The sequence below is a fragment of the Bicyclus anynana genome, chromosome 9 (genome assembly GCF_947172395.1).
Source record: "Bicyclus anynana chromosome 9, ilBicAnyn1.1, whole genome shotgun sequence".
NCBI lineage: Eukaryota > Metazoa > Arthropoda > Insecta > Lepidoptera > Nymphalidae > Bicyclus > Bicyclus anynana.
In genome coordinates, this window is record NC_069091.1 from 3,409,470 (window position 1) to 3,481,558 (window position 72,089).

A 72,089-nucleotide genomic window follows, 5' to 3' on the forward strand; every position below is an offset into this window, starting at 1 on the left:
CCTCCCTGCCAAATTTCTGCTTTGTACATCAAGCGGTTTTCTAGATATCGTGATGAATGACCTTTCGCATTTATATAATAACATTTAATTGAAATTGTATCTAATGTGATTTTGCCTATACCTATCTATATTCAGCCTATATTCAGTACACTTTATACACGAAAAAACACATTGTAGGTTTATTATGAATATTGAAGACGGAGGGTGGTGGGACGCTTAGGCCGTGGCTAGGCTAAATTAAATATCAAGTGTTTCTAACGATAAAGGAAAAACATCGTGAGGAAACCTGCATACCAGAGAATTTTCTTAATTCTCTGCGTGTGTGAAGTCTGCCAATCCGCATTGGGCCAGCGTGACTATTGACCTAACCCCTCTCAGTTTGAAAGGAGACTCGAGTTCAGCAGTGAGCCGAATATGGGTTGATAATGATGATGATGATGATACTTTGACAGTAAAGTAACGTTTAGCGAGGCAAAGTCCTTTTGTAATTAGTCCGAGGTCAAAATGTACGAATTGTTTTATGTTAGATACAATAACTCAATTTTACGTTATCAACCTATTTACCCTCCTCTAGAGAAACCTGACCCTCTAAAAGAGGGGATAATGTGGGACTTAAACCCACCACGCTGCTACAGCTGCGTGCTGGCCGTTATATCCCTAGAATAGCGGGTCATCATCATCATATCAGCCGAAAGACGTCCAATGCAGGACATAGGCCTTTTGTAGGGACTTCCAAACATCATGATACTGAGCCACCTGTATCCAGCTAATCCCAGCGAAAGGCTTGATGTCGTCAGCGCGTAATAGCGACAAAAAGGGAAAGAGCTAGCAAAAAATAAAGCACAATCCCGTACTAATCATAAAAAATATACTTACCACAGGAACCTTTTTCTAATGGAAAAATGTTATAAATTGGGCTCCACTTCTAACTTGTGCCATAAAAGTGGATTTAGTGCGTTTTGCGCGATTGTTGCTATACGCCATTTCGGCTCATTCCCGCGCACTCATTCGTGGTTCGTTAACTTTGTTGTACGAGTGTTCCGTACTTAGTTCATGACTCTACGGAAACCCACTGGCAAAAATTGTTTCACTCTCCCACAATGCACACAAATTTAAACTTTAAAACAGTCGTCACAAAGTTCAATTTCCCATGAGATGCAATAATGTATAAACTATTTTTTTCAGCTCCATAATTTATGAGATTCAGAATGTTTTTAACTCTGTAAATTAAAGAATGCCTCTCTGTTTCCCTCCCGCTAGCGTTTCATTAATACGGCTTTTTGTTACATACGCAATTAAATAGGAAAATAACAGTTTAGATCTTGTACACGTAATTACAAAAGCTTCTTCATAATTATAATTTACTCGCTTCTGTAATTAACTTATACGTTATACATATCGAGATGTTTAGGTATAATTATTATTTTGATTTTTAATTAGAATGAGAATATTTATTATGAACAACTTTTACACGAAAAAAGCGATGTTATCGATCTTAAGAGATAGATATTTACATAGTTTCCACCTCAACCATTTTTTTTTCTAAGCATATTTGCCATATTGTTAAATATGACCAATATTTCCATTCCCTTCCAAGTCCAAGTCCAAGTCGGAAAAGACTGTATTAGGAGTGGGTACGACAATAGACCAACGGGGCGGGGATCGAACCACCACCCCGCGGTGATGAGTCCGACCACTCTTACCGTTGAGCTATTGAGGCTCTAAATTATTATAAATTATCTTTCTATTACGGTTATTAATTCCATTCAGTAATATTACAAGTGCAACTGTCACTGAAATGTCATTTTACTAGTATAATAACATGTCAGTGACAGTTGTACTTGTCATTTTACTAACAGGAATTAATCCTCCGATTATAAGACCTGCCTCTGTCAAAAATATATGATCATGATCATAGAATACACATGTTAATAGAAACAGCATCCACAGAATCAATGTTTCTTAGTATAAAAAAGCTTACTATATCTTAGCCTGACCCAGGACTCGAACGGACGTGAACTAAAGCCACGATGGCTATTGAATCAATGAGGTATAAAATTTACTCGAATCGAATAAAAACAACATTTCAAATACAACATTCAGTAGTTACATAATATATTTGCGTTTGACGCAGATTTATCCTACAGATTTAACTTTCGCCATACATTATCCGTTGATGCGCGGAACATTCCTGTCATGATTTAGTTGCCCCCCATTTATCAGGTGACTGTCACACACACCCCTCCAAATAGTGGAAGGCTATATTTTATAACTGTAATACCGTTTTGGGAACAGTGAGAGTGCTTATTTCACATCATAGTGAAATAGTATTTACAAATATAACAAACAAAAAAATTTATGCATTTATATTTTAACGACTTAGATATATTTTATTGCAATGCCAATTATTGTAATAAGTTCTCGTCAGTGCAGCCTTTTTTTTTAATTCTTTACAAAATAGTCCTTGACTACAATCTCATCTGATGGTAAGTGATGATGCAGTCTAAGATGGAAGCGGGCTAACTTGTTAGGAGGAGGATGAATATCCATACTCCTTTCGGTTTCTACTCGGCATCGTACCTGGACGCTACATCGCTTACGTTAGTGGTATGCTCTGTGGATTTACAAGGCGGAGGTCCTAGGTTCGATCCCCGGCTGGGCCGATTAAGATTTTCTTAATTGGTCCAGGTCTGGCTGGTGAGAGGCTCCCGCCGTGGCTAGTTACCGCCCTACCGGTAAAGACGTACCGCCAAGCGATTTAGCGTTCCGGTACGATGTCGTTTAGAAATCGAAAGGGGTGTGGATTTTCATCCTCCTCCTAACAAGTTAGCCCGCTTCGATCTTAGATTGCATCATCACATGAGATTGTAGTCAAGGGTTAACTTGTAAAAAATAAATAAAAACCGGAGGAGCAGTTATTTATTGTTAAATTTTAAAAATATTCACATTTTTGAAAATTAAAAGCAATTATAATATGTAGAAACAAATGAGAATATTGCCTGTAATAAACAATTTTGCTTTCTAAGATTCCATTACATTAGGTGAGCGATTTATAGAAGCCCCACTTTTCCCTGCTCCAAATTTTGAATTATTCTTAATCCGCCGTCAGTTGGGTTTCCAAATGCACTAGACGGCAACCCTAAGCCCCTCATTGGCACTAATCTCCTAAAAGCTTGCAGATAATTAACGGCTCGCCACATAGTCTGTTCTCTTTACTACACAATTTTTTTGGCATTCTCTCATATTAGCTCTCGACACATAAAGAAAGGTTGTAATATTAATTAATTAATAATAACTAATCAACCTACCGAGCCGTGATAGCCCAGTGGATGTGACTTCTCCCTCCGATTCTGGAGTAGTTTTGAATCCGATCCGGGACCTGCACCTCCAACTTTTCAGTTTTCAACGCGTCTCAAACGGTGAATGAAAAACATCGTGAGGAAACCTGCACACCTGAGAATTGACTTAATTATCTGCGTGTGTGAAGTCTGCCAATCCGCATTGGGCCAGCGTGGTGGATTAATGCCTAACTTCTCTTATTCTGAGAGGAGACTCGAGCTTAGCTTTTACTCGTATAAAGTGACGAAGGTCTAACGGACACCGGCTCCCGCTGTACCTACAATTCCTTTATGGAATTTTCCTTGAAAATATCAAGAAGAAGCTGTATTATATTTCTGATGCCGGGTCACTTCTTCATACGGAAAATGAAGATTATAGCGTTATATCCGGTCGCCGTTATACGGGCAATTCCGTTTATTAGCTAGCTGGCATCCTTTAAGAAAATGTAATAAACAATACATACTCGTATAGAGAAAATTGAAAAGTCTTGAGATTTCAAAATAACTATGCTTTTTTTCAAGTAATTATAGTTATTTACACGATACAAAACACAAACAATAATTATAATCACTTGACAACAACACACAGCTCTCCATATTTTATACATTTTTTTCTCCAGTTCTATAAAACCATAATATTTTCCGCCTGAACTTCAACATTAAAATATGGGGACTCGTGTAAAATAAAATAAGCATTTTTTATTAAATTAGAGGAATTCCTTTGAGCGTAATTTTCGACTCTTAATTCGACTAGGCTGTTAGACTAGTACAAATTGCGTTAACGTTGCGAGATCAGACGACTGATCCAGATTTCATTTAGATAATTGAATGAGCATATATTCTCCCTGAGAAAAGGTTCGGGAGAGCGAATAGAGATGTGGCTAGTAAAACAGCGATTCTTCATTTCATTTGATTTTTGTTTGTTATAATTATTTACTTCATTATTAGCCTGATTTATTGATCTGAGTCAGAATTCCTTATAGAAGAGGGAATATGGAGCTGATACCTATTCCGCTGCTCCAATATCAACGCCAAAATGCTTTGCTTGCTTGGGGCGATATTGCTTGATTTTGTAACGATTTTTATCACTTGTTAATGATAATGTTCGACAGCCAAGGGAACGTAACACTCACATTTAAAATTATTATACTTGAAGTTACTAAGACTTCTACGCTAATGATACATTTTTACTGTGCAGTAACTTTTTCAACTACTGTTAAAAATAAATAGATAAATATAGACTACTTCAGTGTCAAATCTGTCAAATACAAATCCAACTATTCCAAAGTTTCGAGGGTAAAGCAAAAATTTCTCTATGACGAAGTCTCATATTTTGCTAATTCTTATTTAATAAAATTTTATTGTTTAATCACTACTTTATCTGTCTATCTTTTTATTAATTCATCGCCTCTGCTTCTCTCGTGTTTTATAGCCGCGCTTTGCGGAACGCTGACTAGCATTCGATCCCTTCTGCCGAGGTGTGATTAATTCCGAACGTTTACCGTATCTAGTTCCGGGCTTAACCTTCGTTCCACATTTGTTCTCAGAGCCCCTTTTACCTTCGCGGTTTCTCTTTATTGTGATTGAGTGGGGAATTTGCGTTTTTATATTCATGTTTTTCTACGGTTCATACGGTTCGTATCCTAAGCTGGGATATAACAATTGAAATTTCTCTGTTATAACTGTTTATTGTGCATTGATAATAATTGATAGTAATCGTATAGAGACGAATTTTATCATCTTAAGTCTGACCCCGTATTGAAACAGAATGATAGGTATCAAACCACACTCCCTTGAGGAGACGGCCTGTATGTTTTTTTTTTTTAATTTTATACTTTTTTTTTTGTTATTCTTTGTACGAGGTCCATCGACCCCGTAACTCTTGAAGTCGGTACCTACCTCTAGCGAACGTGTTAAATATAATAATGTATTTCTAGACGAGAAAACAAAATATTCAAATTCAGGAGCAAAATAAAATACCACCAATTTATATAGTCCAGTGTTCGGCATCTCACGTAACAGGGCAAGCTTGTTATGGCAAAACTAATTGGCGAATAATTGCCGTTGCCAGACCGCTGCAGTGCCTACGTCTGAAGGCATCCTGTTATTGACTGCTGTTTAATTAGACCTATAGTGACGACAGTGTGCAACTAAACGTGATTATAAATACATTCAGTCTGGTCGCAAATGGATTGCTAGTATAGGTAAGCATGAAAAGGTTTTATAATAATAATAATAATAATAATAATGATTTTTATTAAAGATAAAAGCACCCAGTATACATATTATTGCATAGTGATATAAAATAATAATAATTAATAATACAAATAGGTATAAAACTTAAATACTAACTGGGAAGGTTAAAAGACTCTTCCCAGGCGTCATTTTAGTCCGGAGTATAAACTATTTCTTATTATTGTCTTGATGCACAGATAGCCAATATGTAAACAAAGGACTGGGCATCCCGTCACAAACTGTCCTGAGGATGCTGTTACGCGCTGTTCTGAGTCTCTCCCAGAAGGAGGCCACGCGTGTTCTCATAACAGCATAAAAGTCAGGCACTCCCGACTCGGCAAACATGCCAGAGGCACTGCAATATCTAGGCAGACCCATCAAGATTCGAAATGCAATGTTTTGTAAATTCTCCACTAGAGTAGGTCTTTTTTTTTGTCTGGCGACATTGTATATTAACAGTTTTCCAGTAAATCCCCCAAAATCCTACTACCTAATATATACGTACGTTTTCATAGCCACTTAACATCAGATGAGACCGCATCCGAAAATGGAAGGAATTTTCCCACTTATAGGAATTATCGCTGTATTTTTCATTAGTAAAACAAACATCCACTTTAATGCATACATATGAAATACTTTCATAATATTTTTGTTGTGTTGTTTAGATAAAATTTATAATTTTAGTTTAACAAATAAATGTCTTATCCGTCTTCGTCCTTGCGACAATCCTCAATTTAACTAGTAACTGCCTTTAGCTTGGATTTTTCGGCTTCGTGTGATGAGGTCCTAAATCATAGATAAAGATAAAACTTTTTTTTCTTCTGAACCCATTATTTGCAAATCAATGTCATTAAAAATGTCGCCTTACAATTCCAAGATCAAGAAATTCTTTTAAAACTATCATGAATTACAATTTTACAAATTATTATATATAATTAATTACTACTTTTTGAGTGTAAATAAAAACCACTCTCTCTGCTGAAATATCTCCAAGCATTTTCATTAAGAATATTATTCAAGTGTGTGTTCCTAAGGTAAAAACTCCCCGATTTTTTTATTGGAAAGGCAAATCATACGTGGCTCAAGATGCGTTAAACCAACTGAAATAAGGAAAATCAGCGAAAATATTTATGCCATCCATTAACCAACTTACGTACAGAGCGATATTGCAAAATTAATTGGCGAGTAATTGCCTGCGCGCGGCCGGTTCACGTCTGAAGGCGCCCTGCTATTGACTGCTGCTTAATTAGACCACTGGGAGAACACTGTGGGGGTAACTGTGCTGTGGGGCAAATAATGTCTCAAGAATACATACATCTTTGTAGAGTTTGTGGAGAAAGAATATTTTGTAACGTTCGTTTTTTATAACCCTATTCTTAATGTCAATAATTATTTGAAATATGAAGCTTAATACCGATCTTGGGCATAGTTAATTAGACCTGTTGCGAGAACACTGTGGGGGTAACTGTGCTGTGGGGCAAATAATGTCTCAAGAATACATACATCTTTGTAGAGTTTGTGGAGAAAGAATATTTTGTAACGTTCGTTTTTTATAACCCTATTCTTAATGTCAATTATTATTTGAAAGATGAAGCTTAATAATATTGTGTATCGTTTGTTTTTATAATTATATATCCCTACTAGCGGACGCCCGCCACTTCGTCCGCATGAAACTTGATGTAAACTTTCAAAATTCAAAAAAATTCAAATTCAAAATTCATTTATTTCAAGTAGGCTCAGTTTACAAGCACTTTTGACACGTCAGTTGACTATTTGTAAAGATTCTACCACCGGTTCGGAAGGCAGGTTCTGCTGAGAAGATACCGGCAAGAAACTCAACAGTTGCTCTTTTGAAAAAGTCATACAGTATTACAATTTACATTTGATAACAATTAAATTACAATTTCTTATAGTTTTATTTCCTGTGTGAAGGTGGAAGCTGATCCAATGGCCTCCAAGCACCTTTGTCGTTAAGGAACTCATCAATAGTGTAGTAACCTCGACTAAGTAAATGTTTTTTAACACATTGCTTAAAGTTGTGCATTGGCAAGTCCATCACAGTCTTGGGGATCTTGTTATAGAAGAGTACACCCAAACCCACAAAAGATTTTTTAACTCTTTGGAGACGATATGCAGAAATAACTAACTTATGCCCGTGTCTAGTAAGACGTGGGTTTAGATCTCCTTTTCGTTTCAACTACCCCTACCTACCCCTACCCTATCCTACCCTACCCTACCCCTACCCCTACCCTATCCTACTCTACCCCTACCATACCCCCACCGTTCTAAGAACTTTCTCCTGACAATAATAAACACAGAAAAAAATAATGAAATCGGTCCAGCGGTTCACGCGTGATGGCGTGACCAAGGGGTATATGGAGTCATTTTATATATATATATATAGATTTTTAATGTCAATAATTATTAATACTTTAATTATTAATAAAATAAGTATTAATAATTTTGATGACAGCTTTTATTTGGACATAATTTTTGAGTACCGACAAAACATACATTTTTAAAATGAGCGAATCAAGTCAAAACATAATATTAAACTTGTTTAATATAATTTGGCAGAAATACCTAAAGCTTTGAAATACGGCTCTTCACGTATGATAACACACATCAAGTTAATCGCAATCATTCATATTCGGATTTCATATAAACTTCGAAATTTATCAAGCGAAATTAGTAAACAGACTGTGGCAAGCGAATTTCAGCACCAAGATAATTTGCTTAGTCTAATCCAGACTAATTCGATCAAACTCAACCGAATTGTTGCGGCTAATTTTACCAGAATTGTTTAATTTTCAATATACCGTAGTTTCGAGTGTATTTGGAGTAGTCGAAGCGTCGAAATTTGTTTGAGGGTCGAAAAACTTGTGCTTTCCACAGTAGAAGTACCTGTGGTTGAATTATTTTGAGATTAGAATTCATGAGAGCTTCGCCGAAATTAATTTACTAGCTTGAATCTGTTGTGTTGTTTTATTAGTTTGGAAACTAATTATTTAATTTTAGTTTTTGATAGAACTGATATTGGATTAAAAGTCAATATTTTTGATAGTATGCGGTATAAAATTGCTAGAAATAAAATGAAGAAGGCAAAATGTCGTCGACGTCCACGTTTGTTTCAGCGCAGATGTAGATAACAATGCAACGTAAAGAGATGTTGAGCACTGAGTTATGGTAAGCCGCCACAGATCCGCATGGTACGTAAAATTTAAAATAAATACCGGGGCACATAGTTCGAAGAGCCGATGAACATTGTCGTGTTGGAATGGCGACCCTGCACTAACACTAGTGTTGGTAGACGCTCAGGGACTGACGACAGCGGGTCACAGGGATTCGCTTGATGCAGGCTTGGAAATAATGTTTGGAAGTCCCTACAAAAGGCTTATGTCCTGCATTGCACGTCCACTGGCAGATATGATTGATTGAGAATTAAAAGTCCGTTTGCGATGCGTCCGAGACTTACGATGAGGTTATGTGGACGCTTACGTTTATAGGCCATTTAATACCAATACTTGACTACTTCATGCACACTGTACTGGAATACTAAATCCCTTGGTTGATTGATGTTGTTCTAAATATTAAGTCGAGTATCTACTCGTGTACTCAATTTACTTAATGTGTACTATACGTATTTTCGAGTCGAGTATTTTGAAGGACGCTATTTAACATTCTTCATCTTTTAGTGGAAGTCCCAATAACACGTTCGCTGCGGCACTGGTTTTTCTGTACTTTCCCCTGGTGCGGTATGGGGTCGATCAACCCCCTACTAAACAATCCTTGATGTGGTTCGGGGTCGATCGACCCCGTAACGCAGCGACCATGTTAAAATACCTGCATAATATAATATTAATTACAATGTTGATTATTTTGAACGAGGAACGAAAAAATACCTAAATTTATTTTGCACCAAATTTTTCCTCAAAGCATAAGCCAGCTTGTCAGAGTTAGCCAAGTCATTGTGAAGAGACACGGGCGACAGGTGATACATTTTATATAAGCTTGCACTTAGACGCTGTGTACCGGCCCCGCACCACGGAGTGCCAAAGCTTTGCCGAAACTTTTAAGTGTACTGTGAATTTCATGTGTCTGCACAGTTTTGCCTCGTACTCTGTCCATATTGGCTGATATAACTTGAGATAACAAAGGATTTATATACGAGATAATGTCTATTTCTCCCTGAACACTTTATTTTAATATCTATGTATAAGCCATATCTCTCATCTATATAGCTATTTTTAATTTAATAATAAAATATAATATACAATAAAAAATTTATAAAAACATTCAACTTTCCCTCTGCGGGATAGTTGAGCGCCCAAGCAACCGGTCAGGTTTCAAGTAGGCTCAGTTTACAAGCACTTTTGACACGTCAGTTGACTATTTGTAAAGATTCTACCACCGGTTCGGAAGGCTGGTTCTGCTGAGAAGAAACCGACAAGAAACTCAACAGTTGCTCTTTTTTAAAAAAATCAAACAGTTAAATTATAATTTACAATTAATAACAATATTACAATTTCTTATAGTTTTACTTCCTGTGTGAAAGCTGATCCAAGCGCCTTTATCTTTAAGGAACTCACATCAATGGTGTTCGACTAAGCAAATGAATAATTATAATTTATTTTACACCCCTATTTCAACTGAAACTCGACTTAAGCGGGTAAAACCACAAGGTGTCTGCTAGCTTATCATAAAGCTTGCGTCGCATCACTTTTTCGTAGCAGATCCGTACTTTTAGCCGAGTCGAGACAATGCAGCCTGTTGCTTTGTTTTCATTACCCGCGTAACGTAATAAAGCGGTCTCCTCACTCACAAAGAGTTTGTCTTTTCATTATAAAAATCATATTAGCAGCAAAAAGCTCTAGCTCTTTGTTTACGTGCTCTGTTTAAACTCTGCGAAGTATAATTTGATTTTGTAAAAGAAGCGCACCGTTGTTTAAATGGACTTTGTCGTCGCCGAAATTCTTGGGTTTCGTTTTTATTTTTATATTTTTATTAGCGGGGCGTTCTTGGAATATTCTGGTTTTCATAAATACTACGAAATTATTTTTATGAAATAAAAATCCAAGTTGTAATACATCTCCATTCGAAATTTCAATCAGATTGGTATAATAGTTACAGCAGGACGTTTATTATTAAAGTTAAAAACGAAATAACATTGAAAATTGTTTTTTTGAAATAGGCTAGCCAATATTGTCATTATTATTAAAAATCAAGTTAGTTTTGACCTCCTACTCGTCCGGTAGCACAATTACAATCTATATGATTATAGTTAGCTTAGTATAGACACGAGGTGATAATTAACAAAAGACAGAAAACAAATCTTTTTTAATACAAATATTTTGTTCGTGAGCCCAAGGACTATATTATGAGGATAAACGATACGAGTAGGTACATAATAAAAATAATGTCCTTTTTTAACCGACTTCAAAAAAAAGGAGGAGGTTCTCAATTCGAGTCTATGTTTTGTTTTTTGTATGTATGTTACTCGATTACTCGAAGACCGCTTTGAATATATTTTTTTTTGTTTGCAAGGGTGGTTATTTTTTTTTATAAGGCCATTAACAATAGATTGATATAATTTATAACCAAAACTGCAACCTCGAACTGCTATTAAAAAATCGTGATAAAAATACTCAACAAAATAGTACAGTAATGACAAACAAATAGATAAACCATTTTGTTATTGGGTGATAAAAATGTTATTCAATAAAAGCTCTTACAAATGTACAATAACAGCAAATTTATAAAAGGTGTATTCCTGAAACATTTAGAGAAATAGTTTGACAACCACGTACGGGTGTGTTATGGGATTTCTGTTGAACTTTTGCAAAAAAATTAGAACGAAGAATGTTTCGGTGCAGTGTAGTCCGCTTCAATAAATGTAGATATATTTGACATTTTTTGACATTTGAACTTGGAATTAGATACCTGTATATTTGTTGACAATTCAAAGCTCAGCAACTTCGTTCGTAACAATCCTGATGATCCGCGCGGGCCGGGGGGGGGCGTTTAGCGATGAATTTAAAGCGAACTTTAGCGCACGATTTCACACTCACACAGTCTTTCCCCCCGTCGCCCGCATATCATGGTAGCGTCATCAACGAACTTGTCAGACTATAGTGTCGTACAGTGGGAGTTCTCATAAACATCAGAATATTATTTATGTTATTGATGCACTGTAGAAAGCAGGCCCTTAATCAGGAGATGATTTGAAACATATATTCAACACGCTGCTCTAATTAATAGCACTTTAGCTTACGTAATAAATGTATGTAAAATCGACGAAAAAGACCTTTTAGACCCTTAAGATGATGAATCATTTTTATAAGCTTTTTACTCTTAATACTTTTACATTTTACAAAGTTACTTAGAATGGCCTCCTTCATGGTATCTTACAACGTACAAGGTATCTTTGCTTATAGAGAGGGGTTATGGAGCTTAGACCTGGCACACTGCCCCAATCGGATTGGCAACGTATTTAACAAATAAAATCAAAAATAGAAACTAAAAGTAACCAAAAGTCTTAAAACTAAAAACCGTCAGTTAAAACCAGACCACTATTTCTGTACCGGACTGTAAAATACGAGCGAATTTGTCGAAGCGTGCGGAGTTTCGAAATAAATTTAAAGGCGAGTACTCGTATAACTTCAGACCACGTTTGTTTTGAAGGAAACGCTCTCCAGCGATAACTGATACGTGCCCCTCAATACTAATAACCGGCTGAAAATTCTCTACACGAATAGTTTTATAGAAACTAGGTACTTTGTCCATAATAAATATCAATACTTTCATACCATAATACTCGTATTAGTCTTGTTGGTCATTGGACCTACATCTATTGAAATAACTGTGGATCATAATGTAACCTTATCCTTATCAGCCGATAGACGTCCACTGCTGGGCATAGGCCTCTTGCATAGACATCCAAGCACCACGGTCTCGAGCCGCCAGCATCCAACCGCTCCCTGCAACCCGCTTGATATCCTCGGTCTACCCAGTGAGGGGTCGACCAACACTGTGCTTTCCGGTGCGGGGTTACCATTCCAGCACCTTGGGAACCCAACGTCCAACGTCAAACTATGTGGCTTACCCATTACCACTGTACTCGTAAATTCGCAACTCGCTGAGCTATGCCTGTGACTTTGGTTCTTCTGCGGATCTCCTCATTTGGTTCAATCACGCAAAAAATCTCCAAGCATAGCATAACTCGCTTCATCGCTCACTAAATGACTTTGAGCCTTCTAATGAAGCCCATAGTTAGCGACCAAGTCTCGAATCCGTAGGTTAGGCATTCAAATAGGCTGAAGATGCAATACAATATGTCATGATGTATGTATGTAAGTATATTCTAAGTAAGTTTGTTTGTTTCAATATGACACTGTCACACTTTAACTAGGTACTCAAAACTTGGTCTTGAAATTTCGCGTGTATTTATACGTTAGAAGTTCAGAAAAGAACACAAGTTTTCAAAGTGGAGTAAAACAATAATACGCAGACGAAGCTACGTTATGATGTACCTATATTAAAAGTCAGTTGGTTCGTTTGTTTATGACGCTTTAACTACTCACTTGGTTGGTCATAGTCATGAAATTTCGCTTTTTATGAATAACGTATAACGTTATTCATAAAAGTACAAAGTTTTCAAAGTGGACGAAGCTACCTACCTATCTATCTATTTTAAAAGTCAGTTTGTTTGTTTGTTTATGACGCCGCTACATTTTAACTACTCAACACTTGGTCATGAACTTTAGCGTTTAGGTATTTATACGTAAAAAGAACAAACGTTTTGAAGGTGAGGTAAAACATATAGGTACGCAGAAGAAACTGAGAAAATTACCTATTATACATATAAGAAGATAAGTTATGTAATAAACAAAAAGACGTCCAAACCATACCGGATTTTCAACCCACCAAATTGAACTTACTACTTCGACAGGTTCCACTGAGACAATAAAATATAAATAAAGGGAAACTTAACGCAAAAAGTTCCGCCGCCTCCAAGATAACTGAACCCCTTTCTTCCGGACCATAAAACTTTTATAAAAGGTGACATCCCCAATGCATAGTTTGTAGGCGTGGATGATAAACTTTAAAACTTTACGGCCGACCGGTCCGCTAAACGAGTAACGGCGTACTAAATCACTGAGTGAGACAATTTTTCCTAACATTTTATTAAATTCTTTGCAAATAATTCATAAGCTTCAAGACGAGCCAAGGTTAGAAAAACAGAACTTAACATGAGATTTGTGTTCTCTTTTAATTTTGGCAACTAGCGGACACGCGAGACTTTGTTCGCCTGGAAATCAATGTAAACTTTCAAGCCCTATTTCATCACTTTGGTTTGAATTTTAAAAAAGAATTCGACCAGTTTTATTATAAGTATAGATATAGATATAGGTGTATGACAAATATTCCCTTTCATCCTCCTACTATGTAGGTGACTTGAGAATTGACATAATATATTGTCGGAAACTCGTCGAAAACGGAATAAAAGGGCAAAACACAATCATTGAAAGAAAGCCTATCAGGTCTAACAATTCCCACCAAGAATGTTACCAATTCCTCGAGTGGCAGAGAATAATCTTGAGCGGACTTGAGTCCCGGACTTGTGGCCGATGGGTGTAGGATGAAGGACATCCTTTTAAAGTACTAGTAGTTAACACCTCCTCGCCCTGCTCTGGACACCCGTTTTAATATAGAAGCCATGATATTGCCGAACACATTTTCTCCCAACAATATACATATAATTATTTATGTGACAATATTATGTACACCCAAAAATATGCACACTAATACTACGCAAAAACCCGATGCCAGAAATAATTATCAATATAAACAGAGTCAGTGTTAGCCAGACATACTTTTATGAAGGCTGACATTTTGTTAGGCCCATGCTCCAAACAGGCCAATGCATTACTTTTTTTATTCTTTACAAGTTAGCCCTTGACTACAATCTCACCTGATGGTAAATTATGATGCAGTTTAAGATGGAAGCGGGCTAATTTGCTAGGAGGAGGATGAAAATTCGCACCCCTTTTAGGTTTCTACACGGCATCGTACCGGAATACCGGAATACCGTAAATCGCATGGCGGTACGTCTTTGCCGGTAGGGTGGTAACTAGCCACGGCCGAAGCCTCCCACCAGCCAGACCTGCCCAGCCGGGGATCGAACATAGGACCTCCGTCTTGTAAATCCACCGCGCATACCACTGCGCCACGGAGGTCGTCAAAAATTAGTGACGTACATAAGGTTTTTTAACTAGGGTATGCTCTATATGTACAAATTGTACAAAATGGGATATTCCTTCGCCAACGCAAAGTTCGTAATGAGTATTCAGGGTAGACAGGGTATTTTCAGATTTGCATCTACAGTGTGCATGCCACTGCCTACGATACATACGATTGTCAATTAAGAAGTTAGGACTAGTCGTAGTCGGGGATGACTAGTCCGCGAAGACCCTTAACGTTTTTCTAGCTTCTCCAGGGATAAAAAACGCTGTTGGGGATAATAAATAAACGAAACAAAACACGACCACTCCATTGCTTATTATTTACTGAAAGCGTCTTACACAACTTTTCCATCTCCTTAAAAGATCTTTCACGACTTACAGGTACTTTTGGTTTTTACTTTTTACTCACTTAAAAGTGTGAAAATCAATACTTATTTACCTGCCTACATAATTTATCTACAGTAATCTCTCGATTTTTGAACCAATATCAAATCAATCTTGATACTAGATATATATTAATTAATTGCATATTTTTAATGGCTAGACCTCCTTGAGGAAACGTGATTTGGTACTTACCCACCACGCTGCTTTATTTTGTGATTTTACTTGCAAACAGAGGGCCTAGTGGCAGTTTGATACTGTAACCGTCACGTAACGTAAACGCGAATATCTAAGGAATTGAAACAACGCCATCTAGTGGCACTACTGCACAACAGTTTCAATTTCATATAAAATTTGCGAAAATGTCAACGTGACAGTAACAGTATGAAAATATTGAAAACTCCCACTAGGCACACAGCAATGCGGCTATTCTGCACAATCCTACTAATATTATAAGCGCGAAAGTTTGTATGGATGTGTTTGTTTGGATGTTTGATACGCTTTAACGCCACTACTATTAAAGCAATATGGCTAAAATTTAAAATGGAAATAAATTTTACTCTGCATGGGCTACTTTTTATCCTGAACGGCTTCCCTAGATTTGCGAAATTCTTATGATTTTGATGATATGAATGTTTGTTACTCTTTCACGCCTCGGCTATTGAACCGAAAATCACCTGAAATTTTAATCTAGATTGATACATAGGCTACTTTTTATCCCGGAAAAATCCAAGGTTTACGAGGGATTTGTGAAAAACTAAATTCCACGCAGACGAAGTCGCAGCGTCCGCTAGTTTAATATTAATAATACTTCTCTAACTCCTTGTTCCTCAGACCCGTTTAAACTACTTCAGTATAAAAATATGCAGGTTTTCTATCCTACAATTTGACTATAATTTCATAAAGTGGTACAAGTTTGTGGTGTTGTAGGGGGTAGTCTCCGGATCTACAGAACCGATTTTGAAAATCCTTATACCAATAGAAAGCCACGTTATTGTGTGTCTCTGTGATCTCACGAGATTAGGAACTACGCAGGTAAACCTCGGAGCGTGTGCTAGTTATTAATAAATCCATAGAACCAAAAGTGGTAGATATAAAAATTTCACACCAGCTTCTGGACAGCTACAAAGTCCCGTATCGTAAATTTTGTAAAAACAAACACAACCTTTGTCCTACAAATAATATGATTTTTTAATGTAACAAACAACTCTTTGTGAGAGAGGAGAGAGCTTTATTAGGTTAGGACTATAATAAAATAATAAACTAAAAGCAACAGGCGAGTTTATAAAGGAGGCACTTTTTAAAGTTGCTTAAAAATAAAACCTCAAAGTCTGAGAGACTACACAGTGCATTTTCGACTTAAATAAGGTTTATGAGAGTTTTCAATCCAAAGCAGTTATTGATTTTTTAAGCAGGTACTTTTAAATGAAAAATCCGTTTTTTTTTCATAGAAAATCATCATAATTACCTAATAAAACTAATGCATCATTAGGTTCTTGATGAAGCCGAATTTGAATCCAGAATCCAGTGAAATGGCGCTATATTGGCTAACCATTAGGATAACGAGGCTTTCAGTCACTGGCGTTACGAAGGCTAACCACTAGGAAAACGAGTTGGTCACTGGACTTAGAAGGAAAGCTTTGCCATTGCTGGATATAATACGAAGGAGATGTTATAGTGCAAAAGTGTGTGCGCAAGCACAGGTGCACTCTCTTTTCCCTCACTCTCATAGTCCAAAGGGACGGCAGACCGACACGTCCGGTGAAAGATCCGGTGCAAGACCGACGGCTTTACGTGCTCTCTGAGGCATGGGGGTGCACTAACACCGCAAACTTCCCAACTTCACGCTACTATAAATATGACTCGGGATCCATACCCTAGCTGAATCAGCTAGCCACAGAACCAAAGAGGCAGTTGCAGAGCTGGATATAAAAGAATGTTTAATATTATTTTTAAAGGAAATATGAATAGGCGATCAATTTTATGACTAAAACAGCCAAGAGCCATACTTTATTCAACCGTATATTTAATCTGTCACCGCCAGAAGCTCGAAGGGTATCGTCAAACGGTGGCCGGGTCACAGTGTGGGCCATTTGTTCGAGAGTGTCGTTTGGCTTTGACATAATATACTAAACGCGTATTGTATTGAGTGATGATGTTTTGCGATCCACTTCCAAATGGAGGTGGCTTTTTTTACTACTGAAGAAATTCAGCTCGAGAAAGAACTGAGAACTGGTTAGAAACAATAGTTTACTACTACTACTACTCTATGCATCACTAGGTGTGAAATTACATAAAGAAAAAGAACAAACCGGTGGAGATGGTTTACAGAACGAGCTTAAATTATAATTAATATTACACATCATTGCATCATCACTTACCCTTACACGAGGTGAGATTGAAGTCAAAAGCTAACTTGTAAAAAATAAAAAAAACATCTGAATTTGAATACCACCTCCATAATTATCACAGCCCGTTTTAAACGACTTACTTCAAGGCCTCCAATATTATAAGAGGAGGAATATGAAGCTTAAGCCCACCACGCTGCTATAATGACGATTAGCGGGTTATAAAGGGTTAAGCTTATTTAACTACCACTATCAGAAATTAATGATAATGTAGGAAACCGACGATGGCGTCCTCCAAGGTTCGGGGAGATAGAGAATCAATATTTTATCTGACCTGAATTCGAACACAGTACCTTCGGAATTTGAAGCCACTTATGCTAACTACTGGACCAAAGAGGCAGTCAAATGTAATTAATAACCATTCATCTTTTCATCGTCTAAACCTCACAGCGGCTTCACCTCAAGTAAAAGCAATAACTCAATAAGAACAATCTTTTACCCGATTGTAAAAATGAAAGTTTTGTGATATCCAAGTCAAGTCACGAATCCTGCGAATGATTTATCTTAAAAGGGAGGCTGAGTGGCGAGATAAGACATAACAAATCAGTGTCGGGCGGGTTCGACACATTTATAAAATAGGTATTTGTCGCGATGACTTTGTCTCGCCTACTATCTATCAATGCCTACTGTGGGATGTTCACGTTTCTCGGTCACACTTTGAAGAGCTTGTTTAGGATATTGAAACCGATAAGCATGCTTTTCTAGAGGGAAATCGGAAGATGGTAAAATTTTTGTTTCTGTCTATCAATAATGCAACTCTTCAATTGTGATGCTGCAATGGTGTCCTTAACTTTGGTCGTGGAATCGCTTGAATAACTATATATAGGATATCTATAAAACTTAGTAGGTACAACAATCTGTGCCTACCAGGTTATGTCTACCACTAGAACTCGTAAAGTTATGTGTACAGAGAAACTAGATATGTATCAATCACTAGTACACGCCGCGTGGTTTAGCCCGCGTGGTTCCCGTTCCCGTAAAAATACGCGGATAAAATATAGCTTATAGCCTTCCTCGATAAATGGGCTATCTAACACTGAAAGAATTTTTCAAATCGGACCAGTAGTTCCTGATATTAGCGCGTTCAATAAAACGAACAAACAAACAAACACTTTAGCTTTATTAGTATAGATTACGTTTAATATTATAATTTTATAATGATAATCTATTTTGTCGGAATAGCCCTGGAAAATAAACAAGACATGCATAATCCCATCTATGCCATTTTGTGAAAACAGTTAGGGGCCTACTTATTTTGACCATCATAAAGAGAAATTACAGTCACTGTAGATACAATTGACTAAGTGCGGTGAAAGCATGTTGCAGTACCGTTAGATTAGTGTACGCGTTTAAAAATGATCATCATCATTACCTTTAACTTAGGATTTGGAGTTTAGACCCCACCACGCTGCTACAATGAGGATTGTTGGCATATTCACTATTCATACCTACTAACTTATAACCAAGAGATTTTACCATTAGCACAGAAAACATACTAGTAGTCCGTCTGTCAAAATTGACCGCATCTCATCATTCTTACCTTGTTATTACGTGTTCTTCTTACTTCTCCTAACTTTTACGACATAATGTGCAAAATGGTAAAGGTCGCCATTGACGGTCAATTATTCTCGCGTTTCTGAAAAGCAAACGGCAGTACTCACGCGGCATACTATACAAATCATGTACGCAGTGCACAACACACGATCAATTATAGTCGTGGGTGCTACAGAAATGTAAGAATAATTGACCGTTTGAGGGTAGCATAAGACTTTTAGTAGTCTATATACAGGGTGCTGGGGAGTATTTTCCATATTTCAAACCGAACTGCATAGCTAATATTTTTCTAACTAAAAAAAAAGTTTTTAATTTTTTCATACAAAGTAATTTAAATAATTCCGACTATTCATGTAACACATGCCTTTATCTATCGTTGCATTTTTAAATTTATAAGGATGCGTATAAAGGGACACATTTTAAGATCAACATATTTACAAAATAAATATTATTTAATTCTCAAATATTCATTTTAGAACACAATACATGTTTCTTGAACATTTTGAATTAATTTTTGTTAAAGTGCTCCGAAAAATACTCCCGAGCAACCTGTATAATTAAAATATATATTTAGTTTAGTACATATACCTCTTATAACCTCAATAATTATTATTAGTAGAAATTTTCACAAACTACTACAAAAATTTATAATCTGTTTGTATCAGCATTTTAAAATACAGATTATACAAGAAACCTAGTAAAAACTTAGTATTTTCTTAAAAAGTAATTTTCGTGTGGAATATAGACCCACCGCATGGTCTCCATTCTACACAACTACCCCTCCGAGACTCTCGCGACCAGTTGGCTTCCAACAACTCTAATATATTTATTTCATAATTTACCCTAACAACAGAAGCGCATACTTTAAGAGTTTCTAAAGTTTCACAAAAAATAATTTTAGATTGGAATATATCTGATTTGTGTTTTTAATAAAGATCTGCAATAACGAATCGTCGTCATCAACCCATATTCGGCTCACTGCTGAGCTCGAGTCTCCTCTCAGAATGAGAATCCGGTCAAACAAAGAGAAAAAACGTATATGCTATCAAAATAAACCCAAAACTCGCGACATTGGACGTTCTCTATTGTTGTTTTGATTAAACTTGGACAGGGCGCGGATTGTCCCCGTTCGGTGCGTCCGCCAAATTGAAATGGACGTGAAAATATTTTTACGCATACAAAAAACCTTCGCACAGCATATGTACGTCGCTAGTTGTAATATTCTCAAAGATAAATCGTTCATCGTTGAGCTCGACGTCGACAACTTGAAACACATTATTATTTATGCGACCAACTTCGCCCGGTGTTTATGTTACTGTAAAATCATTTTAGTAATATACGTATATTTACCTACTGGTAATGACTTCTCATATAGCTTTGAGATATCAACAATTTTTAACAACAAAATTTATAATGGAGCTATTGTTAAAGAAATATTGCTTGTTTAATTAATTATTAACATACAAATTCTTGTACTGTAACTACCGTAATTATTACCTAAGATAACTTTAAAGTTAAGTAGGTGCCCGCGATGGGCGCCTAATTAATTAAATATTTAGGAAATTAATGTATTACCAAAATCACAGGTAGTTTGACCGATGTATCAGCGTTGAATTAAATAATTTACGTGTAAAGAATAGAACCTGCTGGTATTGTTTTACGCGTCAATAGAGTTTGATCTTTGTTTATTTTTTAATACAATATGAAAACTGAAAAATCTCAGATTTCTGAGTTTTAAAAATACGTGGTAAATGAAAACAAATACAAAACATCAGTTATGGGTTTGTTTATGTATTTTTTTACGTTAGTTACTAAAAAACTGTACATATATACCTACCTTTTATTTATTAAAGAATACGACCTAGGTTATATGCATCTATTATTAAAATTTTTATTCGGGTTCGGGTATTACAAATTTTAGATCAAAATACGATAGAGTTTATCATTGATTGGGTCACAATGGTACAGAATACTTTCGTAACATGCAAATTATTTGAACACACTAATTATTATATCACAAAGCATCACACTGGCAGAGTTGATTAAAATCGGAACACAATTGAAAAATTCGGAATCGAAACGGTCCAGCGGCCGGATCGTGTCCCTGAACGTTGCGCTGAAATTACTAAACGCTTTCCTCATCTTAACTAATCGACTATAAAAGAGCCGACGACAACTAACAAGGCATAGACACAACAATCAACATGAAGTTGATTGTAGCTGTAGGTTTACTCTGCCTTGTGGCGGTGTACGGACGAGAACTCGCTGAAGATGAGAAGGATCTCGTAGCTGCTGCGAGCGACAAAGGTCATTCCCACAAATCTGGTGGCGGCAAGGAGCATCACCATCACCACCATCACGACCACGGCGAAAAAGGTCACAAGGGCCACAAAGGCCACCACCATCACCACAAAGGTGATCACGGTGAACACCACAAACACCACCACGGTGAACACCATCACGAACACGGCGACCATCACAAGAAGCACTGGGACGAGCACGACCATCACGGCCACCACCACGAAGCCGGACACCACCATAAAGGAGGCAAGCACGGCCACCACAAGCATCATGACAAAGGAGAAAAAACCGACGGCTACCACAAGAAATACCACAAGGACCACTTCCACAAGGACCATCACTTCTACGATGACCATCATCACGAAGGCAAGCACCACAAGCACGGGCATCACGAGGGACATCACGACAAACACGGAGAACACCACAAGAAAGGTGGTCATCACCATCACGGTCATCATGAGCATCACCACGGTAAGCACGGTCATCATGACAAGCATCATCACGACGAGAAGCACCACGGCCACAAAGGACACGAGGGCCACGAGGAGCACCATCACGGTCATCACGACCATGGCAAGAAGGGTGGCCACAAAGATCATAAGGCATGGGGCTTCCATCACGGCAAGCACTGATCTCTATACGAACTGTGATATTTTTAATTGTAAGAATTTGTTCAACTATTGTTTAACATACCAAATAGTTCGCTTCCCCTCCTATTTATATCTTCCAATACTTCTCTTCATAGTTAAGTTTCTAGAAGACAAATCGATGTTCTTACCTCTTCAATCTGTTATCTAAACAGACTATTATTTGTTATGTTAAACCTTAGTGAGTGAAAGACTTGTGTTGCCTTTGTTATTTGTTACGGGTTTTGTTAATTTTGTATATAAGTAAATATTTTATAATAAATAACTATTCCATAGTACTTTTGAATTATTTAAATATTGACAATTTTTTTAAGAAGTAAAAAAATACATATTGGAAAAAAACTAAAATTATAGCTCAATGATTATAACGTTGAATGAATTCTTAAGGATTACATTATAACGGGAGCAGGTATCTTACTCTTATATTTTTATTAAAGTCTCTACTTTAATAAAAATATAAGAGTAAAAGATAATAATAATTAATTAGTGAAATCCAAAACTTACAGCCGATTCTCGTTTTTTAATTAATTATTCAATGAAGAGTATGTTTTTATTAGAATAACAATTTGTTACAGTAAAGAAGTGTAAAGAAAATAATTGTCAAGGTGTCACCTTGACACACTTTAAAATACGTGAAATTCATTAGCCTCGTCTTTCAATTAAATTATCAAACTTGTATTTAACCAAAATTTAAGAATAATATTGATTTGTGAGAATCTTTCATGGATTGGAAGATGTGGCAACTAAATAAGTACCTACTATAAAATAAATTTAAAAAAAGAACTCACTGACCTCAATCTCATAGTCTTAGCAGCTACAAGTTAGAGCATTAGACGACAAAATTTCTCCGTAGTTGCTAGAGAATAGCAATATGTGGTGACATTTAGACAACGTCTGTCTGCAACGCTATGCCTGTCTGAGTCACAAAATTTCCAAGTTCCAAAGACGTAGCTAACAAGTAGGAGTATATCAACATTAATTTGTGTACTATACAATACTTTATCACGCAAACGAATTTCAATGTATAGGCAATGATCTCTAATAGTGTACAGGCAATTTCGGAAAATCCGTTTGCATGAATAGAAAGATGCCCAACGTGCTTATGTGTATAAATTGAAGGTTCGTTTCATTAGGGACGGCGCAGTGGTTTGCGCTGTGGAACTACAAGACGGAGGTCCTTAGTTCTATCCCCGTCTGGCTTCGGCCGTGGCTAGTTTCCAACCTACCGGCAAAGACGTACCAAGCGATTTAGCGTTCCGGTACGATGTCGTGTAGAAACCGAAAGGGGTGCGAATTTTCATCCTACATTTATTCTCCAAACTACTAATGGATTTTATCCGTGGTCTTTTGGCAGAGGTTTTTATGTTATTGTTGTTTAAATTTTATTATTATTTATATTATTCAACAGTCAATCAATTTTTTTCAAAAAAATCAAACAATTTTTAAAATTGACATTTGACTTTTCTCTAACGTTTAATTTAATTTGTTATGTTTTAAAATAAGTGGCGGATCTAACTCGCACTCAAAGTCCAAAAAAATGCAATGACCCTTCTCCCAATTTTGACTGACAGAACAATTTGAAGTTGCCCTTCTTCATGTCAATCCTAGCGTCACTCCTAATTTACCTTTTGAAACCCTTTTTGTTTACGTCAATGGAATATTTATGGTGAATTCGCTCCAGAATAGTTAATTTTACATAGTATTTTAAATTTTGAGTTTCAAACATACTAGCGACAACTTTGATTTACTAACATGTATTTTTAAATTAATGAAATTCAAGGAATATTTAATAAGCGGATAGATAAAGCTCTTTATCCGTTAAACTATAATAATATGTAAGCAGATAACGTATTTGATAAATGATTCAAACAAACAAACAAACCTACTCACGAAGGAACAACAATATAAAATACCAGCTACCAGCCACGCGGTTTCACCCGCGTGATTCCCATTCCCGTAAGAATGCGGGGATAATATATAGCCCATAGCCTTCCTCGATAAATGGGCTATCTAACACTGATATAATTTTTCAAATCGAACCAGTAGTTCCTGAGATTAGCGCGTTCAATCAATCAAACGAACCAACTCTTTAGATTTATAATATTAGTACGGATTTGATTTCGGCTTTTACATGAAACTTGTATGTTCGTAGCCGGATCAACTCACCTACAAAAATCCTTTTATCCATTTATATTATATTTATCCACATATTAGTAATTTCTGCTCCTTTGTCTCTTTGCGGTAAGCATAGCTTCTGTTCTGCCCAAGTTTCTTACTTCAACTTCCAAATACTTAGCTGCTGATTTAGTAACTTTGAGTGATGTATAAACTTAAGTACAAGTTGTTAAACTATCTACATTAATAACGTGTAGTTTGTAACAGCTATGTCAGTGAGTACAGTTAAATTAAAGCAAATATAAAATGTAACATTTCGTCTAAGTTCTTTAAACAAAATCGTTGGTATTAAACCTGACTTATGAGCTCTGGAACCTAAGATCAGGTTATGAAATGAAGTTTCCTATTTTTATAGATTTTGTTTTTTTCTTTCTAAAAATGCTTTGAACCAACTACATTGCCTCGCAAAAAAGAGTAAAAGAGGTTGACTGCTAATCTACCGCTACCAGGGTGCACTCAAGAAAGAGAGATGATTTGATGTTCATTTTAATAGGTTGTTATTAAAGACCAAAATAGTGAATAGCCCAGCTGTTCCTAGTAAAGTTTCATGAATAGGCTGATGATAATTATAATTTATGAAAAATTTGAGGTTATGTTATTTTTAAATGTCTAATGTGTTTTTATATTAGTGGTTTAACATCAAAATGACGGGTTATAATTCGTTTCTAAAATTAATTAAAAACCTTCAAAAGTCTTTACCTACTCCTTTAGTGGACAGAGGCGCAAACATCCTGCAAGTTGTAAAGTCCGGTGAAGCTATTAACTTGCTTTACAGTAACTTAGTTTATTACTAACTTGCCCAAGTATAGTGTAAGTAACTCGCCCAAGTGTAGTAAGGTAGTTAGAAAACTGTCTTCATTAACAACAAGCGAGAACCTCATACTCGTAGATGCAAACATGCACTGCCTACCCTGAGGATTCAGTAAAAACCTGTATTGGCAAAGGAAATTTCCCATTTCTTACAATTTGTTAGTCTAGTGCCTCTCCTAGTTAAAAACTTTGTGCCACTGTTTGTGGTACTGATATTATATATAGACGAATATTTATATTTTATTTACGTTAGCTAAAATTATGTAGAAAAAATCTCAGTAGATAATGAAAGTATAAACGGTACCTAAAAACGGTGATTAAAAAAAACTATTTTTAAAATTTTCGTCTTTTTTCTGAAACGGCTGGACCGATTTTGACAGGATTCTACGCTCAAATAGCTCATGCTATAATGTAAATTTACGAGTATACTTAATAAAGGAAGTAAGCGTATGAAACACCGAAACGTTCGCGGTATAATTTATATTGATAGCTCATGAATAAATAAATTTATTTTCCAATTCTGTATCCAAACGGACTGTAAGCAAACTTAAACAAATGGATGATTGCAATTAATTCAGGTCAATAGACCGGGCTTAAACTGCAGTAAAACTGCACCAGACAACTAGGATGCATACAGTATAGTTTTATAACTAAACCAATTTGTATTCGGAATCCCTAAGCTACGGTAGCAAGCGATACGATGAGATAACGGTATTTACGTTGAGGCAAGTGAATTAGATACTTAAGTTCATTATTGTTCTTCAAAGATTGTATTTTGTATTGAACTTTTATGTTACCCTTATCGGGTTCTGTACTGGAGTCGTTTATTTTTTCGTGTTGTTATATCTTTGTCAATTCAAAAACATATTAGTACTTCTTGTTTTTCACAATGTTATCCCATCAGGTAGGGTCAATTTTTCTGTTAAAACAGCACTATCTTAGACACAATATGTTAATTGGCATATTATACAAAATTTAGATACAAAACTACCTAACAAAATGTCATCTGATTTGAATTTTGAGATTGATTTATTTTAATAGCTTGTTAATAAAGACCAAAATAGTGAATAGGCCAGATGGTCTACTTTGCCCGATATTAGACTATGCTGCTCTATATTCATCTATCTCATACATATTAATAAGTCTCATTTACCTGTAATTACACTAGCAACTATACCATTCAGATCAAAATGATTGGAGGTAGAGCCCCCCTGACAAACTAGATCTAACGTAAAAAGCTCTACATAGCACAATTACACCTTGATTTAACTTAAAACATTTCTTTCGTTTTTCAGTAGTAGCGAATCAACCAACATTAACGGGAAATACGACGCTAGGGCTAATACGAAAGCAAGAACACCGATTCGAACAAATATCTGGGAAACAGTTAACGATAATGCAGTTACGGCCACTTACCTTTATTGCTTCGCAACTTGCCATTTTGCCAGTGACTACGATTTTTGTGAACCAACTTATTTGGGATAAATGTTTAAATGCATCTAATTTGCTGTTTACTGTTTATTGCAATTATCATATGATAAATGAATGACAATCGTACTCTTAAATACGATTTATATAATGATATTTTCATATAATATGTTTTTAACAAGCTGTTTTGAAAAGTCAAGCATGTCATTAGTTTCTCAAAGCTGATTTTCCTAATAATTGCCAGCAGAGACAGTTACACTTCTTAGAAAATAAAAATATAACAATAACAATAATTATATATTACCAGCGTGGTTCCCGTTTCCGTAAGAGTACGGGGATAATATATAGGTTGTAGCCTTCTTTAATAAGTGAGCTATCTATCACAGAAAGAATTTTTCAAATCCAACCAGCAGTTTCTGAGATTTGCGCGTTTAACCAAACACACATACAAACTAACTCTTCAGCTTTATAATATTAGTATAGATTTACAATTACAGATGTAGTGCGATAAACAAGGATAATTGATCTTAGATGATCAAAGAGAGTATTAGATATAGAAAATTGTGATAATAATAAATATCAAAAAATTTAAATCGTACTTAATACCTACTAGGCATGGTACCACAGTATTAATAGTCACAGATAGTGGATATACCAGATAACCGTATGCCAAGCGATTTAACGTTCCGGTACTATGTTGTGCAGAAACTAAAAGGGGTGTGTCATTTTCATTTTCCTCCTAACAAGTTAGTCCGCTTCCATCTTAGATTGCATCATCACTTACCATTAGGTGAAATTGTACTTCAAGGACTGGGAATTTGTAGGTAAAGAATAAATGCCGCTAGATAACTTCCTCTAGAAAAAAATCTATTTAATCTATTTAATCAAAATATCGTATTATAAACAGCATTAAAATTACAAAGAGGCGTATAAAAAATAAGAAAGTTACTATATTTGCGGGGTCAAGAATAAACTTTTCCTTACAAAAGATACGAGCAAGTTAATATTATACAAATATATATATAAACCGTTAAAGAATTTTAATAACCTTGTAAATTGAATTCGTTTTACAACAATAACTGCTTTTTTTAAAAAGAATATTCAACAAGAATTTCATTATGAGTATCGAAAAGTAGAAGCGTAATTAAAACGCTGTTCAAATGAAGCAAAGTGTCATTGTCAAACGCCACGCTCCGGTGAGCTCTCGACGTCACTCGGAGCATTGCTCGTCGAATGAGAACTGTGATTAATACTGGCGCAAGTTACAAGCGGACTGCTAATTAATATCCTGAGATTTTTACTCAATGGAAAGCTACTAAACAACAAGCCCTTAAACAAAAATTACCTGTGAAATGAACTAACGTGAATAACGCTTAGAAGGCTGTTCCTATACAATCTCACCTGATGGTAAGTGATGATGCAGTCTAAGATGGAAGCAGGCTAACTTGTTAGGAGGAGGATGAAAATTTACACACTCTGAACACTATGCCATCATTTCTGAGCGGTACAGTGGTGAGTACGCGAGTAAATGGAATTTCTCAGGTACAAATGATGAATTACGAATAATTATAATTATTTCTTAACAAGTGTTAAGAAATAAAATGGGGATTTAATTTAATCCTATTTATATCGGGTTAAATTTTAAAGAAAGACTTAACTCTGCTAGGTCTATACCTCGTAGAGTTAAGTTTCTATCCCCCATCCCATTAATCTTAAACCATTGTAGCGTTGGGTTTTAGAGATATAATATTTTTTAGAATATAATTATTTTGATAAAATCGCTACCGCTTATAAAATGGGTCCTATTATTCGTGCTTAAAGTGTCTCGAACATCTGTAACCCTTTAGCCACAGTAAAGATATTACAACCAGTAGTTGGACTTCATACTAGAGGTCGAAACGCGAGCTATACCTACGCACCCTGAACATGGGGTGATCGTAGGGTGAAGACAGTCGCGACTGTGCCGCGGTGACGAACGAACGCACGGTGTATTAACAGAGTAAAGTGTATTAATAGTATTAGATTTTTTTAATTATGACCAGTAGGAAATACTGTGCCGTTTTTGGATGCATGAATTCAAAATTATCCCATCCAGAGATAACTTTTTTTAAGTTACCTGGAAACTCTGAAAGGTAAGACTTTAAAATAAATTTACTTATTAGTAGGTAGGTACATAATCTTGTATTTTTTAATGGATAAGGTATTTCTTTTTATCTCCAGAATAAAGGTAGGTATCTGGATTAGTAAATAAAGTGAATAGAGTAAAGGAAAGTGATTGACACGATTGAAATAGGTAGTTATACGCGGTTCATGAATCACGATACAGTAGGTACGATAAGCTTGTGTTAAAACCTCGACTGCTTGTACAATGTTTTGTGTGACTGTGCTCGGATCATTTGTGTTTTGTTACCCGACTGTGGCGAAGCCCAAAGGAGGAGTATGTGTTTGAATGTTATGACTTGTTGTTGTATGCGGGCGACGGGAGGAAAGGACTGCGCGGGTGTGAAGTCGTACGCGCTGGGCATCGTTACCCCCCTCCCGAACCGCGCCGACCTTCGGGAGTGTTACGAACAAATTTGCCAAGCACACATACTGATAAATGATATGTCATTAGACTCGTCTAGATAGGCTGAGTGTCACTGGGTAACTTAGTTCTTAAAAAATCAAAATGGCGGATTTTATGCGCTTTAATGTGCAAGCTCATAAAACTTTTGCTCAGCTTGGCATTGGTGACAAGAATTTTAACCGACTTCCAAAAAGGATCGTATCATATTTACAGCGATATTTCAGTCATTTGTAAACCGTTTCTTTTTTGTTTGGATGAATATTCTTTCAGGTTAGTCCCATTTTTTTCATGTCAGGATCTGATAATGGCATCCTAGAGAAATCTAGGGGAACTATCGTATCGTAGGGACAATTAGTGCGTTTGTTCATTGTTTTATTATCTATTTTAAATCACTACAATTTCATGAAGGTATTTATCTTTTTTTTTATTTGTTCACGTAGTGTGGAGGTAATACCTAGATGGCATCACGGAAATAAATATGTTTAAGAATACGACCAATCCTTCAAGATCATTGACGTAGTATCAGCCTTAATTAAATCAACCAATCAAAAAATACGCATTTTTATTTATCACTTCCCATTTTACTACAATTTACAAAGTATTTTATTTGTTTATATAAAAAAAGTTTATTTACAATCACAAAACTAAGTGGAAACACAAAGTTAGCAAATGTAATTAAAATGCTGCAGGCGGGCAGCCCTATGACATGTTTACGTACCGCGCGGCTGTAGGTATTTATTTCAAAAATACGGCCGAGTTATTATACTGCTTGTAATATCTTTACTGTGCTTTAGCGTTGAAAGTAAGTGAATACTCTTGTACGGAGATAGAAGTAGTTAATTTGTTTGACGCCTATTTTATTGAAAAGCTGCCTAATGAAATATGTATGAATTCCTCAGAGTGGAGGCGTTTTTTTTAAATTGGCGTTTTTATTATGAACTTATTATAACTAATCAACGTTATTTTGCTACATTATATAACAATTTGGCGTGTAATGTAGGTAACAAAAAATGTTTGTTAAAAGTCACTGTGCAGACACAATATAATTAAGTTGTTTTCTAAACATATATGATAACTAGCTGACGCCATGCGGTTTCTCCCGCGTGGTTCCCGTTCCTGTAGGAATATGGGAATAATATATAGCCTATAGCCATTTTTGATAAATGGGCTATCTAACACTGACAGAATTTTTCAAATCGAACCAGTAGTTCCTGAGATAAACGCGTTCAATCAAACAAACAAACTCTTCAGCTTTATAATATTAGTATAGATGAGATTAGATAAAATATTTATTATTGATTTCGAGATCCTATGAACTTACTGTTTAAAACGAATGCCATATATTGATTACAATATTATTGTCTGGTTGTATCTATTGGTCATTTAGTAGTTCAGTTTGCTTAAACTCTTTTTCACTGTTCACTGATCTACTATAGTTATTAATGTTATTTTTTTTTATAATTTCTTTTGAATTTTTCTAATAGAACATTAACAAAATTAAAAAAAATGTACAAGGCAAATATTATATAGCAAAAACAAAACATCTACTAATCAATTGATTAATAAATTTTTGAATATTTGTATTGAGTTCTATAAAACGAAAATGTTTTTCAGCGTTTTAACATCAAAAAGGTACACAAAGGTGCAAAGAGTAAGTTGTTGACCAGAATGGGGGCTATGTGTCTCGGTGAGGCGGGTATCAGGCGAGTAACACCAGCCGTTAGTTTGGCTTCAATCCAGCGATAACTGGTGAAATACTCTTACATGTGCCGCTTGGAACTAAAACTAAAACCACGAATGGTAGTTTATGATTGTTTTGTTTTTTTTTATTTAGCTACAAGTCATCCCTTGACTGAAGATTCACCTGATGTTTGAGCATAATTGCAAACTGAACCTGAAAAACCATCTGAGATTACTGTTTATGACATTCATTGTTTTTTTTTTTTATTAAATGGCAAGTCTTTGCATGGTATCACTTCATAATATGTTTAGTGACGTTATCGGATTAACTTAAAAGAGGTACTAGAAACTAAAAATCTTACGATTACTGTTTTAATAATTTTGTTTTTTTTTTTATTGAAAACCAGGTAACCCCTTGACTGCAATGTCATCTGGTGTTCCGTGATGGTACATTTAAGATGGTAGCGGGCTAATTTGTAACTGGTACTACTGTGCCGATGAATAATTTATGACCATATTTTTTATTATTTAATGACAAGATAGCCCTTGTCTGCAAAACTTCTGAAGGTTTATCAGGCATCGTGTCGTATCACTAAATAGATTGGCGGTATGTCTTTGCCGGTAGGGTGGTAGCTAGCTAGCCACGGCCGTTGCCTATCATCAGACCAGACCTTTTATTTTTTTGTGAAATGCTTTTACGCATCCCTATCATAGAGTGACAGGCAGAACTGGCATTCTATGATATGTATGTATCTGGGTAGGTGGGACTCACTGATACCCACTAAAACCCAGCGGAGCAACCTGCGTCCTATTGGGATGCAAAAGGATCGCGAAAGCAGGCACTTTCGCATCCCGACGCGATTGTTTCACTCAATGGTGTCTACAACTACACCTTCAGACCAGACCTGAGCCAATATATAGATTAGAAAACAAAGTCAAGCTGGGAATCGAACCCAGAAACCCTGTTGAGAACCACAGCATACGTACTTTGCCAAAGAGGTCGTCAATTAACGTTCCTACAATATTAGTAAAATCAAAAGTGGAATGCAGTTTATATTCTAAGCCTCAATTTTTACATCTACCCGCATATTGACAAAAAATCAACATTGCTAAGCTTTCGATCACACATTTAATTACTTAAACGGACGCAGTGTTGTACCAATCGCCATCCCATCGCGTCGATACGTGACACCTGCGTAGACTGAGGGATGCGCGTCAACAAAGCGTATATAACTGGGAAAGTGAGATTAACCTTATGTTTGCTCTTATTTTTTTTAGCCTTAGTTTTAGTTAGTTAGTTAGCCCTTTACATGATGGAAGCAGGCTAACTTGTTAGAAGGAGGATGACATCGTACCGGGACTATTTCACGGCTAATAAGCCACATCCGTGATAGCCCAGTGGATATGACCTCTGCCTCCGATTCCGTAGAGTGTGGGTTCGAATCCGGTCCGGGGCATGCACCTCCAACTTTAAATATCACGTGTCTCAAACGGTGAAGGAAAACATTGAGAGGAAACCTGCATACCAGAGAATTTTCTTAATTATCTGCGTGTGTCAAGTCTGCCATTGTATTATATTAGAAAATTAATCTATATGGTAGACCTTTTAGATTAATTTTCTACAAAAATACTAAAATCACAATTGAATGGGGGTGAGGGTAGAAGGGTGAAAAATACTATTTTCATACCCACCAAATTTACTTAAATAATCGATCGAGTCGTTTCGGAGGAGTGTAACCACAAACACCTTGACACGAGAGTTTTCAATATAAAATGAATGTTACACAATTTTCCCAATCACTTGTCTACGTTGTACCTAATAAACAGAAGAAAAAAATAAATGTGCTGAACCCTCTTCTAATTGAAGATAATTTCGAGGTCAATAAACTTTACAGCTAGTTAGTTTTTTGTATAAAATTCTAGTCTGCCAGTTTTTTGCTCTACCTTTCTTATAACCGCATTATCACGGTTGGGTTGATTCTTCATTTTACTTACCTTATCCAATGAGTCCGCTGTTACTCCATGTCTTCCGTTTTTTCCGACTGATTTAAACATACATTTTTATGTATAAATAAATATCTATACTAATATCATCACGATTAATAAATTAATCTCAGGAACTACTGGTCCGATTTAAAAAATTCTTTCAGTGTTAGATAGCCTACTATTCCTACGGGAACGGAAACCAAGCAGGTGAAACCGCGAGTTTTCTACTAGTATGTAATAAACAGAATTTAAACAATTCACAAAAAAAATTGAATGACAAATTGATTCATGCGTCAGGTGAATAAGAGTTAACATTTGTCTTGAATAACATTTGCAGCATTTAGCGGGCGGTTGACTGTTTTCGAGAGTTGTTTTGTTTTCGGGCGATGAACCGTTAGCTATTTTTTTCCCTGGACGTCACGGTAACTACGGACTCCCCACCCAGGCGCTACATATTACGTAAGAGACGCCTCTAAATAAAACGACAAAGGTAATAAAATACCAATTTCAATAATATCTATCTGTCACTGTAATTTAAGTTACGGATCAATATTAACGTGTGTTAATGTGTGTGTGTGTGTTAAAAGTGTTGTAAAGAAAACCTAAACATTATTATTTAGATACTGAACCAAGTAGATATATTTCTAGTTGATAACCTAAAAAGATCTCGGTCTCTTCTTTATTTAATCTTAGAACATATCTGCTTTATTTCCTTTTCTGAATTATATACACAAATGAGCCGTCACAGTGAATAATACTTTCATATAATATGTGGTCCTAATAAAAGGCGAAAGCGGAAATAAATAGGTATTATGTTTATCTATTTCTATCTATATTGCCTATTCTATAACTATCATTATCTTTATCGTTGATTTAGATTAATTAAACGAATGCCTACACATTGGACAGTTCTGCTTCTCATTACAGTAATCATGAAAAAATATCTTTTCAAGGATTGGATTTTTGTTAACGATTTTTAAGTGTAAAATCACTCACTAAATTAGATCTTTTGAATTTATATCTTTCTGATGAAAATAGCAAATCACTAATAAAAGAAATCTTATATATTTATCCCGAGAAAATAGTTAGGATATTCATAATTTGTAACCCATTTCAAGTTACTCCTAGTTGAGTATTTAGCCAACCAGCCGACCAACGCAATATAATATATCGTCTATGCTAATATTATTAAGAGGTACTTAAGTAAACTTTGTTATCGCTGTAATCGGGGGTAATCGCTGGATCTACTGATCCGATTTTGAAAATTCTTTTAAGTACTTTTTACCACTTGAAAGTCTTAAAATAAAGCTATACTTATCTCAGTAATTGGTTACCTTTTTTTTTTTTTGTTTTACGCCACCTGCTGATGTCCTTAAGTTTTCCTAAACAGAAGGTTGTCTGAAATAAATTAGCGATTTATTTCAGACAACCTTCCTTAACGATAAGGCCGCCTTTTGTATGCTGATCTCTTCTTAATATGTTTTTATTTCACTTGTATTTTTCTTTGTGGTGTGCAAATAAAGAATATCTATCTATCTATCTATCTACCTTTAGAATTATATTAAAAGGACTATAATTTGTCGCTTAGACTACACCCCACTTACCTCTCAACAAGCAAGCTGCCTCGTAAAATGGCGTCGATCATAAAAATATTTGATTAGGCCCGCTTTCCACCGTGCCAATTCGTCGTCTTGAAACTTTTATTAGCCTGACGCGCTCTCGGAATTATTTAGTGTAATGTAGGGGTAATTTGCCAAGAGTGACGTCACACTACCACAGTACGTATCGTTTATCGCACACAGCCAAGTGCCGAACTAAAGATTTTTAGAAGTGGCTTAAGTTTAACGTAGATATATTTTTTGTCATAACAATTTAAAAAAATGAATTTTTGAGAGGTAGTTTAATTATAATGGATAGGTAATCAAATAAAGATACTCCTTCGTATCTATTAAAATAAATACATGACTGTAATTTTAAAGAAAATTTTAAGATGGATACTTTTAAATTTTATCGCTTTATATTATGAGTACTTATTGGAAAATATTTAACTTTTCAGAAAATATTTTTTTTGAAAAAAAGGCATTTCTAAAACTAAATTAAATTTATTCCATTTATTATAACTTTTCTTTTATTTTTTTTTAAATAATAATTAGGTATATTACGATTACAAACACTCGAGGATTCAACAAAGCTAAGAAACTAGTCACATAAATAAAGTTCAACAATTAAAATTAAGACTCAAAATGCAAGTTACCTCAGTTGCGTTAGTTTTGTTACTCCACATCCTCTAGCTAAGCCCGGCTTAAAATTTGATATTGTCACCTCCAAGTTCCTCTCTCACTCGTAACTTCGCTGACGAGGTAATAACTCTTCATCCTGTTTAACGTGAGTCGTGTTCCTTTATGGCTGTACATTAATAAGAGCACTCCCTGTTTTATATTGCACTGAAGTACGCCTTTAACTTTGAGTTTGGAATGTTCTAAGATTTTTGCAATTTTATATTCTTTGACGTAGGTACATTTTTTTTTATTCTTCATAAGTTAGCCATTGATAATCTTATCTGATAAGTGATGATGCAATCTGAGATGGAAGCGGGCTAACTTGGTAGGAGTAGGATGAAAATCCACACCCCTTCGGTTTCTACATGACCAGAACGCAAAATCGCTTGGCGGTACGTCTTTGTCGGTAGGGTGGTAACTAACCACGGCGGAAGCCTCCCACCAGCCAGACCTGGACCAATTAAGTAAATCTCAATCGGCCCAGCCGGGGATCGAACCCAGGACCTCCGTTTTGTAAATCCACCGAGCATACTACTGCGCCACGGAGGCCGTCAAAAATATATTCTTCGACGTAGGTACATTTTTTTTTATTCTTCATAAGTTAGCCATTGATAATCTTATCTGGTAAGTGATGATGCAATCTGAGATGGAAGCGGGCTAACTTGTTTAGGAGGAGGATGAAAATCTACACCCCTTTCGGTTTCTACGCAAAATCGCTTGGCGGTACATCTTTGCCGATAGGGTGGTAACTAGCCACCGCTGAAGCCTCCCACAAGTCAGACCTGAACCAATTCTCCCTCTCTCTCAAAAACCTTAATCCTCCCAGCGGGGATCGAACCCAGGACCTCCATTTTGTAAATCCACTGCGCATACCACCGCGCCATGGACGCCGTCAAAAATAGTACATTTTCTACCAAAACATTCAAGTTAGTTCAAAATAGTTAATAATAAAATTCTTTATTAAAATATATCTTTCGTATTTTTCTCAATAAATTCTCCTGGAGGGCATTAACTGGTTTGCCATATTTTATTAACAAATCACCGCACTTTAAAAAAGCGTGTACGAGTAACAAACAAACTACAAATAGTAATAAACAAATAACAAATTCACAAAGTTGAGATTATCTAACTAAAAACAAAATATTACAACTTTTCCAATATATTTTAAAAAGATAAGTATTGTGACAATAAACACAGCTCAATAATTCTGATTTTTCAAGATAATGTTATAGTCCAATTTTCAAAAATGAAAAAAATATGCAATTTACTTTTTTGATGGTTTGGCGATTAGCTTAGCTATAATTGAAACAACAATTTTATTTGTTATTGTTAATGTTGAGTTTCTTACCGGCTCCGCTCATTTCGGTCAGAATAAAATTTTTTAGCATATTTTAAAATGCGATTTTGAATTTATACAGTATATTATATTTTTTTAAGAGCCGTGATAGCCCAGTGGATATGACCTCTGCCTCCGATTACGGAGGGTGTGGGTTCGAATCCAGAGCCGTGATAGCCCAGTGGATATGACCTCTGCCTCCGATTCCGGAGGGTGTGGGTTCGAATCCGGTCCAGGGCATGCACTTCCAACTTTTCAATTGTGTGCATTTTAAGAAATTAAATATCACGTGTCTCAAACGATGAAGGAAAAACATCGTGAGGAAACCTGCATACTAGAGAATTTTCTTAATTCTCTGCGTGTGTGAAGTCTGCCAATCCGCATTGGGCCAGCGTGGTGGAGTATTGGCCTAACCCCTCTCATTCAGAGACGAGACTCGAGCTCAGCAGTGAGCCGAATATGGGTTGATAATGACCCACCACGTTACTCCAGTGCGGGTTGGCGAGCTAAGAGTGATAATGTTAAAATCATTAAATACCATTAACAGCTCATGAAGATAATGACCGGTCCCTGTAGCCAAGTGGCAAGTCGATTCTCTTTCTACGATCGCAAACGATTCGAAAACTAGAAAAATGTATGGGAATAACAGATTACGTGGCTTATCGATAGCAAATGTCATTCCCATACATTTTTCTAATTTTCGAAGCGCTTGCGATCGTAGAAAGAGAATCGACGTGTCATTTAGGTACAGGGGCCGTCAGCTTAACGTGCTCTCTAGAATACGGTGATGTAGCCCCACTAACTTCCTAACTCCTTGAATTTTTTTAGAAAGAAAACTCAATATCTCATAGTCCAGGATTCGAACCTAGGACCTCGTGATCCGAAACCACATAGGCTAACCACTGGACCAAAGAGGCACGATACGTAAGTAATCTATACTAATATTATAAAGAGGAAAACTTTGTATGTTTGTATGTTTGTTTGATTGTAATGAATAGGCTCAAAAACTACTGGACCGATTTTAAAAATTCTTTCATCATTCGAAAGCTACATTATCCACAAGTAACATAGGCTAAATTTTATTTTGGACAAAAATAGGGTTCCGTAAGATATTTGGGTTTTTCGGACACAAGGTGTAAAAAATCAACCAGAAAAGTAGAGTAGTGGTAGGTAAGAGTAGGGTAGGGGTAGGCTAGGGGTAGGGTAAGGGTAGGATAGGGGTAGTTGAAAGTTTACATCGAGTTTCACGCGGACGAAGTGGCGGGCGTCGGCTAGTCATAAATAACCGTTCTATTTGTAGGAGTAGGTAAAGGATGCGTCCTTACATGATTCGTCACTGCCAAATATCATATTGTTTACAAAAAACCAAACTCACTGTGCTGGTTCGGCATATACTGGCACATCATCCGTCATGGAACCAACAATGTCGGAAAGAGGCAGTGGGTGGAGCATAATAAATCAGTATACACTTAGTTTTTGTATGTGTTCTCCATATTTCTGTTGAAAGGTTTAGGATTATTTTTGATCTTGGTAAAATATGCTTTGTCCACGTTAGTGTGGAATTTAGATTATACGGATATTTCGAATTTATCGATTATTTCAGTAGGAGTACTCTAGTAGAGCTTGTTGTTGCTTCCAGTCCTGGTTTAGCCCATAGACCGTAAAGCAAAAAAAAACCCTTTGAATAGTCTAAAAATCATTAAATCATGTGGTGCTGACTTCATTTCGCATGGCATAAATACGATACATGGGTTTTTTTAAATCGATTCTTTAAAACTACAATACTTAAAGATAGGGGGGTCTACAGGGGAAGATTTCTCCCCCTAATTAATTGTTCAAGTTATCTAGGTAGATTCTTAACCGATACCTATATAGTCGAAGTTTTTAATTTTTACAACAACAACGGGCACATAATTTCAATTATAAAATAATAACTCGAAGAAGTGTGGATTTCATCCTACTCCTAACAAGTTTACCCGCTTCCATCTTAGATTGCATCATCACTTACCATCAGGTGAGATTGTAGTCAAGGGCTAACTTGTAGAGAATAAAAAAAAAAGTTACAACATCAAGTTAGGTTTTCCATAAAAAGAAAATTTCCCATTAAACTCATCACCTGATTTCTTACACCATTTTCGAAGATTTTTCTTCGCCTTCGCCAAAGGATATCCTCAAATATTGTAGAAGCTTACTCAAAGCCTCGAGCACCCCTTTATCCACCCATTACCGGGTGTAGTTAGGGATTTTTCATACAAATTATGGTGAGCCTACTGTATAGAAATGTTGACAGACTCTATTATCAAGTAAGTTGGGCTTGAAAAACTATCTCCTACAGAATTTTTTTCTTTTGTATAACAAATATATATAATACGTTTGACGGTCTCCGTGGCGCAGCGGTATGCGCGGTGGATTTACAAGACGTAGGTCCTGGGTTCGATCCCCAGCTGGGCCGATTGAGATTTTCTTAATTGGTCCAGGTCTGGCTGGTGGGAGACTTCGGCCGTGGCTAGTTACCACCCTACCGACAACGACGTACCGCCAAGCGATTTAACGTTCCGGTACGACGGTACGATGTCGTGTAGAAACCGAAAGGGGTGTAGATTTTCATACTACTCCTAACAAGTTAGCCTCCTTCCATCTTAGACTGCATCATCACTTACCATCAGGTGAGATTGTAGTTAAGGGCTAACTAGTAAAGAATAAAAATAAAAAAAATTGACTTGAAAAACTATCTCATACAGATTTTTTTTTTGTGTAACAAAAATACAATTTTCTTTATGACAATGCGTGTGTTTACACAGTGTAAACACTAAACATAAAAAAATTCATATATTATCAACTGCCTGCGAGTGTTTGATAAACCAATAGATTAATTTACTAACTTTGACGTATTACGTACGTATTATTAGTTGACATATACGAAATTGAGATTCTAAGTAACAATAATGTCATCCGGTGCCTACTAACAACCCTTCGTGGATATCATACAGTAGGTAGATGACATTTCTCAGTTGATTTGATGTTTATTTTAATTGGTTGTTAATAAAGACCAAATTAGTGAATAAGCCAGCAGATGCGATGTAATACGCCACCAGCACCACTAATACCATTTAAAAAATGTATAAAAAACTAGCGGACGCCCGCGACTTCGTCCGCGTGGAGTTCAGTTTTTCACAAATCCCGTGGGAACCATGGATTTTTCCGGGATTAAAAGTATGTGCCTATGTGTTGATCCAGAGTAAAATCTATTTCCATTCCAAATACCATAACATACACTCTTACAAACATACACTCTTACACACACTTCTTACCCACAAACTTTTGCCTATATAAGTGTGATATGTATCATATCCCACTCCTATCACTGAATGCATAATACTAGGTACTAGCATATTATTGGTGTATTGTACCTACATATTATATGTATTCTGTGGTAGGCAGTCAAGGTCTTTAAATTCAAATCAGCACATCTGATGACAATAGAACTAATTATTTTATTATAATAGAATTTTATTCTAATTAGGATGATGATTTAAGATGTGCTAAATAAAATTACAAAAATATTATTACCCATTGTATTTAGCAATTAAATATATCTATAATAGGTACACAAGACGGTAAAATTAGATTTATAATGGTAATTTTACATGAGGTGATACAAACTGGTAGATAAAATTCATTTTTATTTAAACCCATCCATTGAAATGGCACTACATTAAAATCCCATGTCTTTTTTGTCTTCGGTACTATAGTTATCTATTATGTATATCAAATTAATAAGTTAATACAAAATAAATTAATATTATCTATTTTAATTAATAAAATTTAATATTCTAAATTCTAATAAGAAAAAAAAATCCTCCAACTATTCAGTTGTGTGCATTTTAAGAAATTAAATATCACGTGTCTCAAACGGTGAAGGAAAACATCGTGAGGAAAAGGAATTTTCTTAATTATCTGCATGTGTGAAGTCTGCCAATCCGCATTGGGCCAGCGTGGTGGACTAGCCCTTCTCATTCTGAGAGTAGACTCGAGCTCAACAGTGAGTTGATAACGAAACGGACGAACGAATTTCTAATAAATAGGTTGGAATTTTAGCCAAACATCGTTGTCAATGGCTCTTGAAAAGTTATGATCGGTCAGTTTTAAGTTTTCTGGAGTTGAGTCGCAAATTCCAATTTCAAATTTCTTCAAAATATTTGCAGTCACACTTCGAACGATACTTGTTGCTAATTGTTCACCTGTAACAAAGAATTGTCACATTGTAAAAGACCTCGACTGAACAAGAGAGTCTAGAAATCTAGAAATCGATTGTTAGTAGAACCTTTTTTTTGTCAATTTAAATACTGCAATACTGGAAACTATGAATGATTGACTTTTGAGAAATTGAGGAAGCGTTTATAAGTTTAATGAAACAATCACGAATTCAATTTTGTTTGTTCTTTTTATGTTTGTTCGAATTACCGATTACCGGTCCGTTGCGTTCGAATTACGAATTACCGATTATTGTTCGATTATTTGGCTGTCATAATTATGACAAAAAGTTTTAAACGTTGCTAATTGAACTTCGCAAATAGCCTAACTCTACACCAAGCCTTTAGAAAAACATACTCCTAACCGCAACATTCTTGAAGGTTTGTTTGCGTATAAAGGTTTTAGACCACAAGAAATAAAATTATACACTCGATCGCTTAAAATCTCCTTATTGAAAGTCCGAATACAAAAACGGAACCCTTAAAGAATCACTCCTGTAGTCCCTGTGCACCTGTCGCAATAATTTTTTTAGAAGCTTTTATTTAACTTGCAATATATGTATATGTATGTTAGAACTTTGAACTCAACTTTGAAGTAGATATCTAGTTAGTGTAGCTAGCGAGTATGTCTTTAGTGATGATGCTCATGTAAAGATTTTTACTTAAGACCAGATGGACCTTCTGCTTTGTTAACACACAGCATAAATATAATTATGTGAGAATGTTAGATTCGAGCGAAATTTTAATAAAACTATAATACTAATTAAGTTATTACTGCCCAATAATTTATTTGAACTAAGACTTACTTTAGCGTAAGATTTTGTAAGTTTACTTACCAATACATTTTCTAGGTCCAATGCCAAAAGGCAAATATGGTAACTTATTATCATCACTTTTTAAAAATCGTTCAGGATTGAATTCCTCGGGCTTATCGTAATACTTTTCATCTCTATGAATCGCTTCTACAGGTACATTGATTGTCACTCCTTTATCTAGAAGCAATTTCTTCCCCGGGAAAGTATAAGTTTTAACACATTTCCTTGTAATGACCGAATATGCTGGATACAATCTCAAAGCTTCTTTTAATGTCATATCTAAGTAATCATTTTCTTGCGAATTTTGTACACAACTCCTCGCCTTTTGTTGTATTTCAGGATTTTTCGCTAATTCGTACAACAACGCAGTAAGAACGTAATGGCATGGTATGTAACCTTCTCCGATGAAAAGAGCGAAATAAGAATAGGCCGTCTCCAAATCAGATCCCTTTTTGTATGGTTTATCATTGTATATTTCCTCTTGGGATATTGATTCCGTCTTTTCAATATCTTTCATCAGTATAGACTCTTTTATAACTTGGACGTATTTGCTAAAATATTGTTCGGGCAAAAGGTTCAATCTCAACATTACGTATACAGAAGGAAAAATATCCTTAATATAGCTTTTTATTTTGTCAAACAATGTTCTTCTTTGCATCGTTTCTCTAGCGTCCTTTATAACAAAAGAATTTTCCAAGTTATTATCGATAAGCAAATCTTTAAACACAACGTCCAATATGCCAGACAATAATTGTTGAACGTTCGCATCTCCATTGGTTCCTGACAAACATTCATGTAAACTATCTTCAATTTTAACATTCATTGTACTCAGTAATAGCTCAAATTTCCTTCTCAATAGAGTCCATTTTTCCCCTTCCGCATAAAACAAATTGTTTCGTAGACAAACATCCCTAGATCTGTCCAGCCCGTAGCCTCGGCAATGGAAATTCGAGAAATCTGTAGACATAACCTTTTGTACTGCGTCCGGATCCTTGATAATCAAATCTGGTATTCTACTTTTGATGCATCCTACGTATTTCTCCTTTGGGTTTTCTTTATAAAGTGTGTTTACTTCTTCTGTTGTGTTTCTCAGTCCCAAAACTCTATGGTAATCTGTGCCGAAGAAGGGTACCGGCGTTTTGTAGGGGATTTCTCTGACGTACCAGTAACTGAAGAACTTCGTGACATAGTCAAATGTTAGGGCCACTATCAAAATGGCTAGGACCGCTAGATTTAAAAGAAAACTTTCAAAAAACATTATCGCGTTCGCACGTGGCGATCTTGCGGTTAATACTGAGATTGGATGCTGTGAGTGGGTCATAGTAACGGTGAAACACGCTATTCGGTTAGGGATGGCACATTTATACTGAGTTTGTGAATTTTAAAATAAACAAAATTAATATACCTATACTCTTTATTTTGTACATCATAAATTAAATAAACAATAAAAAATATTACAGAAGATATAAAAAGGCAACCTTATCGATTCGTAGAGATTTTTCATATAACTTTATGACGAATGTGAGGAAAATATACAAACAAGATGTTTATTTCACAAAAGTGCACTAAGGACTAAAAATTATTGCGTTGTTCGGCTCTTGAAGTTTACTTAAGTATCTTTAGTATTCCTGCCATCCAAGGTTAACAAAAGTGTATCTACGGAATAAAAGTATTTAGTTTGGTAAGTACATTTAATTCCACATAAAACAATCATTTGAATAAAACTCTTCAACATAATTATTCAATGATATTAAATACTGTAATGATTACCTATGTAATTAGTACATTTTAGGTGTATTTTAAAAAATATATATTAGTTACTAATTAGCGAATATGGGTAGACCTTATAAACTTAAACCTTTCTCTTGAATTACTAACTGTCGACGTACAGAACATGAAATGCCATTCAATAGATAGTTTTCGAGTTTAACGCGAACATACAGACAGACAGGCACGCGGTGGAAGACTTTGTTTTTTATCTAATTTATATAAAACTCTTATCTATATATTTTTTTTTTGCAGCCAGTGCGGCTATAATTATTGTTTTTTTTGGGAAATCCCAAATAACAAAATAATAATTTTACAACAAATTAATTTTTTTTCAAATCGTTGAAAACTGAAATAGTACATAATTATGCAATTTATTTTGCAATGGATGCAGGAGATAAAAAAAAATCGAAATATGGTGTTGATGTTTTTTTCATTGCCTACATATTTTTTCCCGAATGCGTTTTAAATGGTAGGTGACAACCCTAACAGCCTATATGCACCGTGAGAGTGTGGGGCCGCATAACCTTAACTTAAAGAGCCTTACCAGAATGGATCGTAAATGAACACAGTTATGACTGAAGTGAAAGTACTGTTTATTCAGCAGAATACAAACAAGGCATTAAATATGCATGTATCTTCAGGTGTATAACAAATATTATTATGAATTAGCGGACGCCCGCGGCTTCGTCCGCGAGAAATATAGTTTTTCAGAAATCATCAACAGTTATTTTTTCTGAGAAAATAATAGCCCATATTATGTTTCTCAATAACCTCCTCTATCTTCCGTGTTCACAGGAAGTACCGTTAAAATTTGTTTAGATGTTCCAGATATTAGCTTACCTATTAGCTCGGACAAACAGACAAAGAGAGGAAATTTCAAAAAAGCAGAATGAGAGGAATTAGGCCAATAGTCCACCACGCTGGCCCAATGCGGATTGGCAGACTTCACACACGCAGAGAATTATGAAAATTATCTGGTATGCAGGTCTCCTCACGATGTTTTTCCTTCATCCTTTTGTGATATTTAATTTCTTAAAATGTACACAACTGAAAAGTTAGAGGTGCATGCCCCGGATCAGATTCGAACCCACGCCCTCTGGAATCGGAGGCAGAGGTCATATCCACTGGGCTATCACGGGTCGTCAAAAAGCTACATGTATCTAATCTTCTCAGACAAGCAGACGACAGTTATTTTAAAATCACAGACAGATTATACACCTACCTATACATATCAATTTAATTTATATGTATAAGTAGGTACATTAGTCTCACTTCATCTCATGACGTCAGTTTATCTCAAATGCTAAAGTCCTGGAAAGTGCTGATTGCAAACGCGGACTGATGTCAACTCTAATGAGAAGGTAAGTAGCATTTATCGGGCATCTATAGATCCCGCTATGATTTTTCAAGGTTGATTCTAGAAGGCAAGAAAAGCGAGAAACGTGCACCTGGGAGATAGCGGAGGCAATGCATGAACAATGTTATGTTAACCTCAGCTAAACAGTAGTAAGTAATTAGTAGAATAATTAAGATGATGATTAATAATGATAGGTAGCTATTATAATAAATAATTATGTAGGTATTTTTGTATAATTGTATACATAGGTACGTAGGCGAAGTATTGGAAACCGTAGGTAATATTTTGGAAGTAGGTATTGGTAATATTTTATAAAAGTTTCTAAATAGTTATACTAAATATTAAAGTAATATCATATTAGGGTTAACGACCTCAACAATGAGTTAAGTGGGTATTTAATAAAAAAACATAATTCACAGTAATTTAAATACGCAGTAGTGACATCTAGAAAGAGTATTTAAAATTAAAACTAGAGGCCCGCAGTTCCTCTTCTTTAAGCTGGTTAATAACAACGTAGTTTCTTGCTATACATACAGATGGCGGTGAACGTCATAATAGAGCGGCTACACGGAGCAACCTGACCACCCGTTCATTGTGCGTTGTAGTACTCTTACCTTATCATAGATGGCGCATCTTTACAAACCTTTATAATTTGTATTTAATTAAAATTTAATTGCAAATAAATAATTATTATTCCTTTATTTGTATTAAATTGGACTCATTTCGAGTCAATAAAAATAATATACTTAAATCACAATTATCAAGTAGTTATATAGGTAGGTACCAAATAATACATTGTAATCTTTGGGTACCAATACCAAGCTACTAACTCAACATGGTAAGTGTACCTAGTAGGTACATACATTGCTACCAGTGGCGTGCACTTCATACATGCAAAAATGCACTGCCTAAACTCAATACAAACCGATGTTGGACCACAGAAATACCTACTTACCTACCTACTTATTTCTAGTAGAGAAATACTACTTATTTCTAGTGCAGAGTTTCCCAATCTTTTTTCCTCATACGTAGACTGCTTTCAAAATTTAGCTGGTCCTGGTGGACCGAATTTCCCAAATCTCTTTTTTTTAATTTAACCCACGAACTAACAGTTTTCGAAGAGAAAAATGTGTGTGAACTGATTAATTCTTCCATAAGTAAAGTTGGAAATTTAAAAAAAATATTTCATCTAACTTTTTTGACATCTAAGTATTCACATCTCAAGGACAAGACAACATTTTAGTCACTATGAATCCAGGTTTTGTGGACACTCACTCATGAATTGGGAATCCTATTTGTTCCACGCCAACGTAGACTCCTGTAGAGTCTCCCTTGGGCCCCTGGTGTGGACCTTCCGTGGCCCACTGGTTCCTAGACCACTTTGGGAATCAATGGTCTAGTGTATCAATGGTATGGCATAGGCATAGCGATGCGTGCTACCGTGTTCAGGCTTGCAAGGCGTTATTGAGTTACCTAGGTAGGTATGTGTCTAATGTATGGGCACTGAGTATTGGCCTATAGAATCGCGATCCAGGGATATTATACTTACTTAATGGTCGTGCCAGAAACATAATTGTCCAGTCATTCTTCTCGGCCCCAAACTTGTACTGTGCTTGGCAACCCCAAAATAATCATCATCATTCATTATTATGAGCCTATTTAAATGGCCCACTGCATGGCCTGGTCTTTCTCCTCATAGAAGAGTTGATATGTAACTTAGATCCACCACGATGCATCAATGGTGATTGGCGGGCTTAGGGAGATAATGTTAAATAGGTACATTAAGTAAATAAATAAGATTCGTTTATTTATATATATTATTAATTTAGGCACACACACCCATATGAAAACTAAAATCATAAATATTCAATATATATTTATTTAATAATTAATAATATTTATTCAATAAAATTAAATTAAAACGTCGAAATAGTATAGATAAAATGTCAGAATAATATGAAATGTCAGTAAAAAGCAGTATGGTCATTATTATTAAAGTCTGTCAAGTTAACTTGAAATTTACTTAAATGCCAATACCATGGGCACTGTAATGTCTGTCACAGCAGTGACGAACATAAATACAGTTAATGACCACGATGTTAATGATAGTCACCGGGACCGACGGCTTAAAGTGCTCTCCGGGGCACGGGGGTGACACCAACAATTTCCTAACTCCGAGATGAGAATTACCTAAAAAATTACTATTTCTTAGTAGGTATTTTTTTAGTCCGACCCAGAACCTCGTGATCCGAACCTACATTGGCTAACCACTCGACCAGAGGCAGTTGTATATGGTATATACCACCACCTACAATAAAACAGCCAATGCACAGTGCGCCGACTATACGATGAGATTAATACATCGCTCGAAGCTCGCCGGGTAACCACGGGCTATGCGACGCCATAATGCCCCCTATAAATATTGTGACTGCGCATTTGTTACCCACCATTCCACTTTACTAGCATTGATTCCACTTTGCCTGTATAAATGAGCACCTAAACTTTCAATTTGAGTAGATACTACATGTAAAATCAAACTTTCAAGCAAAACAAATTAATTAATTGATAATAGAAAGGTACCGGGTAAGATTGCAGGCAAAAGAGGAGTAGGAAGAAGGAAGAAGTTCTGACTACGTAATATAAGGGACTGGACTGGCATAAAGATGGAGAACTTTTCCACTAAGCCATGGACAAGGAGAAATTTAGGAAGCTGGCCGCCGACCTTCAATAATGGGGAGGCACTTTAAGAAAAAGAGAAACTTACTTACATGAAAAAAATACAAGCCATATTTTTTCATTTTACTGTTTTTTTTTTTTTATTCTTTACAAGTTAGCCCTTGACTACAATCTCACCTGATGGTAAGTGATGATGCAATCTAAGATGGAAGCGGGCTAACTTGTTAGGAGTAGGATGAAAATCCATACCCCTTTCGGTTTCTACACGGCATCGTACCGGAACGCTAAATCGCTTGGCTCCCACCAGCCAGACCTGGACAAATTAAGAAAATCTCAATCTGCCCAGCCGGGGATCGAACCCAGGACCTCCGTCTTGTACATCCACCGCGCATACCACAGCGCCACGGAGGCCGTTTGAGAATAGTCCAACTGACAGGGATCAAACCTTTCGGTGAGTCCGGCCTTTTGGCGTGGAGATATGGAGTCTTGACATTGAGTTTGCAACAAAACAAACAAGCAACAAATTGTTGACTTCTTGGATTCAAGAAGTTGGTGGCTTTATAACCTTGTGCCTCCGATAACACGTGAAGCCAATGGAGCTGGGCTATTATCATTAACATCTGATAGTGGTTGTTGATAAATTTAACAATATCACCTTAAACCCTTCCTTTAATAAGGCCTGGAGGTGTAGCAACACCAACTTCCCAATTCCAGGCTGATTTTTATTAAAAATCTTCTTAGAAGAAAGATAATATTTTCTATGAAACACTGAGTGTTTTTCAGTGCCCGACCCAGCATTTGAACCCTTGGATTCGAAAACGTCTAATCACACTAATATTATACAGCAAAAGTTTTACACAAAGATAAAATTTGTCAGAAAGGTAGTTTATAGTTAGGAAACTTCTGCTAAGAACGGGTTTTGCGAGAAGGCCAGATAAAGAAGGTCTAAAGGCAGATGAAGTAACAGGAATCCAACAGTAAATAAACAAAACAAGAAATCAGTTGTTCGCGCATGTAATATGCCCATGTTAACTCATGAGCCCAAGCCGCATGATCTGGAGCAAAGATATCGGTAAAGCCGCAAGGTCAGCCATTACTCATGCTTAACATCTCCAGTAATGCTCTGTGACATCGTTAATTATTGTCCAATATTAATTATCTTTCTTTATCTAGCCGGGCAGCTGTAATAAATTATAATGAATTGTTGGTATGACAGGTATCGTAGATCAGACTATAGGGCTGCTCTTAGATCATGTTTAGATGCACCAACATGAGTTGGGTTGAAGTCGGTACCTAACCAATGCAAAATGTTGGCTGATAAAACTTTCTGGTCTACGGTAAAACAAAGCAAAAACTTATTTTATTTGTTTACCTCATATTCCTTCTCTTGTTGTTTCTTGATAACTCTCATTTTTATTCAATTTAAATTAAAATACAGGAAAAATAATGTCCACAAGAGTTTTACACACTCAGAGTGGCATACTGTTTTAAATTTTATATAAATATTACTAATTTAGAGACATTGAAGTTTAAATATTGTATAATTTCATGCAATTATTATTATATTTTTATCAATTTATTCATTCACAGCTAAATCCAAATTATCTTTGTTTAGTTTACTTGAGCTAACTTGGAAGTTGGCATATCTGTAGAAGCTAAGCCGATATTATGAGGACGTGGTTACTAAGGACTTATAGTAAAGTAATGTAAGTAAGTTAATAGTAAAGTAAAAATTTTAATATCACTCTATTATCGGGCAATGACTAAGACTTTGTGAGTTGTTATCCATCTAATCCAACTAATAATACTCGTATTGGCATTCATCTGTTATTTCTAAAACCTTCAAAATTTTGTACCTTTCAAAAATTTTTCATAAATATTTAATTCCTGATAGATTTCTTTTAGTGGAAAGTCGGTTAAAAATGGGTCTCTTTAAGTAAGCGATATGGCAAACGATAACAATATACCGATAAAATAAACTGATAATTTACCAGTAAACTATAAACATGATAAGCAAAATCAGAGGACTTAAAGGTTAGATTAAAATCACAATATTTAAAAACTAGATTCAAACAACAATACAGCAAAACAAAGCAATAACCGTCAGTACAGAAAAAAGATTAATACTAACACAAAGTATCATGCAATCTTTAAAAAAATCCAATCACACACACTGAAAGAAACCATTGTCACAGTAAAAAAAACATTGTACACTGTGACCCGATCTTGGACGTAATCAACTGATCGATTTCGTGTAACAAAAAGATCTATAGATCACTGATCGGTCTCTCACTGCGAATGGGAAAGTGATCTCTTTGAACGCATTATTGATTTAAAATCGGGCGTGGAGGCTTCATTACAAAGGGTGAGAATGAAGAACAACACGTTGTAAGACAAAAAATACTAAAGACAATTTAGTGGAATATATTAGTAATTAGTTTCATAATTTTATTGTACCAAAGATACTCGTAGGTAGGTAATGGATACTTACATATCTTAAATATATAAATAGCTACTTTGAGTGCAAAGTATAAGTTTTGAACACTTCCTAGTTTTACCATTCCAAAGAGTTGACAAATAATAACTATAAATTTATAGAACTTTATTTGATGTAGGTAAGATAAATTTACTCAACTTTTCAAAGTTTTAAAATTTGCTTTTAATTTCACATAATTTTGACAACCACCCAACATTAAATAACACAAGATACTGCCAAAAATTCACATTAATGTAAACAGGTGTGCGAGAATTTTACCCCAAAGGCATGTAAATGGTTTTTATATGGCGACACCAAGACGGACCCGAGGCGATCCTGGGCATTACCCTAATGACCACACCATTATGGTATCTGACCATATACTCTCGTTTATTAGGGATAATAACGCTAACGAGTTTTTTATTTCATCCATCACAATTTTGGAACAGAAAAACTGCGATGTCAAATTATACGATCCATCTAGGATTTTTTTTGGTCGCGCTTTATGGATACTGGTCGGGTTGTTTTCAATAATCGATCACATTTTTTGTCACCTTTGATAGCATTCTGTTTATTATTAAAGCTGTTGTTGGATTTTTTACTAGAGATCTTAGGAGAACTTGTTTATCAAATATGGATTTAGAGCAATAACCAGGAAATTCACATCACAAGTATGCTAAAAATAAACACTTCAAACTTGAATTCAAATACTGTTAAGGTAGGTAATATTATGTTCATGTTCGTCATAATCAAACTCATCTCACTAGTGAGATTGACAAAGAATGTCAATCTCTTCCATTCGCTTCTGTCACTCGTCAACCAATTAATACTTCTTTTACACACAATCATATTCGACTAACATCCACACTAACAAAAAAAATCCGCTATTTATATATATATATATATTATATGTCAAAATTAAGCTGATTAATAATCAATTCTTGATTCCCAGCTTACACCGATCAACCTCTGAAAGTGTGTCTTCCTTACCCACGCGACATTGGCGAAGTAAATTGTACCCAGTTGGTACAGCAGCAAGCCATAAAATCAAAAATTGAATTGAATTGAACAATCATATTCTCTTCACACACTCCGACCTTACTCTCTTATTGTGTCTTTCTACTTTGCAATTTAAACATTCTTTTGATAATACACAACTGGTACAAATCTGTATTGAGTGTAAAAAAGCCATTATTTGACCACTAATGTTACTCAATATATACCCATCAGCTAAAATATTTTCTCTATCAACCGTGCGCTTGGCTTCACCAATTATGAAATTAAAAGTTACGTCAATCACTTCCTATCTGGATTGACACATCTCTTGGACATTCGGTGATCCCATGTTAATTTAGTGGTATATTGAAACTGGTTATGGTTTTGATCACATGGAGGTGATTGGTATAATTGTTAATTGATCTATACTAGTAGTAGTAGAAAGTAGCGGATGAAATAAATGAGTGGGCAGTGCATACAAAACTTTCGAATGAGTATACGGTAGAGGATACATGGAGCATGCTTAAGACTAAGATACTGGACATCAACACAAAATATTTAAAAAAGACCTGGGTTCCTAAACAGAGTTGGATGACTGAAGAAATTTATAGCCTTATGGAAGAACGTAGACTCCATAAAAATTCTAATTGTGCCAAGTATACTGAAATTGATAAGTGTATTAGGAGAGAAGTTCGATATGCTCGTGATGCTTGGTACAAAGCCAAATGCGATGTTATGGAGAAACTTTATACCAAACATGATGCATTTAATTTGCATAGAGAAATAAAATCTTTCATTGGTCATAAAAATATCACACACCAACTCACTGACGAATATAACCATCCAGTTTTAGATATTAAAACGAAAAAACACCTGTGGGAGCAACATCTTTCATCTATGTTTGCTGACGACTCCAGAAGTTTGGATACGCCTTGTGACTTGAATAATGGGTACTCAATCCTAAAGGATGAAGTTACAAAGGCTCTAAGTAGAGCTAAAACTGGAAAATCGACTGGCCCAGATGATGTTCACATAGAGGTACTAAAATTAATCGAGGAGGAAAACATTGATGTGTTAGTTACATTTTTCAACTCCGTGTACAATTCAGGCCATTTACCAAAAGATTGGTTAACCTCAACTTTCATAACACTCCCTAAGAAAGCCAATGCGAGAAAGTGCAATGAATTTAGAACAATCAGTCTTATGAGTCAAGTTCTAAAGGTATTTTTAAACATCATACACGAACGGATTAGATCCAAATGTGATGAACAACTTGCAGACAGTCAGTTTGGTTTCAGAGCGGGAGTGGGTACAAGGGAGGCTCTTTTTGCAGTACAGATTCTGGTGCAAAAATGCAGAGACATGCAGCAAGACGTTTTTCTTTGTTTCATCGATTACGAAAAAGCCTTTGATCGAGTATTGCATGACCGCCTTATTGCTATATTACATAATGTCGGCTTAGATGACAAGGACATCCGTATAATCCGGAATCTTTACTGGAATCAACAAGCTACGGTTCGTGTCGATAATGAAGAAACAGGCTATGTTGAAATTAAAAGTGGAGTTCGCCAGGGCTGTATTTTGTCACCTACGCTATTTAATTTATACTCCGAGTCAACCATAGCAGAAGCAGTTGAAAATCTGGACTGTGGAGTAAAAATTAATGGCAGAAACATTAACAATATTAGATACGCTGACGATACAGTTCTTATTGCCTCATCTCTGGAAGAACTTCAAAAACTTGTAACCAGTGTAAATGATTTCAGTGAGCAAGCTGGTCTTAGGGTGAACATCTCAAAGACAAAATTCATGGTTATATCAAAAAGAAATATTGATAACCTTGAAATCGACGTAGCCGGCCAAAAAGTGGAGAGAGTGCGCAAATACAAATATTTGGGTACGTGGCTTAATGAAACCTGGAGTAGTGATCAGGAAGTTAAGACTCGCATTGAAATAGCACGAAGCACTTTTAACAAAATGAGAAAAGTTCTCTGCAATCGTAGTCTTAAGATTCCTCTGCGCATTCGACTCCTCCGTTGTTACATCTGGCCCATACTTCTATACGGATGTGAAGCCTGGACAGTAAAAGAGGACATCAGGAAACGTATAGAAGCGTTCGAAATGTGGGCTTTTAGACGCATGCTGGCTATCAGTTGGACTCACAAAGTGACGAATGCCGAAGTTCTGCGACGCGTCAATCAGAAGCGTGAACTTTTGCAGACCGTCAAGACGAGAAAAGTCGCGTATCTAGGGCACGTGCTACGACACGAGAGATACGAGCTTCTACAGCTCATCTTGATGGGAAAGGTTGCTGGTAGAAGAGGCGTTGGTCGCAGAAAGAAATCTTGGCTGAGAAACATCAGAGAGTGGACCGGGATCGCGAGCGCCGCACAATTATTTCGCCTCGCGAAAGATAGAGACGAGTTCAAGAATCTGACTGCCAACCTTCGCTAGTCGGAGAGGCACTTTAAGAAGAAGAAGATCTATACTGCGGTTTGAGGTATTTTTGTGTAAGTTTGTACAAATAATCAGAAATTGTTCATTGATAAAAAGTTTAATTAAAATAAACGAAAATACCTAATTGTCGTTTAGATTAATTGTAGGAGAACAAATAGAAATATTTTTGGATGTAAAGCGATACTAAAATACTTAATTTTACAAACATTAAAATTAAGGTAATAAATTCCAGTTGTGGATACTGTTTGAAAAATATGCAACAATTTATGCATTGCGTTAAGATTTTTGGTCAGAATTATTCAGATAAGCTATAAATACTGATTCTTAAAATTTGTAAAATTTGACGTTATCAATCACGTCATTTTGTGCATTAGTTATTTAACTACCCGTTTAATTCGAGCAACTTTCAGCTTAATCTCTTTCTAAAGATTTTATCTCATAAACAGCTCAACGAGAGATTATGGAACCAGTTTTATAATGCGTATCATCTAATCGAGAGATTATGCCTGTTAGTCCGTCGATTCGAGCAGTTTAGCGACTCAAAGTAGCTCGTTTGCTTTTGTTTCTATATCATTTGCATAGTCGATAATCAGTTTCTAGACAACATCTCATGTTCACTGATCACCATTAATGCTTGCGATAGCCAGACCTACCTCATTTTAGGTGGTGTGCACAAGTTCTTTTATTAGGGTAGGTAATACCTTATCAGCCGATAGACGTCCACTGCTGGACATAGGCCTTGCATGGACCTCCAAGCACAACGATCTCGAGCCGCCAGCATCCAGCGGCTCCCTGAAACCCGCTTGATATCCTCGGTCCACCTAGTGGGGGGGTCGCCCAACACTACGCTTCCCGGTGAGGGGTCACCATTCCAGCACCTTGGGACCCCAACGTCCATCGGCTCTTCGAACTATTTGACCTGCCCATTGCCATTCAGCTTCGCGACCCGCTGAGCTATGTCAGTGACTGGTTCGTCTGCGGATCTCCTCATTCCTGGTAGATAATGTACGTACAAAATGTACAAAATAGAAAATTCATTCTCTTATACAAATACGAGATGAGTCCTCAGGGTAGGCAGTGCATTTTTGCATCTATAAAGTGCACGCCACTGACCATAGGTAAGTACTATAGCAAAATATGTGACAATAGTTGACAATAGTGGCTTTGGAAGATAGCCGGTTTCAAGGGTTCAGACCTTTAACCGTCCAAGTTTAAAACTAAATTGTTTGATATTGGGATATCATGAGGAATCATGTCTCAGATTGGATCACTCCGCTCGCACTCATAAATTCGCGGCAACTCTTCAAAAAACACCGGTAAAAGGATATTTTTAGGAGAACTTTAAAGGTTGCTACACTCTCCTGTAAAGGGTTGTTAGAAACATAGTATTCCGTAGAAAATATTGAAAAAAATACATTTTATACTTGGATATTATGTTAAAGCTTCCTTAACCTTCTAGTTTCCAAAGCCACCACGGTATTTACGCCATAAATGGCTACCCACAGAAGGAGACGGTTCAAACTTTCATAAAAGAAGCGTGTCATGCTGTCGCAGACTCTCTTTGTATCAGATGTCATGTCTTACAATATCAGTCATTGTTGTTATTGTTTACTTTGTGTTTTTGATTGTCTTGTTATTGATATAACAGGTTCGCTGACATTGTTATTGTCGTTCGGAACATTAAAGCTCAATTTACAAGACTTAAATGAATTAATCTTTTATAAGGCTAGTTCTTGTCAACCTTCTACTTAACTTATTACTAGGAGGCAATGATGTTCATCGTCATTGTTATGCGCATTACCAACTGATTAAAAACTAACCATATCACACTGATTGTTTTCTACGCAGGATCGACCAGGAACACAAAATCCAATCCAAGCAATGGCATAATATTGTACCTACAAGACTTTTATTAACCGACTTTCAAAAAGGAGGAGGTTCTACGTTCGGCTGAATGTATGTTTCTTAAACATAGATTGTCAAACGTAGATTGTCAAATATAGTTTAATAATTTTATTTATTCCACTACATATCAAATAATATACACGAAACTACTTTGTACGCAATGTTGGTTGTTTTTTTATAGATCAACTTTTTGATAAACGTTAAAGTGGAAATATGTACACCAGGCTAATTCACTAACTTTGACGTATGTTGGTTGATATATACGAAATTGAGATTATAAGTAACAAATGTCATCCGGTGCCTACTGACAACGCTTCGTGGATATCATACAGTAGGTAGATGATATTTCTCAGTTTATTTAATGTTTATTTTAATAGGTTATTATTAAAGACCAAATTAGTGAATAGGCTGGCAGGACTCGTTTATATATAAAACTGAAGAAGCGTAAGGAATGCAGATAAGTGTGTAATTAAAGTCAAACCTCCTGAAAGAAGAACTATAACATCCAATGAGTTCTAGACAGAGAAAGAAGATTGGATAGAAGCAGGCGTTACTTTGCGGAAGTTCATCATGATTATATAATGATTTATTTATTTTGCTATCATCCGCAAAAATTCGGCGAACCCATGCGACAACGTCACCCAGGTCCGACAAAATAGTCTCTACGTACGTTTCACCCCGAAACCGGAGCATCCTCAGGAGATGTTGACTCTACAACGTGCAATTGCAAAACTTTGATATGATAGCAAAATAAATAAATCATTATATAAGAGAAAGAAGAATTACACAGCACAAAATAAAAATTCAATGTTATATCTAAAACAATTCAAATAAGCCAGTTTAGATAATTCTAGTAATACACCTTAATATAATTTCAAGGGAATCGATGTGGCATTTCTAAAAAAACTCTAGCGAAAGGGCCGTTTGAAATGAAAGTCAAAATAAAAACACACGGTTGTCCTGACCTTGCGGTCCGGGACCGTTAGGAGAACTTTTTGCAACAAAACGTTAAGCCGCTGCTATTCCTCTCATCTTGTGAACCGCAAAAGGAGTCGAGTGATATGTGTATTGTGGACCTTTTACATTCACCAATATTTATGCTTTCAATAAAAAATATCTTCTGTTGTAACAATAGAGTCCCAGCATTAATAGTTATCAGAAAGATAACTTCATATTGGAAATTAGTTAAAAAATTGTTTGACGTTAAGTCTTTTTGATAGGGTGTTAATTAAAAATGTTTAGTTAAAAACAAATTAATTAAATTAAACAAAAATAACCAAACTAACAAATTAGTTTCATAAATGTATGTAATTGCCGTAGGCTCAATATTAAGACCGGCGGCGTCACCGGGGGTTTGAGCAATCGCAGAAGCATCGTATGGTGAGGCTTGAAGGCAGAAGCAGAAGAGTTGGGCAAATGAGAATCCTGTCAAAATCGGATCTCGACATAAGAGAGCCGTTCGGGAAGAGTGTTTTGGCCCTGAACTATTACAGGCCTGACGCTCTCGTGACCGTGAATTAAACCCATGTTTTGAATACCGTAAGAAATCGGGGACCTCTATTTTGCAGGCGAAGACTCTGTGTTGCTAGTGTTAGGGTTGCCTAAGAAGGTTTGTCTGCAGTTAAGATGTCGTGTAGATCGTTAAGTAGTTTTTGTACTTTACGCTCGTTGTTGCAAGCCTCATGTGGTAGGGGTAAGTCTTGGCTCCCTCAAAATATCTTTTCGAGATTTGCTTCATATATCGAGCTATAATTTCTGGCAGTCCTTACTTTGGTAAAATAAATAGTAAGCCAAACTTTTTTTTTATTAATCATTTTGTCCGTATAATGTAAAGTCGCCTCTAGTTTGCGAGCCGGGACGCTATGGCGACGACAGTTTTGACTATAAATAAGTGTTGTATTGTATTCAATGTATGCCGCTACTGTGCGCTCGGCGGCGAAACACAAAAGAATTTGGAATCCTTATCGTACCTCTACTCATCTGCTTCGGCTTTGTTTACCTTTAAGGATAACATTCAGACCCTTTTGAAAGTGATAAACTAGTTCAAGATAATATGCTTGTAATTTGGACTTTCAATAGCCATTCACTTCTCATTATCCGCAGTTTTATTAGAGGAATTATATTTTTTAAAATGGTACCCCTACTCAACAAAATGGTCCTACCTTGACCCACTTAATTTTTGGCAAATGGTGAAGGTTTGCCGCGAAACTACCCCCTTTTTGTCCCTGTAACAAGTATTATTATTCTCGTATAATTTTGAAAATTTCACTTAATACGTAGGACGATTGAGTCTGGACTTTGGTTGTCTGCAAAAGCTACCATGACCCTCAGCTGCCTACCTTACTGAAGATTAGTTAAGGCCATGGGCGTACACAGTTTAGTCATCACATGATCTGAAAAATATGATACTGAATAATCAAAAACCCAATCAGTTATGATCGTTTTAAAACAAAAGCTCTTTTCCATCTACTACCGTACGAAATTAATACCAGCATATACTAACCGAACTAAAAATATGATTTTTTCACAAGTGAAACTTACCTGTCAGTAAAATATAGCCTTATTTTATTCACTTTCATAAAAACAAACATAACCATCCTACCCATATATAGAGTAATCTGTGTGGGATTCGGAATGGTTTTGAAGGCTTTCTTGCGATCTTTTTTGTAGGCTTAGATGCCGCTACAGTTAGCGACGACAACTTTTAAGCTTTTATTTTCTTTTCAACCAACTTCCAAAGAACAAAGTTGATTAAAGCGGTGGTTCTTAGGACAAAAGTTAACCTGTACCATTTAAGGTCAATAAAATTTTGAATATTTTTTTAAGCTTTAAAACAGACTACGGTAGCCACCTGTCCCGTAATTATCTACCAAACTTAGATGGTAGGAGTAAAAGCTAACTTACTAATCTTTTCTTTTCTTTCTTCGATTGACGTCCACTGCAGGACATAACCTTTTTGTAGAGACTTCAAAACATCACGATCACGATAAGTATGGAACAAATACATTCCACTGTCGCGCAAATATAACTTATGCAAGGATCATTAGAGTGAGGTATAATTATTATAATCAGCTTATCAGCATTATCACAATCGACTTATTATGATTACATCGTTTTCTTTAAACTCTCTAATACAATCAGTTATTTTTTACCAGTTAGCTGTTAATTACCTATTAACAATAGCACCTTGTTAAATCTTTTTTACGAGTTATCATTATATTTAGAACAAAAACGATTAAACGTTAATTGTTATAACAAAACGTTACAGAAGCACTGCGAGTAGATTCAATTACGATATGGAATCCAACTTACGTGCGATATATTACACGTGGTCGCTTTCAAAGCTCTTATAAACTGGGAGCTTTAATATCTGGTAACGATCCAATATGTTATTTATGAAACAGTCGATTAATTCGGTTATTAACGTAATCGCCCCTTTCTATAAGTCATCGGCGCAGACATGAACTTCGTTATATCTTGATTTGCTTCCTTGGTCCGGTAGTCAGCCTACGTGGCTTCAAATTATGAAGTTTCAAGTTCGAGTCCTGGGTCAGGGAAATAAATGTTTAATCAAAGATGCTCAGCTCAGAGTACCCTACCGACAAAGACGTCGTTCGTTCGTTATCAACCCATATTCGGCTCACTAGTGAGCTCGAGTTTCCTCTCAGAATGAGAGTGGTTAGGCCAATAGTCCACCACGCTGGCCCAATGCAGATTGGCATACTTGACACACGCAGGGAATTAAGAAAATTCTCTGGTATGCAGGTTTCCTCACGATGTTTTCCTTCACCGTTTGAGACACGTTTTTAATTTCTTAAAATGCACACAACTGAAAAGTTGGAGGTTCATGCTCCGGACCGGAGTCGAACCCACACCCTCCGCAATCGGTGGCAGAGTTCATATCCACTGGGCTATCACGGCTCTTATATAGACGTACCGCTAAGCAATATGGGTTATATTTTATCCCCGTATTACAACAGGAACGTAAATTACAAAGATTACAAAGTTAAGCAATTTAGCATTCCGGTACGATGTCGTGTAGAAACCTTAAAGAATACGTAATACGAAATCGCTTGGTGCTACGTCTTTGCTGGTAGGGTGGTAACTAGCCACAGCCGATGCCTACCACCAGATAAAATTTGAGCCAGTAAAAAATCCTAAGCTGACGCGTGCTGGTAATCAAATCCAGGAACTCCCTGTTCAGAACCATACCACTAACAACTGCGCCATAGAGGCCGTTTGTGAAAAAGCCTGTTGTTGTATATAGCTCGCGTGTGGATTGTGGATGATTTCCAAAGGTAACTCGGTGTCCGGTACGCTTTATGGTTTTCGATCGAAATCTAAAATTGGCTTTTACATGCCACGTGATTGCTTCGTTTATCAAGGATGAGTCTGAAGGCATATGATGGGGACAGGGCCTTGTAATTTAAACTATCGTGAGTGGCTACCAGCATAATATAAACAAAGTAACGGGTCAATAATATTTCATTTTTTTTTTTATGTTGCTTGCGCTTGCTACAATCATGCCTGATGATAAGCAATGATGAGGTCAACGATGAAGCGCGCTTGCCTAGAATATGCCTATTCACTCTTGCCTTGAAAGTGCTCAAATTGTACCTAATAGGAAGTTCTTGTTAGGAACGTTAAGGCAAAACGTTAATGGTACAAGACTGGGTTAATTTTACATGCGGTTGTATGTTTGGAGATAGTTAGAGAGTAATTAACTAGGTATACCATTTTTATTATGAGAGTAAAAATAAACGTTTTACATTTAAAAAAAACGAAGAATTCAATTTGGGCTATAAAAGAAGATCAGCCGAATTCAGCTGAGCCGTGCCTCGTAGAGCGCGTTAAGCAATCGGTCATTATTATAACCATCTGATAGTGATCGCTAAAATGGAACAGCGTGGTGGGTCTAAGCTACATATCTCCTCTCTTATAAGGAAGTCTTGTCCGATAGTAGGCCGTTAAAATATACCATTACCAACCCATATTCGGCTCACTGCTGAGCTCGAGTCTCCTCTCAGAATGAGAGGGATCAGGCCAATAGTCCACCACGCTGGCCCAATGCGGATTTTTTTTTTTTTTTTTTTTATTGTAGGAGGAAATCCTCATGGATGACATCCAGGTACCCTGGATGACGATGTCCGACTTCACCGTTGGTATCGGCGCCCTACGGACTAAAACCTCCTACATTCGCAGACCGTCCTTCCCGGTACCGTTGGAAACATTACTTCGGGAAGGGGTTGTCTTTTTAGGCATCAATCCTTCTTTGTCGCTCCCATTCGTCCTGCACCCGTCTGCCTATAATGCAATGGATCATTTCTGCGGCCTTTCTCCACCCCTCTTCGCTCGCCAGCATATATGGCACCAAGTTATATTTTGACAGGAGTTCATTACTTCCGAGGACTCTACTTCTTAAGTTTTTAAACTCTACGCACTCAAAAATGGCGTGGTTCGGTGTGTCTTCTTCTCCGCAATAATGCGGATTGGTTAACTTCAAACACGCAGAGAATTAAGAAAATTCTCTGGTATGGTTTCCTCATGATGTTTTTCCTTCACCGTTTGAAATACGTGATATTTAATTTTTAATTCTTGAAATGCACACAACTGATAAGTTGGAGGTGCATGCCCCGGACCGGATTTGAACCCACACTCTCTGGAATCGAAGACAGAGGTCATATCCACTGGGCTATCACGGCTGAATATATATAAATGAAATAGGCAGATAATAATGCGTTTCTAAGGCTTCGTCTTTGATTTATAATCAAGTCATTTCCAATTGCGACAGATAGGTCGTTATAAATAACAATTTAATATTTATATCACCCTAGTTCTTGTACAACAAGCACATTAATCGAACTAACAAAGTAATTTCTCTTACAATGTGGCAACAATGTTCTACAGAGCCTCATACCACATAGCGACGCGTACTCGAAACCACCACTAACATCAATTAAACGCCCGATCAATCAATCGACTGGTCTCATTAAAGAACCCGCTTTTTATTTAAAATCTCTCCATTCCATACCACCTACACGTGTGTACGAGCCTTGTAGCCAATGATATTAATCCATGCAAAAACAAACTCTGTTATACAATCTTAAAGTTTAATTTAGCTTGACGAAGTTTCCTAGCTTAATGGCATAGGTACACAGTGTAATTACCTTTCTAGTTGGTAACCATAATAAGAATAAAGCATATTCATAACAAAAACTCATCCGGTACTCGATCGGGAGCTAAATCGATGCCTGTAATGAAATCGATACTGCTATATCGATGATGTAGAGAAAATAACCAGCTAAGGATCAGAAATTACTATAATCGAGTTGTCTTGGCCTTTGGCTACCGGCTAACGAAAAATTGTGTAGTCAAAATGAACAAAAAAATATAATTATTATGCTTGTAATTTCTTGATGGCTTCGATAGATTTCTACTGCTCAATGGTTTTTTATCGATGACAAGCAATGAGAGGTTTTGCGCTTGACTGCGATCTGATCTAATTAATGGTCTGAATTAATACCTAAATGATAACAGTCTAAGCTAAAAGGTGTTACAAAATATCATACTTACTGTAATCAGTTTCCAGTGTAAGAAGAAAAAAATTATACAAAATTTTATTAACGTTAACAATACATTAAAGAGGTTATATTATTTTAATTGATTAGATAATATTTAATAGATTCAAAGTCACTATGGACAGATCTTCGTTATTTTTTTTTATTCCTTGATTACGTTAGTCCTTGACTTGACAGTCTGTCACCTGATAGTACGTGATGATGCCATCTAAGATGGAAGCGGGCCAACTTGTTAGGTTAGGTTAGGTTAGTTTAGGTTAGGTGTACGTCTTTGTCGGTAGCGTGGTAATTAACCACGGCCAAAGCCTCTCACCAGCCAGACCTGGACCAATTAAAAAAAACTCAATCAGCTCATCGAGGATCGAACCCAGGACCGTCTTGTAAGTCCACTATCATACCACTGCGCCACCGAGGCCGTCAAGAAAATAGATTTTATAAATCTGAATTATTAGCCTATGCTTTTGCCATATTAAAGTATTATAAAGTCAGTTAGTTAGAGTTATAATGTGATTAGTACGTGGTTTTGACTCCAGAAAAAAAATATGGCCCGTCCACTACCACTACAGTTTGCTAAACCTTTGGGCTAATTAATTTCGTTCTCCTACGATTTCCACGTTCCGGAATAACGATTCTTACTGATATCAATAGAAAGGCTATCTTAGAAATAATCAAAAGGCAAAATAGACTTAGTTACATATTCTATAACAACACAAAGATACCGATCACATTTTTAATTACACACCCTTTCAATAGCGTTCAAAAGCCGACCATATACATTTGAATACAAAAAAAGCTCAAGTCGAGCTTAAAGTGAGCTGTAAATTAGACAGTAACACAGGAAATGGCTTCTTAGCCCGTCAGGTCGTGATTAGCGATCAATGTGATCAGTACTATCACTGATCGGTGCTTCACTGACGGCTGAGTGCCGGACGGTAAAAAGAGGCACAGATTAAATAGTGATTTTTTTGACAGAACTGCAACTTGCTTAAATTAATCTATTTATACCTAACTAGCAGACAGCGGTTTTATCTGCGTAGTTCCTATTCCTTAGGGAATGCGAGGATAACGTATGTTACTTGCTGATAATGTAGCTTTTTATTTGTGAAAGATTTTTTAAACTGGTCCATTAGTTCGGCACCTATCCGTAACAAACAAATTAATTAAAAATTAAATCTTGTCTTTGTATAATATTAGTTGAGACTTTTATAATACAAGTAGGTATTGTTGTTAGGATAAGGTAGTTTAAGTTGCCTATTGTATTCTTTCTCAATAAAAAAAGTAAACAAATAATATTGTCCACAGTACCTACCTATACATAATGATTTTTATCCTAATGATTTTAAACTTATTTCGTGGTTGTTCATTATGAATATTATTTATTTAAACGGGTACATACCCGTCGTTCAGTCCCGTCGTGACCACGATCCATGCAACTGGGTCGAAATGTCGACATTTAAAATCTCGTGATTGTTATCCTGTCAGTCAGGAATAGCGATCAATGTGATCAGTTTCATATATCACTGATAGATGATTCACCGACGGCTGAGTGAGAGAGTACAAAATAGATAATGATTATTGACGAAGTGTAATTTGATCAATCAAGAAAAAGTGATCAATCAAAGCATCTTTCGTCCATTGTAGGTAATCATCAGCCTGTGCAATATAAAAAAAGCTCAAGTAACTTGGAATATCTGTTAACTTGATGCTTAATCTATGAGAAACCAGTAATCGTAGGTACCGTGTGTTTAAGTAAGGCACGATAATTGAAGATATGCTCGTATCATACATACCAGTCCGCTCTGAGTGACGTGTGATTACTTTGCGCTCACTCAGATGAAATTAAGATGAAACGAAGGCTTGAAAAATGTGGAGAGCAAATTATCTTTGCGCAAGGAATCATATCAATGTACAAAGTCTTGAATAGTACTAATCCGTAGCTTCTTTAGACACAAATTAGTTTATTTCTTTGAGAGACTATCTTGCGACACTTTTAAGAAAATGTGTATCTTACCGGTATTATTTGTAACTTTTTTCGAACGTAACTTGTTTTAGATCAAAACAAACACTCTGTTTACTCAATCCTAGGCTCTGCAACTGATGGCATTATTTTAATGGACGTTGGACAAATACAACATTTTCAATGGGCTCCAATCTACACCCTGATCACAAGTCCCTGAATCTACTCGAAGTTTTCTCACAGTCATACGGTGGACCTCACCTCCATATGGCGAATTTATGGAATGCTAAGATAATCGTCTTACTTTAGTAAACCCATCATCATTTTTTAATGGCCCACTGCACGCCCAGGTGTCTCTCCTTCTAGTATGTATATTGTATAGAGGATTTAGAAGTTTAGGCCAATCACACAGATTACAGACTAGTGGTCTTACTGATGACTTTTTGACTCTGCAACGATAACTACTGGATTATTATGTTAAATATATACTGCTTATCGTCGTATTCGAACCAAGTAGTTGTAACTTTCAGGCTGCTACGGAGGTTTTTTTTTAAAGAAAATCTCAATATTTCATAGCTTGACTCAGGACTGGATACCAGGACCTCATGTTCTACTGGAGCAACATCTCTCTTCTGACGACAGTTTGTAAAAGCTTTCCTTCTTTAATAAGTCATAAGATTTTTAAAACTCTGATCGTAGAATTATAAATCTATTCTGAAGTATTGTTTGAAAGATTACTGTGGATATGTCGTCATTATAAAACAAATATATGATGTAAGCATTACTCAAGTTTTTACAGTATCCTGTGCAAGCAAATAAACAAATCAAGCACGTCGAAATAAACAATATGGCCCCGTATGACTTGCTGGGTAATCAAGGGAGCTGGAAGCTTTTTTTTTATTTTGACTCCTGATGCTTAATATACCTATAGGTAGTGTGTCCATAATTTTAAAGTTAATAGTACATTTCAAAGTTAATCTATCTATACTTATAATAAACTGGTCGATTTTTTTAATTTCTTCCCAATTTGAGATTTTACTTATACCATTTGTAACAACAAACGCTAGCGTGGCATAAAGGAAGCTAACACCATCTAGTAACTAATAAAAACAAAGTGCAAAGACTGCATTTTTATTTTTTAGAGACAATAATATTTCCGATGAGATTCGATGCAGAGTAAAATTACCACTCAGGTTACTTTTCAGACTTGAGGATACTTTGTGAAGCAGGTTTATCAGGTTTCTGAAAAAATTGTGAATAAAAAACAGTTTATATTATTATTAATAAATAATAAATATGTAGCTAAAGCGTAAAATGTTAAAATTACGTACACTGCAAACAAAACCCATGGTTACTCTACAAGTAATAACTGAGAGCCGGTATCGAACCTGCGTTAATGACGCGCCTTGGGCTGCCTCTGTATCAGAAGCTGTATCTTGAGAATATAACAAACTAAATACGACTTATTGTCAACAAACATAAAGTTCAATTTTGTATGACACTTCAAGTCAACAGAATATATGCAATAATAACCCTAATGTTACTATATTATTTATGACCATAATCGCTTGAAGGATGCTGACACGTGTTATGTATGGTGCGTAATCATAGTACTGTCAACTTCAAGAATAGGTCTCAATAATTGCAATGAGCGTTTTTAGTTTCATTCATTGAATGAGGCAAGATTACATGCACGAGAGGGGTGTGGCTATCGTGCGTGAAGAATCAAAAATGCATGTCGTATTCAATATCCGGCTTCTGGGCTTAATAGCGATTTTTTATAAGCAGTAGGCTACTGTAAATATCGACATAGCTTTCTAGGCTAGTACAGAAGTGGCAGTGGGCTGGTCATGTCTGTCGGTTGGCCGATGGTCGTTGGAGACTGATGGTCGTTGGAGTCGTAAGGTTTTGAGTGGAGACCGCGAAGCGAGAAAAGAGGCTATGTCCAGCAGTGAACGCATGATGGCTGATTATGAGGCTACTGTAAATGCAAATTAACTTTTAATAAGGTTATATGTTTACACTATAGCTCTTTGCCTATAAACTGCCTTGTTGGTGTGGTGGTTAGCCTATGTGGCTTGTTCACGGGGTCAAGGGTTCGAGTCCTAGGTTTTTTTTTCTTTACAAGTTAGCCCTTGAGCAATCTCACCTGATGGTAGGTAAGTGATGATGAAATTTATGACGGAAGTGGGCTACCTTGTTAGTAGGAGGATGAAAATCTACCCTATCTATCCCTTTCGGTTTCTACACAAAATCGTACCGGAACGCTAAAACGCTTGGCTGTTATGCTTTTTTAGACGTTTATATGTATATTGTAAAAGTATGAACTTCCCAGATCATAACAAAGCGTTGTTATGATCTGGGAGGTTCATACATATATAATATACATATAAACTTACTAGCGGACGCCCGCGACTTCGTCCGCGTAAATTTCGCTGTCAACTTTACTACTACCCCTACCCTACCCTACCACTACCCCAACCCTACCCTACCCAACCCCTACATCTACCCTACCCCTACTCTACCCTACCCTACCCCCACCCTACCCGTACCCTACCCCAAACCTATTCCTACCTTACCTGCACCCTACCCCCATCCTACCCATTCCCCCATCCTACCCATACCCCCATCCTACCCATACCCCCATCCTAACCCTACCCTCCCCGTACCCTATCCCTTTACTACCCCTATCCCACCCGTACCCCTATCTCACGCCTATCCTACCCCTACCCTACCACTTCCCTATCCTACCCGTACCTCTACCCTACCACTACCCTACCTCTACCCCAACCCTACCACTACCCTAAACCCGGCCCTAAACCTACCCTACCCCTACGCTACCCCTACGCTTCCCTACCCGTACCCTACCCTACCCTGTAACTTCTCTATCTTACTCCTACCCTTAGCAAAATCGGTCCAGTCCTTCGAGAGTGGTGGTATGACCAAGAGAAATAGAGACTTCTATGCTAATAATATAAAGAGGTAAAGTTCGTGTGGTTGTAGGAGGTAATCCCTGGATCTACTGGACCGATTTGGAAAATTGTTTTACCAATAGAAAGCTACGTTATTTGCGAGTGTCATAGGCTATGTTTGTTCCCCACATTCACACGGGAACGGGAACTACGTAAATGAAAGCGCCGGGCGTCATATAGCGGAATTTTTGCGTCTTTTAGAAATTCTGTATTATATTTAAGTAATTAACATACTATAAAGGGCAAATCTTATCTCCACAATATCCTTGTGATTACTAAATAATTTATTTTGATAAGGATTTAAGTTAAGTAACATAAATAATGACGAAAACCTAAGTATATAAAATTTATAATTTTTAACACACAAAAGGTACTATATCTGCTAATATATAGAAGATAGATATATGGTGTCGCGGACTTTTTTGTAGAACTTTTAAAGATACATAAAGCCTCCATACATTAATTTCAATTTTACACAATGGTTAAGGCAGCGCATGCGAATAAGTCTGCTTAAGAGGATTTTCGGTCCGACCTGTATGACAAAAACTGTGTTAACTCGGCGAATTTATATCATACTAATATAAAATATAGCCTATAGCACTCCCCGATAATGTAGCATTCTACTGGTGAAAGAATTTTTGAAATCGGACCAGTAGTTCCGAAGATTACCCCATTTAAAAAATGTGACAAACTTACAAACTTACAAACTTTACCTCTTTATAATATTAGTATAGAAGTATAGATTACACCCTAATATTATCATGACGAAAGGTTTTATATGTTTGTGTGTTTATAGCTAATAGGCTCTGAAGTAACAGAACCGATTTTACTAATTTTCACCATTTTAAACTATATCAGAACCTTACATAGGCTATAATTAATTTGAAAAAAAAAGAGAGTTAACTTACAAAACTGCAATATTGTACCTCGATGTTTGAAAACACAAGCTTTTACTGGCGCATGCTACAAACATTATTGATAATAGAACAACATGACAAAAAACTAATTCCACGCAGAAGAATTCACGGGCGTCTGCTCGTTATAAAGTATTTTTTAACTTATTTAGACTTACCTATAATAGAAATGAATCGGTGAAGTCAAGTGTGTTGGAATATGACAAGCGATTTCGAGATGGCGCAGAAAAAAGGCTATTATCCCGTACAGTAGCCGCCAGGAGCATATTAGGTGTTTCTGTACTGGCGTCGAGGAAACTTTTAAAAACTGTGCCTTATGAATGACCGTATATAAATTTTCTGGGAAATATTATGTACACTATACTAATACGAGTATACGTCGGACAAAACGGGTTTGACATCAGAAGCGGTTGTCTGCAAAACACAATTGCTGAATGAAAGTCTGTCAAGTCTAACAATTCCCATTAAGAATGTTACCAATAAACCCTGAGTGGCAGAGAATGACCTTGAGTGGAGTCACGCACATGTGAACGATGTGTGCAGGGTTAAAGGCGCCTTTGACAGTTATCTAACACCATTTTCCACTCAAGTCACTCTCCCCGCCTATCCCATAACAACCCAGGATTATTATCCAAAAAAGGTGTGGATAGATCGAACGCCTCGACAAGAATAAGCTAGACCGCCCGAGCGGTCTCTTATATCACCAGTAAAACAATAACTGCTAAAACCCATTCTTTTGGTTCTTCATAAAAATAAAAATAAGATTACCCGTTGTTCGATAGGTACCTACCTGTTTGAGTTTTCTCGTCAACTGTACCTGGGTACTGTGATTACTACCAGTTTTTGCTGCACAGGGTCGCGGGACACGTGGTGCGATGAAATTATGGTAATCACGGTCGACTCCATCGCAGCACGTGGTTAGGGTTCCAATGGGAAATTCACAAGTAATATTTGACGTGAAATGTTTTTTTTTAATGCGGGCTCTACAGCCCTGAGTTCTAGCCCTTATGCGTCTGTGACATTCCTTTGAAATAAAGCTATAAGACCTCTAGAAGTTATGGAACTGAACTCAAATTGAAAGGTCTAAAGTTTGATCGTTCTCTGCACATTCTCGTGTTGAACGTCCTCATTGATCCAGTCACGAGGTTTTGGGTTCGAATCCTGGGTTGAATTATGTATGACATGAAATATATAATGAGGTTTTAATAGGTTTTTTAAAGACGTAAGGGCCCAGTGGATATGACTTTGCCGTCTATTCAGAAGGCGTAAGTTCGAACCCGGTCCGGGCATGCACCTTCAACTTTTTAGTTATGTGCAATTTAAGAAATTAAGTATAACTTGTTTGAAACGTTGAAGGGAAAACGTCATGTAAAAACCTGCATACCTGAGAAATTTCTTAATTCTCTATGTGTGTGCAGTCTGCTAATCCGCATTTGGCCAGCGTGGTGGACTAAGGCCGAATATGGGTTGTTAATGATAAAGGCTTACAATATTGCCTACTTAAAAGTTTTTTTCAAAGTTGTTTCGTTCAATGCTTTAGAGCCACAAACATTGCCTAAACTGTAACAGCTAATTGTAGATATAAATGGGCATTATTTTCGTGGCCTTTTGTTACAAACATTCAACGGAACCCATTGCCATGTAAATGAGGTTTTTTTGTCACAATAATTGTCGTTCACATTCATCAACATCTGTTCTATTTGTCTCATCACCATCACGCATGCACTTTGTTACATTGTGGGTGTAAGGTAGCGGTTACATTAACGAGCTTAAATTGGAAACAGTTAAACATTTTTGGAGTTTACTCCCTAAGAATCGATTTTTCATTTAAAGCCCCCGGTATGAAAAAAACATGGGCAGTAAAATTCGATGAACGAATGACAGCGTTACGTTCTTTGTGCGCAACCTATTCTGCGCACCTTTCACTTTTCAGGCGTAGGTATTGAGACGTACATAGTGTATGCAACAGGGCAACATACACCTATTTAGACAGTCGATCTGAAAGAGTACTCCAACCATGCGTCGGAGCTGACACACACTTTTTTATCAAAGTATATAGGTTACCTTTTTTGTACCTTTTTTATTATGTTCAATGACGATCCAGATTCACGAAACCAGATCTATAAAAGATGACGGCAAGCTAATTTGGAAAAAGTACAAGTACATTTCATACTTAACTATGGCATTTTCTACGTGACATCATACTGGAACGCTTAATAACTTGGTGGTATATATTTGCCTGTAGGGTAAGTAGTGATGGCCGAAGCCAACCATCAGACCAAACCTAATGTAGAAAATCCTACACCGAAACAACTACACCAGACAGTTCGTCAAAATCTCAAACAACTACTCTTCAGGACATGTTGCTTCTACCACAGAAAACAATTGTTCAATAATTCTTATTCTCCAATTGAATATTTTTGAGTCAAAATCTCCTATCAATATTTATTTTGGCGATTTTTCAGGAAAAAAAGCACGCATTAAAATTTTAAATTATCTGTTAATGAAAATTGATTTTATGACGTGTGAAACCGTAGCATAAAGCTAGTATTAAAACACACTTTATGACAACGTGCGATCATCATAAATTAAAACCGCTATTCGAAGCTAATGTGGTCCCTTCCTATTCGCACTCTTTTTGGCTCATTCGCCTCCGCACGCTACCGAGTATTTTTCTCTTACAATAATTATACCATACAAATGGAATGCTATTTATGTTTCCAAAGAAACAAAAGTGTCCACCACAATTATTACAAATGCGGTAATTATTGCCCATCACAATTTGAACATAATGGCAATAAAACACTCTTGTGCCGACCAAATGTTTGTCAAATTGCAGTAAAACATATCAACATGATTTTCACATTGTCTTCCATAACGGAGTATGACAATTTTCTGAAATGTGAAAGGCTACAGACGTGATTACCTACTATCAAATTGCTTGACTTTTAAACCAAAAATTGGATAGGTATTTTTTGTTTTTTATTTGGTAATTTTATGCCTAAGTTCACTTTTTACAAATAAACTAACTATTTTTTTCGGTAGTTTATTTCATTTATTTAGTTATTTTAATATAATATAAACAAAACTACTTTTTATTGAATAAATAAAACTATATTAGCTACTTATTATAAAAAAAGACATATACTCGTACTAAATTTCAATTCTATCTAAAGTTAAGTCTTTAGATAGAATTGAAATTTAGTTAGGCGTCGTAGAATTCGTCCGAATCGACAATCATTGCCAAAGTGCCCAGAAGACTGGCAGTATTACTACGTTAACTAATTAAATGAAAAATAATACAAAATACTTTGTTACTAAATTGATGACAATCGATTGCTACAGATTATAGTGAATTTGCGATTAATTACTCGTATAATCTGATATCAAGTGACCACTGTATTTTAACGTATAAGTAACTAATTGATTCTGACTGTACCAGAACCGTGCATGGTATAAATGTATGTTCCTCACGTCACGTAACATCATAATGAATCCCCATCAATAATTATAAGGTGTATCAAATGAAACCAGTTCTTATGTGTAACCATTGAATACGATCGATAGCTCACTAAGCAATACGCTCAAGAGAAGACACGCTTTTTTTAAACCTTATAGGCGCGTGTCCATCTTCATCATGTACTTAATATTGCATTTCCATTAAGAGTTTACTTTCCATTGATACGGATCAAATTATAATATGAAGAATAGAAAAATGTCAATAGACTAAGTATTTATCATTTAAGTACTTTCTGACAAAATATGTGCAATTTTTCGAAAGGGATGTTTAAATAAAATTTAAAGAATTGTACTTGTCCGGATCTAGGTTTTCATCTTGGAATAATAGCACCTTACCAACAATTACGTACCGTAACACATCTAAGTATTAACGTACAATATATTATATCATGTACAAAAACTTATTAAGGGTGTGGGTTAAATAAACGCGAACTCGTCTGCGTAAAATTCCACGTCCTGAGCTAATTAAATGAATTTTTATTTTTAAGAGCAATTATATCGATGACATAAAATAATAGAGAATATACATAGGTACACTAATAATATGTCCTTTGATGTAAGACCCAGTGGTCCTCTACTTTGACATTAGAGTACAGCATCGGTAAGTCCCCATTATAAGGCAAGAGACTGTAATAATAAAGCGTCCGAGATATTACAGCAGATTTTGATCTTGTTATTATAATTCATACGGGACTTCAATGCATAATAAGCTCCTGAATTATATTTTTAATAATCATACCACAATCGCACACAATCAAACGATTTACATAAATATGTCGTTCTATAATTGTGACCTTATTAGTAAGGTGTGTTTTATTCAACTGTAAAAGGTGAGAAAATGTGTTGAGTCATTTTCATATGTATGTGACAGGGTTTTTAAATTATAAAGAGTAAGTAATTTTTCGGTAATACGAGTACCTACTGATTTTGCGATTTCGTCTGTGCGAAAATTAGTTACTTTAGGAAAATTGTTTTCCTCATATCAAACTTTCTCAAACGGTAAATTTTAATGCATTTTTAGTATCGAAGACTACTGTAATTATATAGACAATACCTGAATAGTAAGACAGATGAAAGT

General features: G+C 36.1%; 2 protein-coding genes across 2 annotated transcripts; one reads left to right on the top strand and one right to left on the bottom strand.

Annotated features, from left to right (window-relative positions):
* Nucleotides 1-21,362: 21,362 nt before the first annotated feature.
* On the top strand, nt 21,363-22,305 carry LOC112058499 (histidine-rich glycoprotein-like). Its single transcript, XM_024099376.2, has one exon. The coding sequence runs from the start codon at nt 21,363-21,365 to the stop codon at nt 22,089-22,091; it is 729 nt and encodes a 242-aa protein (XP_023955144.1). The 3' UTR covers nt 22,092-22,305.
* A 17,607-nt stretch (nt 22,306-39,912) lies between these two features.
* On the bottom strand, nt 39,913-42,737 carry LOC112058516 (cytochrome P450 6B2). The gene is made up of 2 exons (XM_024099400.2): nt 41,456-42,737; nt 39,913-40,607 (listed from the first exon to the last, which is right to left on the bottom strand). Exons 1-2 carry the CDS (start codon nt 42,690-42,692, stop codon nt 40,441-40,443), a joined length of 1,404 nt encoding a protein of 467 aa, XP_023955168.2. The 5' UTR covers nt 42,693-42,737; the 3' UTR covers nt 39,913-40,440.
* Between the last annotated feature and the right edge of the window lie 29,352 nt (nt 42,738-72,089).

What these genes read in the sequence shown, in the direction of transcription:
- LOC112058499 (XM_024099376.2), top strand. Translation starts at nt 21,363, where the DNA reads ATGAAGTTGATTGTAGCTGTAGGTTTACTCTGCCTTGTGGCGGTGTAC.
- LOC112058516 (XM_024099400.2), bottom strand. Translation starts at nt 42,692, where the DNA reads ATGTTTTTTGAAAGTTTTCTTTTAAATCTAGCGGTCCTAGCCATTTTG. An exon ending in TGGACCTAGAAAATGTATTG is followed by an intron (nt 40,608 to 41,455) that starts GTAAGTAAACTT and finishes TCTTTGTTACAG; the next exon opens with GTGAACAATTAGCAACAAGT.